At 36.1% G+C, this 67,606-nt stretch overlaps 1 protein-coding gene across 1 annotated transcript; it reads right to left on the reverse strand.

Annotated features, from left to right (window-relative positions):
* Positions 1–19,250: 19,250 nt before the first annotated feature.
* Positions 19,251–59,885, reverse strand: AHR (aryl hydrocarbon receptor). Its single transcript, XM_033088571.1, has 11 exons — positions 59,163–59,885; positions 48,178–48,365; positions 34,161–34,264; positions 33,747–33,836; positions 31,430–31,553; positions 30,502–30,632; positions 28,580–28,782; positions 27,695–27,804; positions 26,904–27,045; positions 24,063–25,296; positions 19,251–21,686 (listed from the first exon to the last, which is right to left on the reverse strand). Exons 1-11 carry the CDS (start codon positions 59,225–59,227, stop codon positions 21,543–21,545), a joined length of 2,535 nt encoding a protein of 844 aa, XP_032944462.1. The 5' UTR covers positions 59,228–59,885; the 3' UTR covers positions 19,251–21,542.
* Between the last annotated feature and the right edge of the window lie 7,721 nt (positions 59,886–67,606).

Below are 67,606 nucleotides of genomic sequence, written 5' to 3' on the forward strand. Positions count from 1 at the left end.
CAACAAATCTAATAACAAGTGGATGCTTTAGTAGGTCATTGTTCAGCATTTGCCAAAAGGCAAATACCCGATTCATTGCTCTCCCTACTCTCTCTCTTTTGTCAACCGAATATTATTAGTAAAAGGTTTGTCACTAATATTGCACTGAGAAAGTCTCTCTCAAAATCATATGGAGCATATCGCAAGCTGACCTACTGTCACTGAATGTAAACACAAGCTGCTCCAGAATTCAGCTAGCTAATTAGATGGCTAAGAAGCTGTGAGTAGGGGGTGGAGAATTTATCTCAAAGGGATGTTTGTACATTTGCGCTTTACATAAGACTGCAAACATTTCACAACCCAGCTGGACAGTCCCTGATCAGATGTGGGAGCTTCCATATCGCTGTGGTCACACCTTCTCTAAGCTTGTACCCATGATAATGGGGGAAAGTATTGATTCCTTCCCATTCCTTACCACACAGGCAAAAACTCAATCTCAGAGTTGGCTTAACTGAAGTTTGTGTCATTGAAACAGAGAACATTGATAATACCTTGTACGGAAAGAATTGTGCCCAATTGTAATAATGTTCTTTCTAACCTAAATTCAATGTGTGACCCAAAAACACAGATGAGCTTTAAGATTTCTTTCAGATCTAAAATTACGTAATTCTATGTTTTAAGCTAGTTGTCTTTTTCAATATAGTATTTTTTTTTTTAAAGAAGTGGTTTCCAACTGGGGGTTGGATTTTCCCTCCTAGGGGACATTTGGCAATATCTGGAGACAATTATAGTTGTTACAACTGGTGGTGGGTGCTACTGGCATCTCTTGGGTTGCTATGGACTGAATGTTTGTGTCCCCCAAAATTCATTTGTTCACGTATCTCATTATTCACATACTTAATGTGGTGATATTTGGAGGTGGGGCCTTTGGGAGGTAATTATGTCATGAATCCCTATGACGGGACTAGTGTCTTTATAAGAGAAAGAGAGCTACTAGCTCTTGCTCTTTCTCTACATGTGAGGATACAAGGTGATGACAAACGTCTCTAAAACAGGAAAAGGGCCTCTATCAAGAACTCAACTATGCTAACACCCTGGTCGTGGTCATCCAGCCTCCAGAACTGTGAGAAATAAATATGTGTTGTGTAAGCCACCCAATATGTGGTATTGTGTTATAGCACCTGAACTAAGAAATGACTAGTGCCCAGAGATGCTGCTAAACATTTTGCGTTGTATAGGACAGCTCCCCACAACGAAGAATGATTGGTCCCAAAACGTCAGTAATGCTGAGGTTGAGAAATCCATGAATGGGTGCATGCTGGAGAGAACCATGTGGGTTAAGAAAGGGAACTTGTTATGAGCAAAAGCCAGCAGTTGTATTTCCTGGGAACATTTTGCTAGTTGCCTAGTTGCAATTTTGCAATGTTGATTATTACTTAAGAGGAAGCAAAGCATTCTCAGACTGAGTAGGAGACACAGATGTAAACTCTCTTAATTGTGAGAAGGTTCCTCTGCCAAGGACACTCAGGAATACAATTTGTGTATCTACACAAATAAAAGACTTTTAAATTATCTATCCTCTTCATATAACTTTTTTTTTTTTTAAAGAAACACTCACAAGAAATTCCATTTGCCTTAGGCACAGCAAAAGAATTCTCTGATGGAAACTCCTTACCATACCAGGAAAGGATTAATTTTTGGTGCAAAGCCTTACATAGCTTTCTGCTGGAGGCTCAGGTCCACAAACATCAGGCCTGGGTGTTACCTATAGATGCTTGATATTCAAATGTGTAAGCTAACAGCTTGGGTGCCACCTGGGAGCTTGTTAGAAATGCAGAATCTTGGGCCCAGATCGGACCTACTAAATCAGAATCTGTATTGTAACAAGACGGGGGTGGATGGGGAAATTGTTTTAAAGATCAAGAAGCACTGCTAGATGATCTTCATTCTATGGTAATAAAGCCCTGATTTTTACGACTGAATTAAATGGATTTTACTCTTATCAAAACAGGTGGACATTTGTTTATGACTAGTTGTGTTGTATTGGGCAAGTTGATTCACCATTTTGGGCTTCTGTATTCTCATTTGTGAAAAGGGAATGAAGATGAGAGGGTCTCTAAGTGCTTTTCCACTTTTGACATTGTAGAAAATACATGTTTTTTCCTCCAGCGTAAACATAATTTGTAACTCGCTCAGTTGTCCTGGTGAGTGTAAACTTAAGAAAAAGAGGGTCTCTGGCCAGTACATACCATAAACGCACATACCCATATTAATTAATAGTCACTGAATTCTTATGCAAAATATTCCACCTCCAACCTTGAAACTAATGAGCCTAGTGAAGTCAGGGGTGTGACTCTTGGTTGGCACTTGGGCCTACCCTTTGCAGAGACATTCTTTGCCTCCCTGGTGGCCTGAACGTCTTGCATAAATTAACCCATTACCAAGCACCAGCCTTGTCTGTTCAAGCAGGCTCTGCCCTGTGCCAAGGCGGGCTCTTCTGTGATGCTTACTTGCTCCTGGTCACCCCAATTGAGTCCCAAAAAGAGGTTGCCCAGCTACCTTCTTCTTGCCAATATCATTTGAAAACAGAAAGGCTGGGTGTAGGAAGATCTTTCAGCAGCACTCACAAAGACAAAAAGTGCCTACAATTCAGTTTCTTCCAGGAGCTATTTCTGGAGAGGGACTGGGGAGATAGTAGTTTTGCTTTTTTGTTTGCACAATTCAAGACTGCAAGGTCACAACTATAAGCCAAATCTCAGACGCCACCATACCTCTCTTCCTGTGAAGTACGGGAGAGACCCTCAAACTTATTTTTCCTCTGGAAAAGATGGAGTAATTGAAGCAGAAAAGTGAAATGTATTTTTTAGTATAAACCAGGGCATAACAAAAATCATGGCTTATTATTGTCTAGGTAGCCAATGTGAACTGCTCTATGATCTAGAAGTGGAAATAATGTCACGTTTGTTCATTTCCCAAATCGAATCAGAACCAGGTCCCGCTGCCTGCCACCAGATGAGCAAAAAGTCCAGCATTAGTTCCGCTCTCCCGGTCATTCAAGAACTCAAAGGGCTTGTGCCTTATTTATCTGGCAGGCGGTAAGGTGGGAGGCTTGGGTGGCGTCCCCGACTGGTGGCTCCTACAGACCAGGGTCTGTTCCTCAAGTCAGCTCTGCTCTCACACGTTCTGGCTGGCCTTGCAGCCCCACCCATAGTCAGCTTCTCGGGGCCAGTGGGGCTAGTTCACTCCCACTGTCCCATTAGGAAGAGGTTGGACCTCAGAAATAGAAAAGACTAGCCCTTCCACCCCTCCAACTAGGAAAAAAGTTTCTTTCATTACTTGCTAATGAGGCGGAATGGCCACCTCCTGACGCCCCTGCATGAATAAGGCACACACAGAAAAGACAACTGGAGGTAAAGTTCCCAGGGGACCAGTCTGTTTTGCTTAGAATGTTAACTTTAGAATACTTCCCCATATGTAAGCAAAGATATAACTGATGTAAAAAAATACAGACTCATCGATAGGGGAGCCAATGTGTGTGGGTTTGTTTCGTTTTGTTTTTTTAAAGTTCTGTGGGTGTTTCATTTACTTGCCTGGCTTGGGGGTCACTGCAGAAGGAAAATATGAATTTGGGAACCAAACAATCCAAGATTACTATTCAGCTCTGCCATACTATCCCTATGAACTTGGGCAAATACCTCTTTCTCTGAGATTGTTGCTTCTTTTAAATGTATGCTATGTGCTTAAGGAAAAATATAAAAAAGTCTGTCTTCTATCACAACGGTAAAAATTATAAAATGATTATCAATATTTGGTGCATTTCTAAACACTATAGTAGGATTTGCATTGCTGCAATGGTTTCAGAGATCAATTTGGCAGTTATCTTTCAATATTTTAAAAGGTACATATCCTTCAATGCTAATATTCCAATACTAAGAATTTATCAAACATAAATATCTCCAGAAGTGCACAGAGATGTACATATAAAGGTGATTATTTCTGCATTGTTTGTAAAATAGTAAAAAAAAATTGTAAACAACTTAAATTCCCATTGATAGGGGACAGATTGGATAGTATGTAGTATAAGAAGACAGTAAATCATTACCCAAATTCCTAGAAAGGAAAAATTGAATTATATGTACAATCATGCAGTTGGGGCAGGGGGAAAGAATTCCCCCACTCTACCCGTCTTTAGTTCTCCTGGCTGGACTAATTATAAATAATGAAATTGACACAAAACTAGATTAACAGTAGAAAAAAATAAACAATTTAATATATGTGCATGGGAGAATCACAATATGATGCTCAGATCATCAAATGAGCCTCAAAGAAGTGATCGAACTAGGTCCCTCTTTATACATTTTAGGCAAACAATAAATTTGTGAGAAATGGACAGGACAAAGAAAGTTAGTGCTTATTAGAAAGGAATCTAAGCAGGTTTGGGTATTCGTTCGTGAGGAAGCTAAACAAAGTTTGGGCAACAGTAGTAAATTAGTAAAGGTGTTACAAGATTTGTTCATACACGCTTTTCTGACTCTGGATTTTATAACTCTTGTGATAAGGTTGTCTGTCAGCCCTGAGGAGCAGGGAGGGCACTAATCATGGAGATTTATTTCCCGCTTGTAGGGGGTCAGAGGAGAGTCAGAGAGATCGTCCTGCTTTTGCAGCTTCTCAGGTGATTTTAGTTCAAAATAATCAATATGCCATTCAGGCATATCCTGGGAATGCCTGCCCTGGGGTCCGACACAGTCAACAATACGTTAAGTTAAAAAGCTTAATGTGCATACACATACACACACACAATGCATGGAAATGACTGCATCTGAATAGAATATGAAAGTATATACATCAGTACAGCATTACAAATGGCTACCTCTGGAGAGTGGTTTGGAGAGATGATACTTTCACATTTTGTTTTATGCATTCCTTTGATGTTTTTGTGATAGCAGGTACTACTTTGCGAACATGATTAATGTTTGGCTTTTACATTGGACATATATTACTTATGTAAACTGAAATGACTAACGAAGGTGAACAATTTTTGATTACATAATATAACCAATCCTACTATTTTGTAATCGACTTACTATCAACCCTTACTCATTGTGCATAATATTACATCAAAGTCCTCTCTTCTTAGTCTCTGTGTGAATAATTGGCTTCCTTCTAATTGACCCTTTCTGCCAGGTGATCTATTCTAGCTAAACTCCATAGAGCAAAGAGGTACTTACTAATTTCACAGGGACAGTTGGGAAAGAGAGGAATACAGGAGTTTGGAAGGACCTCTCAGAAAACCAGCTTTTAATTCCATTTCCTGCACCATCTCCAACACACCAAGCTGTCCTTTTGCAAATGCTCCTTCTACTAGTTGTTTTCAACCAAGGGCTATACCCTCTCCCCATCCCAGGAGGCTTTGGGCAATATCTGGAGAAATTTGTGGTTGTTACACCTAGAGGTGGGGCTGTTGCTGGCATCTATTGAGTAGAGTTCAAGCATGATGCTAAGCATCTTATAATGCACAGGAAAGCCCTCCCCACAAGGAAGGATTGTCTGTCCCAGAATGTCAGTAGTGGCCTGAGTGAGAAACCCTGCTCCGCATCACGACAAAAAAAGGCATTCCTTTATGCTGGTGGGGAATCTCTGTGCTTACCTCATAAAGCCAGCTTCTACCATTCATAACTATTTTTGTTTACCAGCTTTACTGAGGTATAATTTATAAATAAAATCGTGAGATAAAGCATACTATACTTTAGGATTTGATATACATGCACACTGAAAGATCCCCCCTTCAAACTAATTAGCCATCGATCACCTCACATATTTACCCCGCTCCATTTTAGTTTTTGGTGAGAACATTTAAGTTCTATTAGCAAATTTCAATTGTACAATACAGGGCTATCAACTCTAGTCAGCATGTTGTACTTTAGATCCTCAGATCTTATTCATCTTACAGCGTAAAGTTTGTGACCTTTTACCATCCTCCCTCTATTTCTTTCACACCCCAGCTACTGCAACCACTTTTCTACTCTCTTGTTTCTATGAGCTTTTCTTTTTTAGATTCAATGTATAGATGATACTATGCAGTATGTGTCATTCTCTGCCTGGCTTGTTTCACTTAGCATAATGCCCTCCAAGTTCATCCATGTTGTTACAAATGACAGGATTTCCTTCTTCTTTAAGGCTGAATACTAATTGTGTGTGTGTGTGTGTGTGTGTGTGTGTGTGTGAATGTATGTATGTGTATACACACACACACCCTAGTTTCTGGATCCATTTATCCATCAGTGAACACTTAGGTTGTTTCCATTCCTCAGCTATTGTGATCAGTGCTGCAATGTATAAGGAAGTACAGATATCTTTTCAAGATAATGGTTTCATATCCTTTGGACATACACCCAGAAGTGGGGTTGCTAGATCATATGGTAGTTTTATTTTTTATTTCTTGATAAACCTCCATTCTATTTTGCAAAATGGTTGAACCAGTTTATATTTCTGTTACCAAACTCAGGTTTGACTGCTTACCACTTGTGAGCCAATGATCAAGAGAAAAGGGTTGGCGGAAAGAAAAGTAGGTTTATTCAAAATGCTGGCATTCCGGGAAGCTAGCGGACTGCCGTCACAAAGGCCACCTTTCTTTTCCTAGAATGGTCAAGGGGTTTTATAGGTACACCAGAAGAGACAGAACAAAGGAAAGAGGGAGTTAGTCAAGTGACTCCTTAGTGTTGACGTCCAGGAGAACGTCTCCTGGGGTCTAGTTTGTTCTGCCTTAGTTATCTCAAACCTGGTTATAGGGGTGTTTCATATGTCATCTGACGGAAAACTGCAGTCTAGAATTGCAGTCTAGTTGCTGGCATCCACATGTCTGAGGGCTGAATGAACTAGTTGCTTTCAAGTCAGTGTTCTGCTGATTAATCCGATTAATGAGGTATGCATGTAGACTCAAGAAAACAAAGTTATGAAATCAGGTAGGAGGAAAAGAAAAAAGAAAAAAAAAAACACTGCATTTTTAAATCTTGAAAAGTACACCATCACCCTTACATTCCCACCAGCAGTGTTGAACGGTTCCTATGTCTTTGTTGAAATTTTCACTTTGTTCATGCATTGCTCTCCTAACCTTGGTGAGCATTCTTATGCCCATTATTTTGAACTCTGTATCAGATATATTACTTATATCTGTCTCAGTAAGATCTATTTCTGGAGATTTATCTTTTTCTTTTGTTTGGAACATATTCCTATTTTTCATTTTCTTGACTCTCTGTATTGGTTTCCATGATTTGAAAAAATAGTCTTGACAGAGTGGTCTCATGTAGGAGATGAATCTTGTCAATCGTCCCGGCCTGAGCTCCTGGTTTCCCTCTCAAGCCTTTGTGGTTTTCCAAGCTGCTTCTTTGTTAGGAACTCCCAGAAGTGGAGGGTGCCAAGAGCAATCAGTGTCCCAAAGGAGATCCCATGCAGTGCCGAGCTGCAGGCTAAATGGAAGCTGAACCCTCATGCAGCAGCTGGGAATGTATGTAGTTAAATCCCTTTCAGGGAGAAACTGTTTCCTGTGTAAGAGTCCCAGTTGTAGAGCTGCAAGGGGGACATCTTTGTTGAACTTGTGAGTGGAGGCCCCACTGGCTATGAGAGCCGGGCATACCAGGGACTCATCCCTTGGGCAGCCGCTGCAAAAGCCTGGATACAGACTTGTGTACCAGCTCCTTCAAGGAAGATGCTGGTGACTTGGAGCAGGATACAAGGATTCAGTGGGAGAGGTGTCTACCAGTTTACCTGGTCTCCAGGCATGATTGCCCCCAGCCCCTATGGGTGTGCCAAATTAGAAGCCTGACCCTCAGGCAGCAGCTTTCAAAGTACGCACGTGGGCTTTTGTTCAGGAAACGACTAGGAGACTGGCGACTTTGCCTGTTTCCTCTGCAATAGTCAGTTCTGTGATAAGTGCTTGCATGCCAGTTAACCACTGGTCCTTTGTTTGCTGTAGTCTTGTGGACATAAGCCTCACTGGCTTTAAGAACTAGATGTTTTGGGGGCCTGTCTCTCAGTTGGGAGTCTTAAAATTGTGGGTACTAAATGTTGGGTCCAAACCCTTTGCTCCGCAGGGAAAATCTGGAAGTTGGGAATTCCCTCCCACTTGTCAGGTGCTGTGCTGCAAGTGGAGTTTATGGTGAGAGTGTGGCTCAGCCTTTCCTATCCATGTTGACCATGTGGGTATTTTCTCATCTGCCTGATGTATAGGAGTCAGCTGCTAGTTTCTGAATTTCTGTCACAGGTAATTGCTTTGTGTGTATCAGCAGATTCCATGCGCCTGTGGGAAGGGAATTCAGGAGCCTCCTATGTTGCCATTTTGGCTGACACCCTGTTCATAACTATGTTGATAGTTTATTTCAAACCTTCAGACATTCATGGATTTTTTTTTAAACCTGAAATAATTAAGGAGCATTAAAGAATTTCAACCCTCTAATGTGTATACTGGCACCATAATAAAGCCAGAAAAAAATCAGCTACCATGAACTTTGTTGACATGTATTCCAAATGGAACTATGAATGTTAAATGCTGTCCCAGCATCAGTTACAGCTGGTACCACAGTATAAACAAAAAATAATTTTAGACTGCAATAAAGACATATAAGCATTTATTTGAGAAAAAAAGGAGCTGCAGTCCAGAAGACACAGATTCAGGTAGCAACCTACATTGTGTCCCTTTGAGACAGGGGAGGTTAACTTTTATAGTGAAAGTTGCCACCCAGGTTCTCAATTAGGTCCATTTTGTGTTAAGTAAGGTATCCAAATCGTGCAGTGGACCGGGCAGGTCTCAGTCAGTTGATAGAAAGATGAAACCAGGGTTTCCCTGAAATGGTTGACTCAGACAGCGTAAACAAGCAGGACATAGTGGGGGAAGCCGAGAGGTTAGTCTGAGGTTCTTATAGAGTACTTGAGAGGCCCGTCAGCAAATGGTCACTAGGTTCTCATTATTAATAAAATTTGGACCCTTGGTTGACTATGGGGAGTCCATCTCAGCAAATATATTCCTTGGGATTCACATCAAATGAATCTTCTCAGGATCCACAACAGCTTCTGGTAATCAGGTTGGAAACAGAATTATTTTTCTTCCTTTTTTTTTACATTTTTGTTTTGCTCTTTTTTCAAATATTCCAAAAAGAAAAGTAAATTTGATTAAAACGAGAACACACAAAGTAGTATAGCATGAACAGAAAAATAAATGCAAAATAACAGCTGAGAAAATGTAAATTAGAGTAAGAGGTCAATGCAAGTAAGGGAGAGGTGAAAATATAACACACATGTGCAGGCTGGAAGGGCATAAATCATTGCTCTAGTTGTGCCCTGATTTGGTTTTAAGCTTCCTGAATGAAGAGTCAATTACAGTTTGATGAGGCTAAAACATGTTGTTCTCCAAGTTCTAACTCTAAAAAAGCATATGGTTCTTTTCTAAGGGACTTAAATATAATCCCTACAGTAAATGCCATAACATAGCTCATAAGGCTGCTTTTCCTAGTACCCCTCAACAAAACTGAGACCAAAAACACTACAATGAAACTCAGTGAAACTCCTTCTACAGATGGTCAAAAACCTATCACTAAACTACAAAGAGTTTCTTGTTGGTCAAATTTAATCAAAAGAAAAAAATTAGAATGTATTTATAGATGATACAGAGAAGAGACCACATAGTGAGTACTTCGGGTGTGGAAATTAAACTATTCCACATAGCAACAAGCTAGGTTGAGGAATCTGTGTGCTAAGGCAGCAAAATGGCAGGTAAGTTCAATGTGTATGGACATATCATAGTTATTCCAAGTCATAGCTATACAATAAGGACTCTGAGCAATAGGAGCAATCCGAGAAAAGAACCTGGGATGTTTCACCATAGATCAGATTTTCTCAAAGTACGTTCCTTGGAACAGTAACATCATGTGATGAGCTCTGGAAATGGTTCCAGGGTCAAAGAAGTTTGGAAACTATTGCATACCAGTTCTGTCTTTTAGAAAAGTATGAGGCATAGTAGCTCCTTAGAGATCTACAGTAAAGGAATCTGGGAAACACTAGGGAAAGAAAAGTTAATCAAACTTATTTGATCACCAGGTCCACAGGTTAATATCATGTGTGACTAATATTCATATGTGTGACTAATAAAACGCACATTGAAAAACATTTTGTAGTTTCTAAAGACACTGACTCAATGTGTTATTCAGATTAAAATCACTTTAAAAATGTTATTGTAAAAAATGTTCTAGGAAACAAAACAGTAGACATTAACTCAAAGCTCTTGAACACCCATCGCCAGAATCTACTTTAAACAAGTATCAAATGGAAGCATAGCTTCCTCAAAACCGGAAAAGGCTAGTGAAATGTACATGTTGAATATCTAGAACATGAAAGATAATCAGAAGTCAAAGTGCCTTTCTGTACTATAAAACTCGTTTGGTTACTTGATTGTTAAATGAATTTTTAAATGCTGTAGTTTGTGAAATCAAGAATAATATGAGAGTCTATTATCTAAGCATTCTCCTATTTTTGTTTTAAACTGAGGTATTGTCATAACTTTTTAAATGTCTAATTTTCAGTGGAGGACTTTTCTTTGATACATACATAAATGTAATGATACATTTTGTAAATGGCCTTTGTGCAGAAGTACATATTAATTTTCCAGGAAAGATGAAATTCCGCCAAGAGCACAGAGTGAGTTGGAATATCCTAGCTGATTCTGGATGTACAGTGGGAGACATTAATTTCATATCTCACGTGAATCAAGGAGAGAAACCTTCTAAAAGAGTGGTCAGTCAAATGGTTATATTAATTTACTAGACAAATGAGGGGCTCTTTAGGTAGAACAAGCATTATCTCACGTTCTAGTCTCCATTTCGCGTACCGTAGGAATAGTAATTCCTCAATAGTAATTCCTCAGTACATCCCACAACCGTAATCCTCCTGCCTTCCTAGCTGAAGATTAACCCCCAGTTTAGCATTTGAACTTCAAGGGAAATTGCAACTGCTTGTAGTTAACTGCATGTAGTTAATCCAATGATTCAAGTCTTGTTGTAGCCTATTAAAGACCATAGTGAAATATTTTTTAAAAAAAAGTTTGAACATGGAAGTCAGATAACTTAAGTGCAATCTTTGATGCCACCAGGTACTAGCTAGGTGGTGGGGAACAATCTTCTTGGATTCTTCCTTTTCCATAAAAACTCAATTTACTCGTGTAGTGCCGTAGTCAGAATCAACTCCAGAAATGGGTGTGAATTGCTGTGCAGATAAAGCATTGAAGCAATATATGCCGCGCTGTATTCAAACAAGAAAAGCTTTTCTGACAGTTTTGGGCCACTTACTCTCTTTTATTGGTCTTTCCTTAGAACCTACTAGGTGATAACATCATAGTAGAGGTACACATTTATTATTTTCTTTCATACACAAGCATTTAGATACGTAGCTGCAAAAAGCATCCTCAAAATAGTTTTGTTAATTTTAAGTGCAGAACAAACACCTAAAGATGTATACTGACCCTGCTTGTGTCATGTCTAACTTATTGTAGTAAAGCCATTTTTTTTCTACGAATCATTTATTTCCAGAAAAACACACAATAGGGTTATTTACAAAGACCAGACACGTTTATCAAGACCCTTCTTCAGAAGCATATGTGGGGCTGGAAGCAATGGATTTCCTGGCTTCTGACATAAGCGAAACATCTGGAAAGGCAAAGCTGTAATGAAACTGTGAGTTGGCTGTGTTCTTCCACACTTGGCACTGCCAACGCAAGGCTGGAGCCCATCAGGCACCACTGTCATTTCATAAAGTGGAGGTTCTTTTAGCAGCCCAGCTGTAGCTGAGGGTAAAGAAGAGGGAGGGGGAATACTGCCAGACCTTCCTGGTCCTCCCTCCCAGAATGGCCAGGGAGAGGTACAGAGGCCAGTTCTTTTATTGTTTAGAAGTGATTATAATGGAGGAGTAAACATTTTCTTCCCAAATGCCTCCCTTGTCTTCTTAAATGCTAAAACCACTGTATTCGTTTCCTATTGCTGCTGTAACAAGTCACCACAAACTTAGTGGCTTAAAACAATACTAATTTATCATAGTCTTACAGTTCTGGAGGTCAGAAGCCCTCAAATCAAGATGTCAGCAGGGCTGCATTCCTTCAAAAGGCATTAAGGGAGAATCAGTTCCTTGTTTTTCCAGTTTCTTCATGTTCCCTAGGCCTGTGGCCCTCCATCTTCAAAGCCAGCAGCAGAGTATATTCAAATCTCCCCTTCTCTCTGCATGTGTCCCCACTGCTTCTGTCATCACATCCCCTTCTTTGACTTTGACACTCTTGCCTTTCTCTTATAAGGACTCTTGTGATTGCACTGGGTCTGCTGACATAACCAAGGACAGTCTTCCCATCTCAAGGTCCTTACTGTTAATAACATCTGAGAAGACCCTTTTGCTTCTAATGTGGGGATTAGAATATGAACATCTTTGAGGGGCCGTTACTCTGTCTACCACAACCATTATTGGATTGCTTTTTAAAGCGTAATTTCGTCACGTGTAAAATAGAGGTAAATATAACCTGGATTAAGCCACAGCAAAACACTTGCATGGTGGCTGTTAGAAGACTTACTCTTTGAAAGTGCTCTTAATTCAGAGATGAAAAACTTAGATTCTGTTTCCACTGCTGCCTGTGTGACCTGACGGGCCACTTTGCCTCTTTGGCCTCAATTTCCTCATCATTAGTGGGTCACTTGAGTTTCCTATCAGCCTGTGAGAATTGGCACTAATGACTCAAGTTTCAACATGACCTCACCTGCAAAAGAAAGAACTTTCAACCGCTCCAGTCTCACCTACTTAATGTATAGCAGTATTAAGGAGGTGTTTCATATGTACCCACACATTACCTCTCTCAAGTCTTTCCACTCTGGGACCCTTTGGTTTATTTACTCTGGTCCAGCAAAGAAAACAGATATGAAGGACAGGAAATAGTAGATGTAAGACAACTATGATTGGGACTATTAGAGTGGCCAAAAAGCAAATAATTTCACAGACATTGAAAATAATTTTACGTTACCAGCATCAAAGAGAATGATCATGGAAAAAAACGTGACAGCTTCTGGAAAGGCAGACAGGATTGAAACCATTATTTGTAGTCATTTTTCCTGTATCTTAAGGTGCTACTTCTATACTGAGCCAATCTGTCTCCTGAAAATGCTCCTAAGTGTTATTGGCCAACGTTTTATCTAGAAGCACTCATGGATAGCATATGTCTCTTCCATATTTTCTCTACATCACTGTATTTACTGCTTGCATATTTATAAAAATAATTTACATGCTACCTTAAGAGAATTGTGGCAACTTACATGAAAACTTAGAAAAAAAAAGTGATTCCATCAAGAGGGAAGTAACAAATGAAGTAGCGGTAGTAGTAAAGCAGAAGAAGCACTAGTAACTTTGCTGAAATAAAAGCAGAGGGAAACTACTGAATCTATGTACAAACCTGAACTCTGCTTCCTGGCAGCGCAAAGAGGGAAATGAAATAAATTATGTAGTGCTTTGCCAGATGAAGCAAATCTTTTTCTAAGTCGAAACTCTTAGCTCTGCATCTCATAGAACCCATTGAACAAAATAATGGACAATGGAAAGGGCCATTAACAGAAGTTCAGTACCTGACAATGATGATGGTGGTGGTGGTGATGTTTTGGACAGAAAAACCTTTTTCCCATTGCTCAAGTTTCCAGAAGAAAAGATGAGCACTCCTAGTCTTACCCCTTAATTCTCCCCGTGGTAGAAAGGAGGGGTGACAGTCACTCTCCACATTCCTCAAATACATGAAGCAAATCTATCGATGGTCTTGAGCATGAGGAATTTTATCTCTTTTTCATTTTTTTTTTCTCAATCTGGAACTGAAAGAGGCAGTTACATGGAAAAGAAAGCTGGCTCGGCCCACTCAAAATATCCCAGAATAGTCTCTTCTGAGTTCTAGATTGGAGACTGGGGAATGGAGTGGGCAATCCACTCCATTGGGACTCTTGTGCTATGTTATGGTTTCTAATGATGACATTTTTTTCTCTGTTTCCACTTTTTTCTTATTTCTCAATAGCGTCAAAATTCAAATGGAAAAGGGAGGTGCCATTTATTTTGTATTGGGATCTTTAAGCTATCCACCAAAATCTATTTCTTCTTTTTCGAAAGAAATAGAATTGTAGCTGGGTAGATGGTTGTAGCCGGGTGGGGCCATGTGACTAAATTCAGGGTACAGAATGTTGAACAGAAGTGATATGTGTAATTTCTGACTTAATTCCCTCAAAGATCCTTGGCTTGGACATGTCAGTTCCTTCTCTTCCTCCTATCTGGGAAAGGCAGTGTTAGAAGCACACTGAGGGTGGAAGTGTTGCCCCACCAGCCCGGATGACTTTGTGGAACAGAGAACACTTACATTAGACAAATGTCTATTTTTGAAACAATGCATTTTTTGGTCTATTATACCACCTTGGCCTTTACCCTAATACAGACTCAAAAATAATAATAAAAAGCTCTAACAATTTTTTTTTTTTACCACCTATTGTCACGCCAGTTACCGTGCTGAATACTTTGGATGCGTTATCTCATTTGGTTCTCATACAGATCTTATAAGGTAGAGTCCTTATATTCTGTTTACAGGGGAGGGAACTAAGGCACAGGAAGGTTAAAGCAGCTCCCCAGATCAAACATCTGGTAAGGGAACAAGCAGAGCCAGATTTCAATCCAGTGTACCCTGAATCTTAAACACCATGGTGTATTACTGCCCTTTACAGGACTTACAGCAGAGTGTTCAAGTCAGGGTTTCAGAGATATTTCCATGGAAGGTCAGAATAATGTCATTTGGAGATAATTTTTTTGGTTTCCCATGCTGTTCCTCTCAAAAACAGTTGTCTCTGCCATCAAGAACAGGGAAGCAGTCAAGAGAAGAGGGAAAATTTTACTTGAGAAAGACTAGCAGACCAATCATGGTAAGTGTTGAAAACAATTCTCCATAGGCCTCTTGTGTTTCCACCTATTTTGTGAGCAGAGGCAGTGACTTTTGTTCTGAACGATTGTTTCAAGAATGCTTAGTCAATAGCCTTAGAGATAGTGTGTCCCTTCAGAGCAATGGTTCCGGTATGTGTACTGCCCATTATAAAAGACTTGGCTTCCTTAAGTTCAGGGTCCTGTCTTCCAACTGCACATGAAGATGTTTGTTTTGCCTTGTGGGGAATCAGTGCAAATGTTGACAGTCTGGCTGCTGCCATTGTTGTGGTAATAAACTGTCCTTTGCTTCTTATCCAGGAGTCTTACATCTTGTTGACAGTATCCATGAAACTGGCTGGCTAACTCCGTAGCTTGAATATAGGGTAAAATCTCACACCCTTCAGAGTCCTTGACAAAAAGGTAAACTTCTCCATTCTTTTCTAAGTGTAATGACTTACTCAACATTCAAAGACAGGTAGTCTGGATTTTCTACATGGTCCAAATAAGAAGGGAAGTGTCTTCAAAGAAAATGAAAATTAACAAACTTGAAAATAGATATTCGGTCAGAATTTCTTAAACTGAATCTAAAAACACAGATTTCAGACTCAGTTCTAAATCTCAATCTCTACAACCATGTCATTCCTACAAACTCCTCTCCTATTACCAATGAGAAATTTCTTCTCCCCTAATCTGGCTCATCTTGTTGTGAGTTGGTGGTTCATTCTTGCTGTGTTCCTGACTGTAACTTCAACCCTAAAGGGTCTCAGACTGTAAATAGAGAAACAAATGATTCTATTGTCCAGTAGAACGGACTACTGTGGCAATGGAGAGGGATAGATATGAGGATTTGGGTTTGGGCTTCTAGAAGCATGGGGATGGAGGTATTTTAAGAAATATTAATAAAAGAATCACTAGATTTAGGAGGAAAAATGATTCATTCAGTTTTGTTCAAAGACAATTTAAGGTGCAGGTAGGATATTTTAACAAATGCCCTATAGCATGTATTGTAAAAAATAAACCATTGAAAATCTGGGCCAAGAATTAAGAAGAAAGGTCAAGGCTACATAATAATTATACACAATGATATCATTAGGTGAGATTATACAGAGAGGTATACAGAGGGAGAAAAACGGATACAAAAAGAACCTTTACAAAAGTCTAGTTATAGAAGGAGTGAGAGGGACCAAGAATAGCTGGAAATCAGGAAAGTAATTAGAAGAGTATAGTATTACAGAAACCAAAGCAAGAAAATACAGAGGAAGGAAGATTTCTTACCTTAATAGAATGTTTGTCCACCTACAATTGGTTAACAGTTAAATTTAGACTAAGGTTTAAGAAATTGGTAAGAAGTAAAAACAGCAATTGTAAGCCAGCTGCTCTATTCAAATGTACATCTTTAAAAAAAAAAAAAAAGACAGGAAAAGAAAGAAGTGGTAACTTATTTTCCTTAGAAAATAATGGATTACGCTCATATGCTAAAGCAACCAATGCATTAAATGACTGACGTGCAAGACAAAGGCAGAAATAAGGAACATCTGAAAGGACTGTTGCTAGAAAGAAATGTACAAGTCAAAAGGTAGAGAACTGCAGATTATGTTCCACTATTTTCAGTAATGTCTGTTTATCTCTTCTATAAAGAAGTCCAGAGAGGCAGTAAATGTAAGCTAGAAAGGTTTGTCTGGTGGCTCCAAGTCATGAGAGACCCATGAGAGACCCTGTTTTCTCTTTACGGTTCAAGATAGCTATTCAATCTCTGTCAGATCCACATGCAGTGGCCAGAAAGGAAACACAGGAAGGCAAAACAAACAACAAACACCCCTTCAAGCTGCAATCTTTTTAAGCAGACTTCTGGAAATGTCACCCAGAAGTTTTCTTTTCATGTATTTGGCCAGAATGTATATTAGCTACAACCTAGCTACAAAGGAGAATGGGAAATGTAATCTTTTTATCTTCGGTGTGACCAAAGTTAGGATTCTCTTACTAAGAAGGAATAGAAGATGACATTGGTGTCATAAAAAGGGTGAGTTTGTAGTGAGGCCAATTATTTCACTTTTGTCACTTTTTCTAGCAATATTGTTTATCAGAAAGTGTTTGGGCCAGAGCTACAGATAGGATTGGCTGTTACCAACAAGAAAGTGGGCAATTCCAGAATACAAGCAAACTTATTGCTGAAATCCTGATACCGAGGTCTAGGCTTAATGGAATGAAAAATGAATGTGTACTCAGTGGTCTGGCAGTGACAATGAGGGTGAAGAGTTAGTTGAACAAAGAAAAAAGGATTGGGAAAGTAGAAAAAGGCTGTGATTAGAAGAGGACAGTTCAATTTGACAGGGGTAAGGCAGTTACAACTGCTTAAAGACTGAGGTGTGGCTGTACATAGCTGGCATGGAAAAACGCGTTATTATAGTTGATGTATAGGAGTTATGAAAGCAAGACTAGAAGGGTCATAGAAAAGGACGATGTCAGATCAAAGTGGAAAGGAGACATTGAACTGGAGGCTAAAAATCAAGATATTCATCAAATCAACAGTAAACAGAATGAGGATTGATGTCAGTGTACAGATTTACCTCCAACTGAAAACATTCTTTAGATATCGCAGGGAAATAATAATGGCAGACATTTATAGAGTACTTACTATGGCAATCAACAGACTATGTTTTGGTATAAAAACTTTTATTTTATTTTTTATTCCTATCCACCCAACCCCTTCCCTTTGGCAAACATCAGCTTGTTCTGTATATCTGTGGGTCTGTTTCTATTTATTGTTTTTTTTTATAGATTTGTTTAAGTGAAATCATATGGTATTTGTCTTTCTCTGACTTAATCACTTAGCATACTGCCCTGTATGTCCATCCATGTTGTCGCAAATGGGAAGATTTCATCGTTTTTTATTGCTGAATAATACCAATATTATTATCTACCAATATCTATATCTATATATGTACATATATATTACATCTTCTTTATCCATTCATCTATTGATGGACATTAGGTTATTTCCCTGGTACAATATTGGTGGGATTGTAAACGAGTGCAGTCACGATGGACAACAGTACTTGGCTATTACTAGTAACGCTGCAGTGAACGTAGGAGTGCATGAATCTTTTCAAATTATTTTTGTTTTCTTTGGACAAATACCTCGAAGTGGAATTACTGGATCATATGGCAGCTCTATTTTAAATTTTTTGAAGAATCTCCATATTGTTGTCCATCATGGCTGCACTAGTTTACAATCCCACCAATATTGTACCAGGGATCCCTATTCTCCACCTCCTTGCTAGCCCTTATTTGTTAATTTATTGCTAGCCCTTATTTGTTGATTTATTCTGACAGGTGTGAGGTTATATCTCATTGTGGTTTTAATTTGCATTTCCCTGATGATTAGTGATGTTGAGCATCTTTTCATGTCTGTTGGCCATCTGTACGTCTTCATTGGAGAAATGTCTCTTCAGGTCCTCTGCCCATTTTTTAATTGGATTTTTTTTTTGATGTTGAGTTGTATGAGTTCTTTACATATTTTGGATATTAACTCCTTAGCTGATGTATCACTTGCTAATATATATTCTCCCATTCAGTAGGTTCTCTTTGCATTTTGTTAATGTTCTCCTTCACTGTGCAAAAACTTTTTAGTTTAATGTTATCCCACTTGTTTATTTTTTTTCTTTTGTTTCCCTTGCTCAAGGAGATATATCAAAAAAGATAATGCTAAGACCAATGTTAAAGAGTTTACTGCCTATGTTTTCTTTTAGGAGTTTTATGGTTTCAGATCTAATATTTAAGTCTTCAATCCATTTTGAGTTTATTTTTGTATGTGGTGTAAGAAATATCCAGGGGCAGAACTCTGTAAGAATCAGATTTAACATATCCTTGAACATTGTAGAATGTCTTTTACTATAAATACTAATTTCCTTTGTATGAACTAGAAAGAAGCATTTACATTAAAACGTTATTTCATACTTGGTGATTACTTTATTACCATATATATTATATACAATTTTGTTGGATAATAGTGAGGATATTATAAATTATATTTTAAACAAAAATGTATGCATGGCCTATGTAAAGCAGTAACATTTTGAAGAAAAGCGAAAAGCCATGAAAATATTTATCTAAAATTGAGTACTGTGTTTCCCCAAAAATAAGACCTAGCCGGACAATCAGCTCTAATGCGTCCTTTGGAGCAAAAATTAATATAAGACCCAATCTTATTTTACTATAATATAAGACTGGGTTTTATACCATATAATATAATAAGACCGAGTCTTATTTTACTGTAAGACTGGGTCTTATACAATATAAGACCGGATCTTATATTAATTTTTGCTCCAAAAGACACATTAGAGCTGATTATCCAGCTAGGTCTTATTTTCGGGGAAACACGGTAATACTGAAAAACACTGTTTGTGCATAGTAACCATTAAAAGCCTCACAATCCATCAGAACACGGGTAAATCATCAGGTACTGTATGAGAAACCTGGCATAGGAAAAGGTCAAACATAGCTAGATCCTTAGAAGTACACATCATCTAAAAATAAATCCCTCCACATAGCAGTACACAAAGCTTTCTTTGGCACTTAGCAATACAGACAAACATGTATTTGGTTTAATGTGATTTTATTATTCTTAGATAAACTTTAGTTATTTTATATAGATAAAAATATACAATATTGCTTTAAAATTTTTAAATTTTATAAGTGTATAATTGATTGTCATCATATTCACAATTTAAAAAGCCTATTTTCCACTAAACAATTCATCCAAGAACATGTGAGAGACCCTAACAAAATGGTTTATATGAAGATTTCTAATGAAAGATTTAAATGTAAAAATGGACTGTTAATCTAAACCACTGGTCTACATTTTTAGTGATACCTTCTCATGCTTGGAACAAATTATGAAATGTTTTAGACAAATTTGTTGTTTTCAACACTTAAATTGATTCTACAGAGTCAAATTTTTTACTGAAAATATATAGAACTGACATACATATCACCATCTGAAGCCACTTTTATGTACATTAAAAAAAGACAGGAAAATGTATTTTAATACTACATCTCAGTTTGGGATTCCATAATGTTTATAATACATGCAAAATGTGTCTTATACCCTTCAGATGTCACAGTTGACTAAAAGAATGACAGATGGTGGCATTCTTTTAAACACCTGAGGACAGTAGTTAGTAGGGTAATTAATTTGCCTTACTGATAACAAAGGTCAGTCTATCAGAGAAAAAACCTAATGTTTGAAATTAATAGAATTGCATGGTTGTCTTTTCCTTAACCCCAACTTAAAAGCAGTTGCATTCATTATTTGATTTCTTAAAAAGACTGATAAAGTATGTAAAACAAATAATATGCATATATAACATGGACTATTTTTAAATGAAATATTGAAAATACTTTACAAATAAGTTTGTTCGTTGTAATGCATACAGTGCATCATTTAACTCATAACAATACTCTGCACCAAACATTATCTTAACATTCCTCAAATATGAGAAAAACAAATAGTTTCCACTGTCTAAGAAGTGAAATTTATAAAGTCAACATATTATATCTTAAAAGATTACAGGTCTAAAACAGTTTTGTAAAGAATTTCTATATACTGAAATGGGTGCTTTGATTAATTTAACTAACGACCCAAGAACACAGATTCTTCTCTTTGTTGCAAGTTATAAACATGGTTGCTTTTAACAGCAGATTTTTCACATTGCAACCAACATTCAGAAACCATGGTGGCGATTTTCATAAAGGTACATGGTGGTCTATCTGTTTCTTCTGGAAACACTTAAAATTTTAGTGCTATCTTAATAAATTTCTTCAACGTAAGGCACATAGCAAATTTTAAAGTCTAGAAGCAACTAGATTGTATAATAAATAATTATCTTTCCAATTATTATTTGTCCTTTACCTGAAGTGGGTGAGTAGTGCAGTTAAAACATACCTGGATTAATAAAAATGATTGAATTTAAAAAATACAAATAATATCTGCACGTAGAATGTTACTAATTTAAAAAAGAAAAAGCATAGTTTGTATAAAATATACGTCCTACAATGCTATAGGTAGAAAATACCGTGAGGCACTTACATTAACAATGAAAGAGGAAAGCAGTTGAAATATCTTTTTATAAAAGCACCAAACCAGTTATTTTAACATCTGAGATAAAATGCAGAAGCTAAAACTATAAGGAAATAGTTTAGTTTTGTAACTTTGTATTTGGAGGACTAAGAACTCTGAAGTTGAAACCTCAAAGCAATTTTATTATGACAGAAATAACTCCAATAGAGAAAATTTTATTTTCTCAAGAGAGTCATAAAGTTCCCCGAATAAGTTTTGTATATTTTGTGATGCTCAGAATGCGAGATGTGGATATCTCACTAGTCTGTCGCAATAAACTTTTAACAACTGTAATGTATGTAATTTTGATATGTTTTTAACTTCTCTTTGAAAAACATAAAAATGTAGTTTGGTGTTAACAGTGGGAACAACATACATCAATATCTCCATGTACACTTGCTGAGATACAACATGACAGTTTTAGTAACTCTGTAATCTTTTCCAAACTAACTTAAACCAAAAACCAAGGTAAAAATTGGGCTTGGAATTACAGGAATCCACGGGATGTCAAATCAGGGAAAGGTCTGGCTTCTGATGGATGATGAAGGGACTGAAGCTGTGTGGCAGTCTGAGTGTTATTTATAGTATTTAAATCAGCTGGACAGATTTCATTTAAAACTCCATCCTGGAACTGCAACAAAAATAGCAATGCAACTTATTAGAATGTTATTTTTTAAAATCTTCATCCCGTATGGTAAATTTCAAATTACTTTATTGCTGCTAAATTTTAAATCATTCAATGAAGACATACTGAGCACCTATATATATTAGTTGCATTTAACCTTTTGGTTTCTCCATTAGATGGTACAGATGAGTGATGTGGGTAGGAACTGATGACTCAAAGAGTAGCAGTCATAAATCACAGTTGTATATTCTTTGTGTAAGTAGGTTTGCTTTGACTAGATTTCATCTCAGTGAAGTTCTGGGTACCTGGGGACTTAACTGCAGTCACGATTACTATATTGGTATTGGAACTGCAAATGACTTAGGACTTTTCCAAAAGTGGTCAGTTGTGATTTGCTAGAGGTTTCTTAATATTCCTAAAATATTATACCATGAGTCTGATTTCCTAAACCAACTTATTTAATTATACTATACTTTTAATTAGTAATTAGTAAGTACCACTATAATTACTGTCCTAATTACAGAATCAAGTTATTAAAATAAAATGCTCTTTCTTACTGTCTTAGAATTATATCAGTGTGGCTTCTGTAACTGCTACTGGGAAAAAAAAAGGAAGGAAGGATAGAAAGAGAGTTCTGTAGGGTTTCATAATGTGAGAGTTGTGGAAACTTTCAAACAGATTAAAATCATGCCTATGTAAATAAGGCTTCAGTAATCAAAATGTTGATTACTTCAAAGATCCTCCAAAACATACAGTAGTGAAAACCACATAGCTAGATCTTCAAAGAACAGCAACTCCGTCACATTTTCAAATGGAAGGTAATATTATTTGCACAGAGAATGTTAGGTCTTAGATAAATTACTCTCATCAGTCATAACCTCATACATGCCAGCATTTCTCTTTAAATACATTGTCTGGAGCAGTACTGTTCAACAGAAATATAATGAGCCACATATATAATTTGTTCTAGTAGCCACATTTAAAAAGTGAAATTTTAATATTGCCAAAATTTATCATTTCAACATGAAATAAAAAAAAAAAGATATTTTATATTGTTTTTAAATTAAATCTTCAAAATCAGTGTATATCTTACACTTACAGCACTTCTCAATTGAAACTAGCCTTAAGTAGATCGGCTGCCCTGGAGGCGGTGGGGGAAATATGGAGATGGACAGAAGCCTAATTGTTCATAAAGAAGTAACACAAATAGCAGGGTGGGAAGGAGCACTGCAAAGAACCCATGTGCTATGCAAGCCCTGTTCAAAGTGTCCTTATTACATAAATATCTTCTCTACAATTTACTCAAGAGTGTAAGAGTTTAGGTACCTACCCATGTTTACTTCAAGGCAGTGTCATGAAATAGACTATAACTGAATATTAAATTTTAATATAATTAAAGGACGTCAGGAATAGAAAAATCTTCACTGCCATTTTGCAATCAGACAAACCGCATGTATGAAAAAAGCCAGAAAAAAACAATTTCGGATAAAATATCCAAGTAACACTTTTAAACAGAGGCCACTGAACTTGATTTTTTTCAAAACTACACTATTAAATATACTTCAAAATGAACTAAATATTTTCTAATGGAAAGGCATAAATGCAAACATGTTATATTCCTGGGTGGCCACAGGGAACAGAGATCATCATTATGTTAACTTTTTTAAGTGATTATTTTATTTAAAATGTGCTTGCTGCTAGAAGGGTTCTGATAACAAATTTAAACAATAAAATTACAATATCAAGCTTGTGTCCCATGAGAGAAAGCCAGCTGAGTTACCCCTTTCTTAAGAACGCCAGGAAAAAAATTTCACCTTAAAGGATAAAAGGAGGATCCAGCAGATAATAAGGGGATTGCCAGAGAATTCTGAGGAGCCTAGGACTAAATTCCAGGGATCATCTAGGGCAAAGACATTCAAACAAAGCATACTTACGTTGCTTTCGACCCAATTTCAACCATGTTTTTAAAAAGTTGAGCTTTGAGAAAATTATTTTTAAAGCTTCAAATATGTTTTTGAAGTTGAAATTTCTAAAAGGCCATGTAGTTTTTAAAGAATTAAGAAAGATAAACCAAAATCACTATTCTAAACAATTACTTTTAACTAATTTCATCTGGTGGCTGAAGGGCATATTCATGTTACTGTAGCCCTTGTTTCTTTCTCCTTTACAATTCAGGTAAATATGATGGACTTGTATTATTGGTAACATACTGGAAAAGTACCGGCTTCTTAAAAAAAATAGTCACAGACCTAATTAGAAATGCTCTCTCATATGAATGTTAATAGATTAAAATACATCATTGACATAAACAATATGTAACTTGTATGTTTACAATGTATGAAACATCACTGAGAGGGTTTACGCAGTTGATAAAACCCTTACCTTGTTTAAAAATGCCTGTGGGCCTGGGACTGTTGGATTGTACTGCATCGGAGGCACATGGCTTTGCTGGGGTTCGGGCTGACACTGGTACATGGACATGGCCCCAGCATAACAGGTCTGCGGAGTTACAAGGGTCGACGGTGGATTTAGAACATGCTTTTGGCTTTCAGGAACTTGTAAACACGGGACAAAATCTTCTAAATTAGAAGTAGTAGTAGGGTATAAGGATGGTTCAAAATTCCCTATGGGAAAGTCTAACTGTGTACCCTTGGAATGCTGGGGTAACACAGGCTGATTACAGGGAATAAAGTTCTGTGTATAAGGCACAGTATCAATCTCAGATTTGTAGGGAAACTCTTGACTGGTCCCAGGTAAGTCTGAAAAGACATTATACTGTTGTAGGTCTTGCTGAGGACAACTAAAAGGCACGGATTGGTTAGGGTTCCAATTTGCAAACATGCCATTAACTTGCATATGCTTCATTTTCTGGCACAGCTGCAGCTGCTCCACTGCTACGTGCTTTTGATGGTGCGGTAGCTGCTGCTGTTCCAACTGTAGGTGCTCCTGGACCATGCAGCTTGAGTTCAGAGCTGGGGCTTGTTGCTGTTGGTAACCTGAACACACGAAGGGAGACTTATTTAAGGAATCCTGGACGAAAGTCAGGATTTCATCTGTTATGTCAATGTCTCTGAAGTCCTCCTCACCAGAAAAGTCAGTTCTGAAAAATTCCTCATTCTGCTGCATGTGTTTGATATCTTCAAAATCAATGCCTAGGTGTTTCATAATGCCATACAAGTCACTATTTTTATTATCTGGGAAGAGTCCTCCATGGCCTTCAGAGGGTGTTGGGTTCATTTCCTGAGACTGACCAATTGGCTCATGTTTCAGGATATCACTTCCCATTGGTGCAATACTGTCTTGCCAACTACTGCCCGTGTCCATGGATTCGTCAAAAAAGTGTGTTTCAAAAGGTGTACTACTACTTGAAGCAGGACAGAGATAAATAGACTCATCTTGTGTCATTATGGCACTCAGGAGGGAACTGGGATGGAGAGAATCCTTAGTTAGAGCCGCTTTGGGAGCACAGTCTTTTCCACTTTTAGTCCTTACTGGTAAGGAATCCATCATGGGAGGAAAGGGGTTGGCTATCTCATACAACACAGCTTCTCCACTGGTAAACATAAAAGGCAACTTCACATTTCGTTTTCGTAAATGTTCTGCTCCTTCTTCATCTCTAAAATCACATATAAGAAAGTCTGCATCTAGTAAGTTGTATCATAAACATTTCAAAACAAAGTACTTATGAAAAACAGTAAGCAAATGCACTGTAACTGACAGCAGGGAACATACACTATTTTGATAAATTTTTCTGATTACTGGTGCCATAAAATTTTCAGACGAATTTGTCCAAAAACAGTAGTTACTACTTTCAAACTCAGGTTACGCCCCTACCTGACATACTGCACAAAAAAAATAAATTCCATTGGAATAAAGATCCAAATATAAAAACAGAGGCATTTCGAAATAAAACATAAAACCCAGAAGTTACACAGGAAAAGACTGGCATAATTGACCATATGAAAATTATATATGTGTGTACCTATATACACAGCATTTAAAACAGCATCACAAAACATCAAATATCTAGGAATAAAATTAATAAAAGATGCACAAGACTCATGTAAGACAAATACAACCCATTACTGAGATACAGACATAACCATATACCCATAAGCATATGTACATACATACATACATGGCTTGGGAGATTAAGTATTGTAAAGATGTTAATTCTCCCAAAATGAGCTATACAGTTTCACTGTAATCCTATATATAGATTTGGGATGTTGGGATTACACTGTAAAATATAATTTTCTAGTGGGATTTGACAACTGATTTCTAAAATGTGTATGGAAATGTAAACGGGTCTAGAAGAGCCAAGGCAATCTTGAAGGAGAACACCAAAAAAATCCTAAACAAACAAAATGGAGGGCATATGCTCAGATATGAAGACAATGTCTGTCAGTGCAAAAATAAACTAGACATTGAAACTTAACAGAGTCCAGAAACAGAACCACAGTCACCTGATCAAAATGTAGTCCAGTGGGGAAAAGATGGACTTTTCAATAAATGTTACCGGTCAATTGAATATACTTATCTACTATTTTGCCAACTTAAAAAATTGGATAAGATTTCATTTTAACCTGAAAATGCATCCTAATCCATTGATACACTCACCACGGATAATTTGGTTGTTTATGATTTCCCCATGCAAAAATTTCCTACTACAACATAAAATATAAATATAAAACTTTATGGCACTAGAAGTTATGGCTAGAGGCACCGCTTCATAAATATTATAGGACTTTAACAGGCATAAGAGAAAATAATTGATCTTGATCATTACCGTAAGCCACATACAAAAATCAATTCTCTAGAGTAGAAAAAATTTACAATGCAAATATTTAACAAAATACTCACTTCCAGAATATGTAAGAAAATTTAAAAAACACTGCTTGCTTAGAAAACATATGCTAAACAAAGCATTGTTATATTTTTATTTTACAGATGGCACTAACTTTTCATCTTTCCTGCATATGCCCAGGATAAAAACCTGGAGTTTTCTTTACTCTCTTTCCATAGCTCTACCTATTTAGTTTTTCAATGAAGTCTGTCAATTCTATTTTCTCAATGCGCCCTCTTTCTATACATATTATCTTAACTTCTCAATTTTTATTTGCAGAGTAAATTCTCTTAGAATTTGTTTTTAAGTTTTCATGTAAAAGGATTTATAAACCTAAGTGTTATTAAAATAAAAACATTCTAAGTCTTTGTGCTTACGTTAGAGGTCTCTGGGTTGCAATGATATAATCTGGTCTTCCATTTTTATAAACCAAGCGTGCATTAGACTGGACCCAGGTCCACCGATTGTCTTTGGTAAGAAGCCTGAACACTACCATGCCACTCTCTCCGGTCTTAATCACTAAAATAAAATAAAATTTAAAAAATATCAAACCTAAAAATCAACATATTAAGGAAGATCTCTCTGAAACAAAAACCACACCCCTGACATATGTCCAAACGTAATTCATTGATTATCAAAGATGATATCTTTACAACTTTTAAACATAGTATATTAAAATGAATGAAAACAGCTCTTCAGAGTTGTTCTTTTTTCCTATTTCAAACTATTATTCAAAAGGTTAAAGTGAGAATTAAGTAACAGACAATTCTAGGAACACATGAAATTATAGAGTATAGTTTTGGGGTAAGAAGATAAAAATTATTTTCATTTTAAGTAGGGAATGTTTCCAATAGCTTAATATTTTACCCTAAAATTTTTAAGTATAATCGATATTAACATAGATTTATGAATTAATGATAATGCTATTAAAAAAATTCCTGTGCAAAACATGGGACAAAATGGTCATTTTTATAATAATTAAACTACTGTATTCCTGTGTGGCAGCTGTAGAACAGTTAATGAGTGGAGCGTAACTCAGGTTAATCACAATGGTATGACACTAAGTAGAAGTGTCTCCAATTTCCTTAAAAACACTGTATTATGTACTAAGTTGAAATGTGTACTAGGGTATATGCCGTCTTTTCAGGCATGTTCATAAGGAACTTACTCCGGATATGGTACTCCGCACAATAAAGCATATCAGCAGCATGAATAAATTGATATCCTGAGCCTCTCATACACAGCTCTGCTTCAGTATAGCCTAAAACAATTTTTCCCCTGTTAAAAAAAAGTAAAATAAGAATGAAATTAAAATTTAACATAAATGAAGTAACCAACATAAATTCATTGGTTATATGCTATTTTCTGCAATGTGTTTTCCCTGACATTCAGAATTTTACATTAGCAGGTAGAAAAAATTAACCACTTCTATATAACTGCTCTCTTTTCCTCATGGCTACAATTTCAGTTTTAGACTATTTTATTCTCCTGAATAAAGACCATGACAGTTATTATGGCTAAAGATAAATCTAACAGGGCTGATTATATAGGAAAAACAATCTTTAATAAAAATTTAGAATGTTTATGCTCCATTTTTGAGGGGCAGGGTTTCAAACCTTTCTGTGTTTCCATATTAGAAAGGAGAAATACAATGAGATGTTTTGATACATGAATACTTAGTATCACACTCCATAATTTTCTGAACATTACTAAACTTCTAGGGCTAAACATCAAATAAAGTTTGTACAATTTAAAAATGTAAAACAAACCAACAATGAGTATCATTAGAATATTTAATCTTACTAACATACCATCATTATGATACAGAAATTGGGGAAAGTATTGTAAAAAAAACCTGTAAAATAGAAAGAGGATTTGAAAGCCCGACGAAATTGTTTTATTTTAAAAGGCTGTATTGAAAGACTATGAAGTAATGTCGCTAATATGATACACACTATTACTAATCTACACTATATGTTTTATATGCTGAAAGAGACTTACTGCTACTATATATATACATTTGATGAAATAAAACTGAAAAACTTTAACTTACTTGGCATCACAACCAGTAGGTGTAAAGTCTAGTTTGTGTTTTGTTCTAAAGATGAAATTTTTGGTTCGGATTTCAAGAATGGATGGTGGTTGAAGTGGGGTAGCAATCGCAAACAAAGCTAACTGAGGGGGAAGTATTGATCCATCTTTCCCTTTCTTGTTCTGGCCATGAAGATACTTTAACCTCCCTTGGAAATTCATTGCCTTAAAAAAACAAAAACAGTGCATTAAAAATAACAGTTTAAAATCATTCCTTTTTAAAAGGCTCAGTCATGGCCACATCCAAGGTTCTTGATAATTCCATAAAAGTTCCTGAGGCGGACAACTGCTACTTTCTTTCACTCTTTTCTCCACAGGAAGACTATGAAAACTATCCCAAAAGGTAGTCTGAGAACTGTTCTACAGGGGCTGATACGTGAACCACTCCTGGCTTTTTAATGGTCCCAACAAGAGTACCTGTATCACTTTTTAAGCTTACACTGCCCATCATTCATACCGAGCACAGCTCCTTGCACAGCGTACACTCTATATATAGTTCCTGACTAAATTAATAGTATAAATTCATCAAGTACATACTGTCAAACATACATGAGCTATATTCCATAGCTCACTGCATATTTCATAGTTCATGGTAATCTTTTATATAGAGATAACATACAATTTTATTAAACACTAAAATGAAATCACAAAGAATGCAGAGCTCTATTAGAGAGAAAGAATTTTAGAAGACAGAGGAAATGAAGACAATTTGAGCGTGAACATTATCAATTTAGTTGTTTAAAATAGTATTAACAAGGTCCAGGGATGATTTTAATATCAATATGATAACAGCACAAGGGAGGAAAGACCCAATTATACTCAGAATCCATCTCAGAAAACACATACTAATTGCTCATTAGTACTAAAAAAACTATCTCAATGCAATTCTAACTCTTAGAGAGCAAAATTATCTTCAGAAATAAATACCCAAACAAATGTCACTGTTTGCTAATGTTTAAGAATTGACTGATTATCGGTTTCAAAGTCCTGATAATTCACAAAAGTAGCATACAACATGCCTTGTAGTCTCTTTCTGCTGCTGGAGAGCACTGTCTTTTTCTTATTTGGTGGGAGGGGGGGAGAGGGTGAGTACACTTTGGGATAGCTATGCTGACCTTCATTTTCTAAATTAAAAAATCAAGAAAAATGGGTTTAACAAAGATTTTCATGCTCCTTTCATGTGAGAGAAGCAGCCTAGTAAGCCAAATATAGCAATTTGATGAAGAGCTCTAAGGTGAACTAGGAGGGACTAGGCCTATTAAGAACAAAGGGATCAGTGACCTTCTCCACTGGGGATCACAGCATCATATATCCCTTTTACAAAGGCTCTGAAAAGTCCTGCATAAGAAAGTCCTGTATTTACTTTCCATAAGAAAACCCATGTAAATCTGAGAACTGACTACGCAGGTGTGGAGACTATACAACAGCATCTCATACCACTGATGATTCTACAATCATGAATATACAACCATTTTTCTACATGGCAGTTATTCCAGCCCTGTAGAAAAAGCCATAATAATTTTTTCTATCTAGCAGGCATTAAATCAGAAGAGGGTAAACATTCTACTATTAAAGAAGGGCTACACAGTTCTCAATCACGTACCTAAAAAAGTACTTAAAGTAGGCAAGATACAAGGTTCTATGTTATTTCACTCAAGTTTCTAATTGCATCCTAAAGGATAGGGTTTTCCAGTTATAGGAAATATTCAAAAATCTGAAATAATGATTTAAAAAGGTACTTTCCTTTATCAAATTATTTGATAAAATTTTAAAACCAAAGAAAATTGGCTTCATTTATCTTTGTTTTTCATTTTCTACATAGGGAGTAGACTCCCTGAAAGTAAGAGATGACGCCTTTACCAGGATCATAAGATTGCGCCTTACCAGAAAACCAGAAGAATTATCCAGCAGACACCTTAGTCGGCATATGAAGCACCTCTCCATAAAAGAAGAGTTTTCGGGAGGAAGCTGGTCTGGGTTATAATAGACTGACGGCTGGGGGAGGCCATTAGTTTCTGTGGAAATAATAGCAATTCAGATTTACTTTCCATTTTGCTGTACAGTGTTCTATCCAGATAGCTGAAATTTGTGTTAATGTGTAAAATGGAGTCTGAATACAAAAAGATAATAACTTTCAGGAAAAAAGCTAATAAAAAGAAATTAAAACTTACTGAATATCACTTTCACCTAGTTTTGTTTTTATTTCTATTGACCTATCAGTGTCAACAATTTCCACATTTTCTAATACCATTTTTTTCTTTTTAACATTTCCACGGACTTCTGAAAACACTGTTTGCATTCAGAAAAATTTTTTTATACTTGTATATATTAGTTTGCTTTTTTATTTTGTGTCTTTTAAACAGAACAATTTACACACACTCTAGTATCAACCTAGTACATTCCTTCAAATCTTTCACAATAGTATGAATTATTTTTTTAAAATATATTACTACTTTCTCACTTGAAATTCATCAATGGCTGTCATCTGTCAAAATATTCCTTAGATTTATTCATTTTTTATTAATATCAAATAAAAATCATATAAATCAAATAACATAGCAAAATAAATGAAATGACATAACTAAAACTAAATCAAATAAATAATAAAATCATTCATTTTTTTGGAGTGAAAAATACAAAACATTCCTGAGATCAGCCTCTTTAGGAACTGGCTGTGGCCTTCAGCTACACACACGTGGCTTTTCACGTCTTTCCTACCTTTACCATGGAATTCTATGCCCCTAAAGATTATCTGCCTTCTTCCACAGTTATGTTAAAAACACTAAAACTATCTTTTGAGAAACATTCTTACCATCAATACTTTGTCCAGAGTCTGTACACTGTGAAGGGGTTAACGCCCAGTGTAGCTGACGCTGAAATTCAGCTCGGTCTTCAGTATGGATAAGTTCATACACACTCTGATGTATGACATCAGACTAAGGAAAAAAGATACAAGAAAAGAAAAAGTAGTAACTTTTTAAAAATAGGACGTACTAAAGTAATTTCAATACTCAGCTAGATTAGTGAGTGCTTGTTAGTGGCAATGAATATAAATCAAGTGATTGCAAAGCAATTTGGTCATCCAAGATAGGAAACGCTAGAAAGAGACGAGCACTGTAATGGGTAAGCCACAAGGTATTTGCCATCATTTCCCTACATGAACGTTTTTCAGTCAAATAAATCACCTTCCCGTTCCTGAATCATAACATATCAAGTTCTGTTTATTTTTTTATCCCTTATTGACCTTAAATCCTACTTCTTCCATGAAACCTTATCTGAACACCCAGTTAGTTGCCTTTGACTTCTCTCTAAGCTTAACAGTATTCACTATGTACTATTTTCACTGTTCTCTAATGGCTTTTGTTAGATTAAAGGACTCAAAGTAGACTCCCTAAGAGTAGGGGATGATACCTTTACCAGGTCAGACTCCTTCCCTTCCCTCCTGCCTCTCAGCATTTACTACACTGCCAAGACCTTAGTCCTTCACACCAGCATTTTTCTAACTATTTTTTTACTGTAACTCATGGTAATAAATACATTTTCCATTCATCACATGTGTGTGCATATACACAGATGGAAAGAAGTTTCACAAAACACTTCATATGTGATAATACTTTGTGTTCTATTTTATTCTATTCTAAGCAACTAAAAAAATTTGTTGACGGTGACCCGCTCTATCAACTTCATAACCCAGTAATGAGTTACAACTTGCAGTTAAATGGTCCATAAACCACCACCCATGTCAAACATGAATGTTTTCTTAAAGAATATCTAGGCTACGTGTACAATGAGAGAAAAAAAATAGACTGGGAAATAGCTAATCTCTGATTTCTTAACTGTTATAGGAATCACATTATTAAATAATAATAAAGACAATTAGGTAATTAAATTTCAAAAAGGCTTTCCTATAGACATTAGTATATTTTCTTTAAAACTTAAAAAGGCTGAAAGCAATTCTAAGTCTGGATCAGCAAAATTATCTTCAGGAGTATCTTCAGAAACTGTAGCAGTGAGCAGCCAGATTCCCCTACTCCAGCTATCTAGAGAAATCGCCCTACAAACTGAAACTTCTAGCATTAAACCGTCTCCATGCCAGCCATGACACAATTGCCAGAGTTTTCATCTGAACCACAGACTGGAGCATACACATCCCTTTAACAGAAACCTGTAGTGACCTCTACTGTGTATCGATCACAGATTACGCTTCAGTTTATGTAACAGTGTAAAAGGCACTAGTCAAACCAGCAGCTTTGATCACCTGGAAGCTTGTAAGAAATGCAAATTCATGAGCCCCACTCTACCCTCAGAATAGCTGGGGTTGAGGCGCAAACATTTTATGAAGTTTTATCAAGTTCTTCAGGTGAGTCTTATGCACATTAGAGATTAGGAACTACTGATACATAAGTATAGCTGGCATCCAAGTGTACTTACAAACTGTCTTCACATCATGTCTGATGTTCTTGCTCCTCAAATATGCCAAACACCTTACTGACCACTCCTCTTATTCACTATTCATTCAATAACATTAAACAAACCAGATGTGTTCACCTCCTTTAAAGACTTCCAGTCTACTGTTTATAGTACCTTCCGACTTTTCTTCCCTGTTTCCTCCACAACTGTCCACCCACCTGAATCCTACACTTTCTTCAGGTTAGTTTAAACACCATTTCCTTCAGGAAAGCTTTCACAATATGCATAAATCAGAATTAAAGGTATAAGCCAGCGCATTTTGCTTGTACCTTTCCATATCACCTCATTCATTTCATAGTTGTCAGATGTCCTACAATAGCCACACGAATTAGATGGCAAATATCCTCTTGCCTGCCCCTATCTAAGCCCTATCCACCCCTTACCCAAACGTTTCTTTTATGTAAGAGTTCCTTAATAAGTGAAAGAAGACACACGATATCCATAAATCTCATAAACATTTAAGGAAATTACAATGTAGTAAATTATTAATAGTATAAAAATATATTAGCTAAAAAGATAATTTTTATTCTATTGCATATATTTTAATTGAAACTTTATATATACATATAATCAATTGTGTCCTTAAAGTATAAGATACATAAAAAATAGAAAGTTAATTTTAAAAAGCAATATTTTTAACCTAAGAAAAATATATTTACCTGCTGAAATCCCAGGTAATCTTGTATAGTAGAAGAAGCATAGAAGACCAAAGCATCTGTAGTGACAACCAACACAAAGCCGTTCAGAGCCTATAAGGAAAGAAGTTACAAAATTAGTAATGTGACTAACCATATTGCCATTCATAAATATTGACTTCAATTAAGGCTGTTACTTTTATTGCTAAAAAGTCTTTTCTTTAAAATGGTTAAAATGATCACACCTCACAAACACAGACATACCACACACCCACGGAGTGTAGCATTACAACACTGTCGCAGTGCAGACAAAAGTGGCATGAAACACTGGGTGAGTTCTAATTCTAAATAAACTGGAAGTAATTAAAAGACCGATTGACTAATTCTCCATTTACAATTATCCTAATTATAAGGCATTATATCTTTACTAAAATTTACCTGTAATAAGAATTCTCCTTCTTGCAAGTTCAGGCCTTCTCCGAATTTTGTTCCGCAGTTATCCTGGACCTCATTTCTGTCAGCTGGGGAGGATTTTAATGCAACTATGGGAAAAAAAAAAAAAAGGGAAAACAATGATACAGTAGATAGGTTCAAAAATAAGCAATTTCAATGGTCTTTGTTGGGAAATCGATGTACACCAAAGAAACGATTTGAAACACAGGTGTCTACTAGCACTATAATGACTAATAATCCTATGCCAACAGGTGGTTTCCAATTCAGCTGACAGATTCCTAAAAACAATTTTTGATCAGTCCACTATATGATTTTTGGCATATAACTTAAAAGTTTCAAAGAATTGTATGGTGCTGCTATAAACACTCCTCCCACTCCTATCTACTTACTTATGAGAATAAGTTTCCTCAGCACATAACCTATAAAAAAAATTTAATATCTATACATATTTATCTAAATATCAGTGAATTAGTGGTGGTGGGGAGAAAGAATCAACCAAATGCCTTATTAAGAAATATACTTCCATTAAGTTTAGAATCCTTTTGTCCAGTTTTAAGGTAAAAAATTGTTAGTAGTATTATTACTAGGTTCATGTTAAATTTATAAGTTAATTCATGGAGAATTAACATCTTTATGATGGTGAATAATTCTATCTGAGTACATGTGTGTTTTTCCATTTGTTCAAATTTGTACTTTTGGTCCCACTAGTGTTTTCAGGTTATCCACACAAAAAAATACACACATTAATTTTTATATTTATTCCTAGATGTTAGACATCTTGTAAAGTGGCTTCTCCTTCATTTCTATCTTCTAACTGCCTGTGGATAACACATATGAAGGAAAGGCTGACAGCATGGTGGGTGGGATGCTTACTGCTGGAGGCAGCATGTTGTAATGCCATCTCTCCTCTCTCCTCCCCTTCCATGTCTCTCCCTCATCGTGCGTGTGTATGTGTGAGTGTGTGTGTGTGTGCACACGTGTGTGTGTGTGAGTGTGTGGGTGTGGGTGTGTGTGTGTACCAGTAGTCTAGGAGGCAACACAGCTGAAAAGAAATAATAGCTATCATTTACGGAGAATTCTACCAAGCACTCTCAATATTATCTTACGTAAAAGCATTTGAATATTGGGATCTGACAGAATTAAGTTCGAATCTTAGCTCTACCACTTAATAAATGTGTGAGCTCTTACGGCTGTTTCCTAACAGTTGTATATGAAGTGGTAACTGAAACAAACAAACAAACCATATCCTGCAGGACTGTTATGAAGAATAATGAGAATACATGTGAAGCTCCTGGCATACAGCAGCTCAAGAGTAGTTCAATAAATGGTAACTTTAATGATTAGCCACATTTCCCAGAGCTTATGGATTGCCTGGTTATAAAATATAACCTTTTAGATACAACTATATTATCTTTCTGATCTTTTTTTAACTTGTGATATTCAAATGAGAGAAACCACTAAACAAAACTGACTTTGACATTACTCTTAAGAGTTATTTCATTAGATTTATGTGAGAAAGATAATGGGGCTTGGGGACAAACTGGAGACTTACTAATAACCAGATTTTCTCTGAGTTTGAACAAAGCACCACATATAAAACATGTTCATGTTTGAAGTATACATTGTGGTAAATCGTCAACTGCATGTGTCACACTGGACTCTTATGCGATATTCTTGCCTTTGCAGAACTTGAAAACCTACCTCTGAAAGAAGAGGACAAAAGCTTGGCCCCTGACTATAACAATTTCAACAGGCCAGAGAACAGATTTCCTTAGGCCAAAAAATAGTTTGAGGTAAATTGATCTAACCAAGTTAAGCAAGACCAAACGAAATGCTTAACCTTTTCTCTTTGAAAACCAGAAGAGAGAAAGGCCTTTTCTCCCTTTCTATTCTGTTGTTTCGTTGTTGCTGCTTGCTTTCTAATGGCCAAATTTGCTTGAACGCAATAAAAGCTTACAAGGTCAGAGTTAACCACACTCCACTACTTTTCCAAAATCTCCAGTATGAGGTACAATTTAAGAGTTATACCAAATATCAATAAGATTTGCTACTGAAACAACAACAGCAAAATCAAAACCTTTATATTTTGAAAGGAGCAAAGTAATCTTGAAAATGAATAGATATTAACAGTGTCGAACTTAAAATCTCTAAATGATCTTATTAGGAATCTTTCAAAATTAATTTTTGATCAATGGAATTGATGTCAGTTCCAACTAGAGTTATTCAACCACTGAGAAGCTGAATAAGAAATGAAAGAGACCATTCATCTCAAAGTAATTTACAATTTGTTTCTGGCCTTGTACTGGGGATATTAGCCAATGTAATTAGACATTTGACAGACTGCCATTAAGTAGGACATATAAGCTATGGAAATAAAGGACTTAGAATAGAAAAGAATGTCAAAAATATTCAGTACCAGAATGGGATTTAATTGAAGTATTTCAGGAACTTGAAAGAGAGGAAAAAAAATAAAAAAGAACAAACTCTAAACAATACTGCTTACAATTCTAAATGTTGGAAAGATAATATGTAATATGTATAACTACTGCTTAAGTAGGAAAACTGACAACTGCATTTTGGGAAAGGATTACTGAAGGTTTTTTTCCCAAAATAAACAAATATTTTTGTTGCCTTCATGTTTGAGGTTAATATTCAGTAAAATGATTTAAGTAAATGAGTCCAGAAGGGTGACTCCCTAAAAAAATACCAATGTGAGTTTTTTTGAAAATCTATCTTATGTCTTGGCCTCTTGACTCAAACTACGTAATTTTTGCCTTCCATGAAGTTTGCCCTCTCCTTGATCTCATACCTACCACCTCTCCCTTCTTAAAATTACGAGAAGCTATATTAACACTACTCACTGTCACACATACATTTCTTACCTTGATAACAAAGCAATAGACGAGTAAGACGGTGACCTGGAGCACTGTCACCAGCGCTACTTGTTAGCAGTATCTGAGTGGCCTTAAATAATTTCCTTAGTAATAAGATGTGATACGTACTGAGCACACTTTGTATGCCAAGCCGTTTCCATGTATTATATCTCATTTAATATTCATAATAGACCTATGAGACTGGAAATTATTGTCCTTTCAGTATATTAGGAAACTGAGACTTAGGGAGGTTAAGACACTTCCCCAGGGACACAGAGCTCTTTAAGTGGTATAAGCTAGAGCAAAACCCAGGTATGACCCTACGTGTATGAGCTTTATTAACCACCTAGCCGACTTCTCCCCCATGCTAACTACCTTTGGCCTTTACTTTCCTCATTTTAAATGATAACAGTGATACCTCTGGAGACAAATTCTCGTGAGGGCTAAAATAACATATGAAGTACCTGGGTAATGCCTGGAATCTATAACTGACAGTCAAGGACAGAGATGATGGGCTATATGCTCAGTTTACACACCCTGAACCGTAATGGAAGGCTGACACTAAAAGTGCACACCAGGGATAATTGTGTGTTTTCTCATCTGTCAAGAGGAAGTATTAATGAGTATCTAATAGCACTGCTATGACTCCTACAATGCATCTACAACACAGATTTGTAAGTACTTCAAAACTGTAAATTATTATAAAAATTATATGCATGTGGTAAACACACAATGTGAGATATAGATGATTTATTACAGATTTGTACACCTGAAATCTATGTAACTTTAATAATTGTCGCCCCAATAAACTTTAATTAAAAAAAATTATATGAAATCTATGTAACTTTAATAATTGTCGCCCCAATAAACTTTAATTTAAAAAAAATTAGATGCAGAGGACACTTTAAACATTACACCGCATGACAGTTTACAGAAACAAAATATGGTATCTGAAAAAGAGTCACCAGCTGACTCTGCTGTTTGGGGAGCATTTGCTGCACTGAATAGACATTTGTTAGTCTCCCCCATCTGTGGAACTACCGCACTTTCCGAAGTACAAAGATGTGACTTTCTTTAAGCATTCAGTGGAATATTAAGATATTAAACTGCCAAAACATTTCAACTATTTCCTCACTAAGAGGTTGATGAAGCAATTCTACAAGTAAAATTCTAACTTGACGATGGAATTTAAGTATAAATATATCACAGCGTTATCAAACTGTCATATTTCAGACTGATTCAAATCTTATCCCCACATGCATGTAAACATATCCATATTTCCTAATATGGCACTTTTCTTCCTTATACATCTAAGCTCAGATTTCCATTTCTCCCTACAAGCCAAAGATTTTCTCTTCAGAAAACATGCTGTGAAGTTGTTCAAGAGAGAAATTCATGAGCAAGAAATATTGTCATGTGGTAAAACATATTTTGTATTTTGTTATTACAGTTTGCATTTAAACAGAAAGATGACAGATAAATGTCTTGCCAGGGAAAAGCATAAACCTTTTAAGTCTCTAATTATTGACATAAATTCAATTTATTTTATAATAATATCTGCCATCCCTTTTATTACTTTTGGCAGGAAAAGTTAAAATCCACTCCCACATTGATATATGCATAAAAGAGAGCAAAGCTATCACTTATTATAAAATTCAACCAACTACATAAACTTTTATAAATTAGATAGGGTTAAGTAATGCTGTATATTCCTTAAATATAAGGAAAACATCCCCAGTTTAGTCTGGTATGGATCAGTATTTCTAAATAATTTCCAAATAATATATTAAGTGTGCCTAAGAGAGTTTCTTCTATATACTTTGGGGCAAAAGATATTTCATTTCAAAATATGAAGTTTTCTTTTTTAAATGAAGTGTTATTTTGAGGGAAAGAAGCAGCAAACTGACATTAGAACTGTTATAAGTTTCCAGGAGACACTGATTAGGGCTAGTACAGTTCAGTACTTTCTGATGCTGCTGATAGATTAGACATTTCTAGGCAGAAAAAAAGAATAAATTCAGTTTTTTAAAATGTGAATGTTAGTTTGTATTTTTATGAATGGATACAGGTTACATAACTGGTAGTTACTGTCTTTTTAGCAAATCTAAAAAACATCATTCTGAAGCTGAAAAAGTCCTTAAAATTTAGACCTATTCCTACTTTCGATGAAGTGGAAACTAACTTCCAAAGACGTTAGTTAACGTTTTTTCCAGTTTTACATTTAGTTATACAAAATTCTACTGTAACTATATATTAGGTCTCTGAATTAATACAACCAACAAGAGAAATTAATTTACCTTTTCAGTGGGGAACTGAGTTGCATTTAGCTATTCACAAATACAAGAGTGGAAATCAAACCAGCATTCTAACCAGCAGAATTTAATCCATGAGAGCAGTGATTCTGAAACTTTCATAGACACAAGAATGACCTGGAAGGCTATTCAAACACATTGCTGGACTCCACCCTCCGGAATCTAGAATGGGGTCCCACATTTTGCATTGCTAACAAGTTTCCAAGTGAGCTTGAGGACCAGGTGCCACATGTTGAAAACCAGTGACTTAAAACATCAGGATTAAAGAAGTAACATAAATGTTCTGGATCTCATTCCCTCATATTTTCTAAAACTGTCATTCCTCTGTTGAAAGAGTGCACTTATTAATATGAATGTCTTCAGGAAATAATTGTAATCCCAATGTTATAACGAAAACAGAAGCATGTAATTTAAGCCTGAAACAGGGCAACGATGAAAACTTCTGTATGTATACCAACACAACAAGTAGCAAGCACGCCGTGTCCATAGTTTATATATCCTCGCCAAATCAAGCTATGTCACTTTTCCCTGAACAAAGAGTCTAGATTTGAGTGTGTGCCACTTCTAAAAATGAAAACGATATGGGGAAATAAATTATTGCATAGTCTATCAAAAGGCTGAAAAGCTTTTATTAGCAAATTTCTACCTCTAAATCAAAATACAAAATTAATTCAACTAAAGGATTATCAGATGATATTAATACCAGGTCCCTTAAGACCTCTATGCATGCCCAACAACAACAACAAAGTTCTCCATTAAAGAAAGTAAAATGGCAGTATTCTGCAAGAAATAATTACAATTTATGTAACAATTTTAATCACAAATTTTCCTTCACAAATCTCTTCTTTTCAGGATAAATGCCCTACAAACTTAAAACACCAGGCAGGCAAGCATTCTTATTATTCGTGCTGAAAAGATGATGGCCATGTGGAGCAGGGAGGTTAAAGGTCTCATCTCAGGCCACAAGCTGTTAACTGAACCAGTCTCCACGTCTCCTGACTGCCAGTGCTTTGGTCACATGACACAACCTCCCGTCACCATGAGAGCGTGCGAACCCTGTCTCCACAACATAGAGTAGACATTTGAAACTAGACACTATCAAGAATGTAATCGACACTGGAATATTCTGTAAAACTGACCATAAAAAGCACCCACATCATGTGGGCAGATCTAAGGCTAGAGCAAACTGAAAGACTTCAATACCAACAATTTTGGGTTCATTAACTCAATCCAATTTGACAACTCATCACCTCTCATCCACTCACTGTTGACCCCTGAATGGCTTTTATGGAAAACACGAACCCAAAATTACCTCCTCTAGTATTTATTATTTTTCTGTATGGACTTTAATTCCATTTTTGTTCACACTTTCAGGTGCAATTTGCTCTTTCACCTTCTAATTTAGAACTTGAAACACCAAATTAAGGCATGTTTAAGTGAACTCATGATCACCTTCACACAGTTTCATACTCCACACACAATTTGCTTTCTTCCACCTCTGCCCATCCCTAAAACATCTCAGCTTTGGTACTTTTTCCTCTTATTCTACATACTTTCCCCTGGAATATTTTATTCACTTTCATGGTCTAAAATATTCCAACTATACTATAATCTAAATCTCAGCTATGAACAAATAAAGAAATTTGAGTTTCTGATTAGAACTGGTGGATCAAAAAAGTCAAAAGGCTGTAAAAGAGCAGCATTTAAAAATAACACATAACATTAAACAAGATTATTAAATACAAATGATTAGTTGTGTGTTTCATTATAGACCTTAAAGTGATTCATTTTATATCACATGTGAATATAGTTTCTAAAACACTATAGCATGAAGATGTTGATTTTCATTAACCAGCCTCACAAAAAATCAAATGATTTAATTATAGACCTTTAAAACCTGTATTTGGGAAAGACAGAAAAGGAAAAAATTGCTGAAAATAAGCTGGCTTTAATATTATCCCAATGGTAATCTTCCTTTAAAAAAGAAAGTTAAAGGCATAAATTTATGACCAACTGGACCTGTTCACAGCCAAGCAATTAAGGATCCTAGAGTCATATTACACTAGGTAATGATCAAAGAGAAAACCCATTAAAGCAGTAAATTTAAAAGAGACAGGAAAGAAGCAAAACATATAATAAAGGAGTTTGTAATGAGTTTGAATTACAGTTTGAATCTTTGGTATGTATTCGTCACTGTTTTTGGTTTTTTTAAAAATGCTTGTCAAAGCAAACAAAAACACTCAGAGATGAATGTCCTATATAAATATTGTATTAAATTTAGTCATAGAATCTAATGAATTTCATACTGTAAATTAGAATATGTGAGGAAAAAGAGATTAAATTCCAGATCCAAGAGGTCATTATTAAATGTAACAGCCAAGATTTGAATACTTCAACCTGACTCAGTAAGAATGTTCTACTATTCTATTTATTCATCCATGTTTCAATTTGCAAGGATTTGATTATATAAAGTTCATAAATTAAAATTTAAAAGAATCTCTGAATTTTATAATTTTAGTTATAGAAGATGTCATGAATGTTATGATTAGAGTTTCATGTTTTAGAAGGTGAATTCTGGAAAAAAAATACAATCTAAGATGTACACAATCTAAGATGTATAATACCATGGGTAAATAAAACTGAACACTATGATTTCAAATATGCTGATATTTTAGGCAAACAAACTGACTTTGAACATTTCTAGAATTAGGAGAATAAGAGATACAAACTTCCAGTTATAAAATAAAGCACAGGGATGTAATGTACAGTACAGGGAATATGGTAATAACTTTGTACAGTGACAGATACAAACCCATTAAACTTTATAAAACACCAACCCTTCAAAAGGCTTTTTAATTCATTTTTACTGCTTGTTCAAGTTCATTCTTGGCATCTATATACCTGCATACATATTTGTTTTTCAAGATAATGTTCTGGTTCCACAGATACCAGAACAGGATTGAAATCCAGAGAAACATGTAAGCTAAAGATGAATAAACACAATGGCTCTCTTTAAAAACCTAATGAACTGGAAATGAACTGTTAAAGCACTTAAAGGAAGACTAAGACGTCAGCACATATAATTTTTAATTTAAAATAGTCAACAAAGATCCACAGTAAACAATAAGGTTGAATAAATGTTAGATCATACATAATATAAGTTATGCCTTCACCCTCTCCTCCCATGGCATTTTTAAGTTTCATGAGATTTACAACATTCTAATATGTACATAATACTACATGTTATAAAATGGTGATTATTTTAAGCATGTATAATGATTCAAGACTCAGATTTCCCCCTGCATTACCTAGTTTGTAAAATAACCAGGTAACTATTCCCTATGACAACTGCAAGTTCAGGACATCTGTCAGGCTTAGTATAACCTAGACAAAAATCATCTTTTTCTTATCTCTAAGTTTGCCTTTCCACAAATTAAATTTATAAATCTCAGTTATTAAAAAGTCATAAAGAATAACCCATGACTCAGACAGGATGAAAGATGTAAAAGATTTCACAGTGCATGATATTTTAAACGGTGTAATATTTACTATGAATATTTTACTGAATTATCAAATAATGCATGCCATTGACTCCTCCTACTGTCTCAGAAAGAAAATGTTTCTGTCTTTTTTACCTCATTAGCTACCTGTGTCTCGACAGAGAACATGGACTAGTCATTCCGAAATTTTTAATTTTGGGTGTTGCTGTCAAAAAGGAGAATAATTTAAACACATGATGATGAGTATTTTAAAAGGTGATAATGAAATCTAATTCAAACTTTTTATATGCAGAAATTATTCTTACTAAGAATGAAACATCATCATACTGTTTCAGAGTGGTAAGCAAGCCCCATGCCCACTGTTTGATCCTCGCACCAAGAGACACAATATAGGAACATCAACCAATTTCAAAGGCTGGGTTGTAACCACTCAAATTCTAATCTCCCTTAATAAATGATTTATTGATAGCAGTCGTTAAGTTATTTACACTTATTAAATCTCAGAGGTAACATAATATTTGAGTTTGATACTCATTTTGTGATTTGTTTCTTCCTTTTATGTTCCACGTTTCTTTAATTTAAAAAAAAGGATAGTTTCATCCTAACATTCTGGTAATTGGTGAAAAAGTTTGAACATAATGTTAAGGATTTTAGAGACTTTCAGTGTGTGATTTTTGCTACTTATTTGCTAAGAACAGAAAAGGCTCTCCAGAAAGTCTTCAAAAGTAACGTAATTTAGAAAAGGCTTTAAAAAATAAAAATAAGCAACGAAGCATAGAAGGTAACACAGAAGAGCAGTGGTACTGAAGAAACTGAACAGAACTTAAACGGCTTCTACTGTTTTAATTCATCTATTATTTCTGTTATTAATATATTATTATTCCTAAAACATGTCTAAGTGCGTCCATTGTGCAGAAATGAAAAATAAAGTATTGCTTTATCCTAGGACTGTTCATCTATCAAATTTACAAATAGAGTGATTTTTTTAAAAGCCAGAGTTCTAGTACACCCCACAGACATTGACAAAAATAAAAATGTGACAAGACTGCCAGACTGCTGGGACATACAAAAAGAAACATCCAGCAAAGAAGAAAAGGAGCAGTGGCCCAGGAACACGACGATAATTGTAAAGCGAGCAGAGTGAGGCTCCGGAAGGCAAAGGGCAACAAGTAAGTACTACAAGCACAGAGAAAGGTGCAGTGATACGACTTGGCTCATAAACGACACGCACAGCTTTGACAGATGAGTCCTTAACTACTTCTGCACGTTTCACTGTATGATCCATCAAATCAGAAACGATGTAAAAATTTTCTTACTGCTACGATTCAATAAAACAAATCATTTCTTGCATCTGGGTATTTAGAGAGAGAGAGAGAATAAAATAATTGGTGTAACCAGTAACTGCAAACTAGCTATTAACAGAAAGATTATCTGGAAATAGTGAAAAATTAACATCTTAAACCAAGCCCCAAAAATGCATTTCTAAACACATCTAGAATATTCAACATGAATTTTACATTGTTTTCAGACATAAGTTAGTGAAATAAAGTTAATAAATATTTACCAAATGCCTACCATGGCATTGTTTTAAGTGTTTAAGACATAGCAGTAAACACAACAAATAACTCTCAAGGAATGTCCATTCTAGTGAGAGGAATAGGCAATGCATGGCATGTTTAAGTGCACCCTCCAAAATAAAGTACTATATAATAAAAATTTGTATAATATATTTCATCTGTAGCATAAACAGAGTACAAACTGAAAAACAATTCTCTGAGCTTTACTGTCTAGAATATATGTAGTTCAAGAGTTTTCAAGGATTAAAACACTCAAACATTCCTTCAATTATTTGTCAGCTGTAAACAAAACTAATAGCAAAACTTCTAATCTTTTTACTTCCCTTGAAAATGCTCCTGAAATGTCGCATTATAAATATTTAATATATACATTTTTAAAGGATTTCACATACTGTAGTTGCAGTTTCTGAGACACCAGACCTTGAGCTGTCTGAGGGCATATATGTTTCCCCCTGTTTCTTTGTGAGTTCAGAATCTGCAGTGTTTAGAATAAAGACCCATCTTGAGGTACAAGATCTATTATAAAATAATTTCAATGTAATAGTATCAAAGAAGCCATTTTTCAGTTATGGTAAATGGTTAAGTCTTGCTCAAGCACTTCAAAGTTATATTTTAGAATGCTTTAATTAATTAGAAATGGATAAATATTATTAATGTACTTAAAAACGTAAGTATTGCTCAAAGCAGTACAGTCATGGCTCCAAAGTTTAAGAAGATTCATCCAAGTTGGATTATTTAAACTCGCAATAAATAGATGTATTTTCTTGGAAAAATATCTATTGTTACAGAAAAGCGAGTTTCCTTTCTAACAAGATTGTATGATTACTCGTTTATATTGTTCTTTCCGCAGGAATTCACACAGCCCCTGTTTGCATCCTGTTATTCACTTGGAGCTTCCCTTCCCCTCACTGCACCGTTTCCCTCACAGGAGTGTTAACTGCGCACCACGGCCCTCATCACTGAGGGCTTGCTCCAAGTCTCCTGGGTCGCATTCAGTACTTCTTCAGGTGACGAGGATTACGTTAGAAATTGTATTCTCTTTACTCGCTCAAAGGGTTGCACTGCCTTCCTAGACCACAGGTGGTCTGGACAAGACTTTGCCATTTTTTTTTAATGTTTTTTTTACTTATTATTTCCCTCATCTTCCACCTACCCCTGTGTTCTTGTATTGAACAACCCAAGAAACTGCTTAGGGTGCACACTCCACTGAGATACAAGCAAACACATTTCTAGTCTTCCTAAAATTTTGTACCTTTGGATGTGTCTTTCTGAAGGCAAAAAACACAATCTTTAAAAAAGTAATTCAGGGCATAATCAAGGCCACGTTAAATCACTGTCTCACACTCATCTAGGATGCTTATTAAAAATGCAGATTCCTGGGTTCTACATAGAACCTACTTAGAATCAGCATAAAAGGGGCATGCCCTAGAATGTGCATTTATTTTAACAAGCTTTTTCAGGTTTCTGATGCACACTGAAGTTTAAAATCTAGTAATGCAAAGAAATTAAAGTTTAAGACAATATAATTGATAAAGGATGATGCAAATAGGGTAAAAAGATCCTACTGTCAAATACACAAAACCAGAACAAAAGGTGAACAAATTCATCAATGAAGAGCGAAGAAAATACTTTATACACACACACACACACACACACACACACACACACACACACACAGCTTAGAAAGCAGTAATTATGTTAGTAATTACTAGCATGTCACACTGGCTACACACTCTCTAAACAGCTTCAGTTCTGCTCCACTACTTCTCAACAGGGAACAACCCATATGTTTTTTTTCCCTCTTTTTAAGATACATAGTTTGATTTCTCATTATAGAGGAAACAGAAAGGCAAAATGACTCACATGAATACATCTTTACCAGAGTCAAAAACTTACGCCTCCATGGCTTCCAGACTGTGAACTCTCCAAGGGCAGAGAGCACACCTCACATGTCATAGAACCCCCCACGCCACTCCCCAGCACAAGGTCATGCAGTAAGCTCAGCAAGTGAATAAATGCTGAGGATCAGGACAGCATCCCATGATGCTTGGGGTAACCTTGAGGTCACCGTCCACTACAACAGCTCCTAAATGTCAACATGCATGTAGCCCCAACACCAGACTTGATGATTCTGTAGGTGTAGGATGGGGCCCAAGATCTGGCATGTCTCTCAGTTCCCAGGCGACGCTAATGCTGCTTGTCTGGGAACTGGACTTTAAGAATCATGGATCTAGGGAAAAGTACTCAGGTTTGCTATATAAGTGGTTCCCAGAAAAGAGAAGTAACTGAGATATGGTCAGGAAAAACAATATAAGGAATTTGGAAACCTGGGTTCTAGTCTCAGCTCTATCATAAAATGACTACACAGCTGATAAATGACACACACACCAGTGAATATCACTAACTTATCTAAAAGATGAAGAGTCTGGTACAGATGAAAAATGGAAAATCCAAAGACTTTTTATATAGATCAGAGAAAATTTAAGTGTCTACTATGAACCCCTGAATTATTACCCTCAACTCAGTGTTTACTGCCCAGATCACAACTATTAAAATATATAGCTTTTATCTAAAATAAAGAACATACGCAAGCAAACAAACAAAAACACAAAAGATGCTCAGACTAAACACATCAAGCCATCTAAATATAACTTTAAACGGAAATCACTGTTTTGCAATATTCTAAACACAAATTACAAATTCGAGTACCTGTAAAAGTGTTGAGGGCAGCAGCAGCAGCATCCCCTCAGAGCTTGTTAGAAAAGCAAGTCTCTGGCCACATCTACACCTACCGCATGAAAACCTTCATCTTAACAAGATCCCTATGTGATTTGTAAGCACATGGAAGTTTGAGAAGCACTGAGGTAGGCCACTGAGATTTTATGATTACTTCTTTATACCATTTGTAAAATAACATGATATATTTAAGACTGAATGTTTCCTGAAAAGAAAATCTATTTCTGACATATAAATAGAGAGAAATCAAAAAATTATTTTACATGAGAAGACATACTGAAACATGTTTTTTAAAACAAAAGTTCCACTTAAAATACTTTATGCGAGGAAATATGTGTGATTACAAGGTAACAAATATCACCTCGCTCAAATCCCAAACTTTACAGTGGACTGCGGTATGGGGTGCTAACTGGTTCAGTTAAAGTCAAATAGTTTGTCAGCGGCACAATGGAGACAAATCCAATTCTACACACTTTTATAATGAATGCTCTTTTTGATGGAAAAGAAAAAACATCACATTTTCATGGAGTAAACATACAGTTAATATAAAGCAGTAGAAGTATATATAATTTTGAAAGGATAAATGAAATGACCTATCTATAAAAATATACTTAAGGAAATCCAGCAAAAATATATCACAGCAGTTAATATACATTTTAATCTTTTCATTAAAAAAAGATACTTTAAAAAACTGAATTGGAAGGAGAAGTACAACTGGAAACTGACATACTTAATATGAGCATAACATCCAAATATATAATTTTCAAACAATGACACCACATATCACTTAGTGGCAACATCTGTTTGATGAATGAATCTGGAAAACTGATTTTTTGAAATGTTAAAAAATTTGGCTTTGCTACTTAAGCATTACTATATAGCAATAAGCAAAACTTTTCACATATGGCTAATTTTTGCTGTTTTCAGAACAGAAGCAGAAACAGTCATATTCAATATAAGAATTTTATAAGTGATTAGAGAAAAATTAAACCTTTTTGTCTTACCATCAAAGAAGCTCTTGGCTCTTAGGTAACTGACACTGAGCCTAAGCACGGAAAGTTTGTCCAGCTTATTAATAACATCTTGTGGAAAAGGCAGCAGGCTAGCCAAACGGTCCAACTCCGTATTAAGTCGGTCTCTATGACGCTTGGAAGGATTAGACTTGATTCCTTCAGCCGGGGTTAACTTGATACTGAAAAACAAACAAAATACCATGAAATACTTTAAAGTATATAAAGCAAAAATTTCTACTGCATTATAGGATCGCTTCAAATATTTCACTAATAAAACAAATATCTAAAATCTACTTCAAGTGTATAGAAATCCTTTCAAAACGTTCCTTTCATATCTTAATTAAACAAAACAAGAGGATGGGTAAAATTCTTCATAATGTTTTATTAAAAGCTTATGAACCCATCAGAGGAAAATGCTGAGTACATCTTATACACTTCATACATTTGTGGTATGGTGATTCCCAATTAACAAATCTACTAGGATTTCTTTCCCCCTCAAACACAGCCATCTTAAGGAAAAGAAAAAAATATCTGTAATAAATTATGTGAAAATTAGGCTTCCTTTGCTATCTTCCACAAGAAGCATCATCTTGGTATCATTATGCTGTAAATAAATGAAAGCAACCTGAAATAAAATCTCATCTTCGTCATTCCCAGCTTCCTATATTTAACACTTTCATCCTGTCAGTGACAATTTCTCAAAGCACTCTGGCACCTCCAGATGGTCCTACTGCCATCTAATGGGGTCCTCCAACATTAAAAACAAAAAATTTTGACTTTAGTTATTTATATTTGTTAACTGAAAAATACTAGAGGTTAACTACGATTACTGGCAAATTTTGCTTTTATGATTGACTGGTCAGTAGTTCTACTTATTAGCATTCATAGTTTGTGATTCAATTAAAAAATTCAATGAACCACCAACATTTAGTATGATTTTTTCATCTGAGATAAAAGGTACTTATGGTTAGAAGTAGAACTTGCGTTCAGAAATGAGAAACTGGACTATTTCACACAAAGGCCTCAGCCAGGGTTTCACAGCAGAAATGCATTAAAGTGAATTTACAGCTAGATCATCAGATACCTATGCTGAAATATAGAGAAGATATTCAAAAACCAAACAAAGTCATTTTTAGATCATGTCTCTCCACCTTTCCATTTGCCAGAAAAAGATTTATGCAGAGTATTTTTATAATAAAGACTTTTTTTCCAGTTTTATTGAGAAGACAAAGACATGTTTGATAATTCTCATTAAATTATAGTATTTTTAAAAAGTAGAAATTAGCCTGAGCATAGTGATATTAATTTGATTCAATCAGAGCATTTCTAGATAATTCATGTTTTCAATGTTATACATAAAGAAGTAATACTGCAGGCACAAAGATGATAAAAAGTAAATATGAAATTTTAACATGTTTTATACTCTCCCTAACAAGTAATTGCTTCAGAACTTGGCTATTCTATTTTTTTCTATTATAGTTCATGTCATTTCTCCAAAAGAGTAGCAAATTGGTAAAATGTGAAACATACAAGTCAATAAATACTATTTCCAGACTGTTTATATAATTATATACTTGATTAAAATTGTTGACTATTTCTCTAGCTATTTTCTCTAATGATATTGCATTTATTAATATAAATTCAAGTCACACCTAATGACTGCATTTCTCTAGTTCATCAACTGAATTTTACCTTTTACTATAATGCATGTCTATCTCATTGAGCAATTCTCTATTGACTAATCACTTGTTAACACAAATATTTACTTACACCTGTTATATCCTGGGTAGTCCAGGAAAACACTCTTCTACATATTCAAAAGGTGTTACGGGAGCTAAGTACAGGTAATAACTGCTTTAAAAAGAAGAGTTTTACAAAAAGGTGGTGTCTGAGATGGACCTTGAAAGATGCACAGGATTTCAACAAGAGGCATGCCTGAGGGACAGTGAACTGTTGGAAGCCCCCTGTCTGAAGTGGGAAGCATGGGGTGCAAGAGAGAGAAGAGAAAAGGAAGTTGACTGGAACCACATGCTCACAACAAATATTGACCATGAACAACATGCCAAGCACAGACCACTCAGAAGTGACCAAAACATACTAAAGCCCCTGTTCTCATGCAGCTTGCATTCCAGCAGGAGGACACACACATACAGAAACACTTACATGTGAGGGCTGGTAAGTGTAAAGGAGAAAAATAAAGCAAGAGAAGGAACTAAGGGTGACAGGGGTGCTGGATTTGACAGCCCGGGGAGGTCTCCCTGATGTGATGTTTCAGCACAGACATGAATATGACAAAGGAGTGAGCCATGTGGGTGTCTGGTAACAAAATGTTCAAGGTAGGGGACACAGCACGCTTCTGTATAGAAACGGTACAAAAATTGGACTTGGGTGTCTGGGAGTCATCCTAAGCTTTCCGCTAGGACTTACGTGACCAGTCAGTCGGTCCTGAGTTTTACTAAGCTGCCTCTGGTGATGGAGAGGCTGGAATGCGGGCAGATCTCCCTGAAGCTTCCATTTCTCCCTAAAATACAGAGCCGTCACTCCTCTGATTCAAGCCTTTCAGTAGCTCCACAGTCCACGTTCCTTAGCCTAGCAAACAAACATTTCTTGATCTTTCCATGACCCCTATTTCCCAGCCTCACTGCCTCCAGCCAAAGCCTTCCTTATCCATTATATTCCCGAGCTAAGAAATTACTTAGTTACCAGTATGTACTTTGGTGCTTTCATATACGCCTCTACCCTGCTCTGTCTCACCAGCTTCAAAGCCCTGCTGGATTACATCACTTTTGTAGTTTTCCCTGACCTAATCACAATGGACTCCTCCAGTGCGACTTCTGTACCTTAAGTGTCTTATGTAAATGACTTACACAACCATTCCATTAAGGAAAATTATGTGCAGATAACACTTCCCATAAATTAAAAATGAAATTCAGTCCTGCACTCTTGGTAGCTTTCCAGTAATGATTATAAAACGCTGGGGGGAAGAGTAACACAAACACTGAAGCGAGACAAGCTTATAGGACACAGGGAGAAAGAACCACAGTGAGAGAGAAAGGCTTCAAGCTATTCCTCCGTGTGGGACTGCTGCCTATTATGTGCTGGCTCTTTGCAATAGTGAACCCTGCACTGGAAGACACTGGTGCTTTACACAACGCAAAACTGTTCACAGCTCTGAGGTAGGATGCACCTTCGGAATGTTGCATATGAGATCAAATCTCCTACGTGTTATGTAACCTATATTCCACATACATAATTGTTACTCTTATTACTATGAAAACTTGATCATTTTTGTATCCCCACTGCTCAGCATAGTACTTGACATAGAGTGGACTCTCAATTAATGTTCGCTGACCAGAAACGTCCAGAAAAGAAATGACAGGAGCCTAACCAAAGGCAGTAACAGTAGGGACAGTAAGTGAAGACCAGCTTGAGATATTTAAACACAGCGCTTTGTGCTATCACAAAGCTGGGGACATAGCCAAACTCAAACGTCCACTGAATTAAACTGACCTGCTGACCAACAAGGTATCGGAAGTAAGGGAGAGGAAAACATTGAGTGAGGCGAAGTTGCAAAGGACTGAGGTTTGTAGCTTAGGATAACAACTGTATTTCCTAATGGAGGGTAACCAAACAAAAAGAAAAGAGACTTGCCTTTCTATCTTTGTTTACCAACACTTAGCTGTGAGGCTGAGGAAGAGGCACAGGCAAAGACAAGAGGGGAGAACTGATACGCCAGACAGGAAAAGAACCAGGGTAGAATATTTCTGAGAACAAAGTCAAATGCTCAGATGAATTAAGGTCAGGATTAAGAAGCACCCATTGGACCTGGCATTTCAAATCCAATGTTGTTAAAGCTAAAGTAATAAGAGTCTATACTTTTTCACTGATTTTGTGAGAAATATTCAGAACTATTTTGTGAAAATATTTCATACTCATCTATACATACTGAAAATTCAAACAATAATTAAAAATAGAGAGGAATCTTATATCAATTACACTTGACTTAGGTTATGCTAGTACTTTTACTTTGGTTTGGTCTTCAAATCTATGCCAAAATATACTGCCAAGCATCATCTATTTAAATAAAAGACTACATTTGAAATATACACAAATGTCCCAGTAAGATTGAATTCGGCAGCTCTGGAGTTAAGGCATTACCTGAAAGATGTTGATCAGGCAAAAGGAAAAATTTATTATTTTTTAAACCTTAACCTCAAAAATCTTGCCCCAACCTGTAATCAGGATTGTTGTGAAATCATGACTCCAGCTGACTGCATGCCATGCTTCCGTGTTAGAAGCCCTAAACTCTGTGAGTACTGGTGGTGACAGGCCCAACAGCACGTCCCACGCCAGTTTGAATGTTATCTTGCAAGCCTTAATTTTTAATATTCCAGTCTAAAACGTCTGTTAGGCTCATCACTTGTATCCAGTGTTTGAAACAAAGTTGAAAAATTTAACAACCTAGTTTAATCGTAAGTTACTGTAATTGTAAATATTTGTATTTCACATGACATTTATCACAAAACGTCAAATAACATGCAAAGATATAGTTTCAGTCATCCTATGAGATTAAAGTAACATTGTCTAGCAAGAGATTACCTATCAAAGCACCATGTTTGCTCTATCAGCTTTCTCCTCTGAGCGATTTCATCCAGTCCCAGCTTCAGTCTACTTACCAGTAACTTGTTTATTTCCAGCCTCTATACCTGGATCTCCTCTCATTCATATTTCTCAGAACTTAGGCAACCCCTTCTCTGCATCTAATATGATACTACTCTCCATCCCACAGCTGGAAATTGAAGTATTCCTCAATAAATGTCTTTATCATACCAACTACACCCAAGTAAGCCCAACTTTTAAACTCACCAATTCATTTCCTCCCCACAACTTTAGTGAATACTTATTCATCTTTGAATGTAAATGTTGAATGTTTATAGTCATAAATAATTTTCTTAATAGAATATTGGAAAGGTGATCTGTGGCACAAGTAACATTACAGTTTCCTGTTAGGCTGAATACAGCTGGATATTTCACTTCCCCATGTGAAGGGGAAAAAAAATTTACAAAACTTCTGAGAATTCTGGCTGGATGTCACTTTTAATGAGTCAGAATTCTACAGCCACTCTTCTGCTGCTCCTCTGCGCTTGTGATGGGTTATGCCCTTTCCCTCTTTATCTAAGGAGAGGTGATGCGATACTAACAACATAGAGTCTCTAGCACAAGACTTGAACAGTGAAAACCTGAAACGTGAAATATGCCCTAGAAATCACTGTCACTTCCATAATCCTGAAAAAAAATCATTAAGAATATTCCCTTTTTCCTCTTTTATGAACATACAGTGTTTTAAATCATTTCTCTTTAAACCCACATAAAAGGTAGCAGAAAAGTCTTAAGTAGTGGTCAGTTGTTACATGAGTAATTTTCAAATACCTACTATGTGCATGGTACTATGAAGCTCTGGTAGATAAAAAGACAAAAGACAGTCCTATCTTTAAAGAGCTTACATTTTCTACTAGGAGGAGATACATTCTATAACAAGACAAAATCAAACATAATGTACTGCTCAATAATATAGGTGCTACAAGAGTGAGGCTTAAGAGTTCAGGTAGAGTAATGAGGGAAGGTTTCATGGAGATGTGGCATCGACATCAGGTGGATCTTAAAGACATATAAGTCACTTCTGATTTTATGTCAGAGAACGTAGCTTTCTTCAAGTACCCTTCTCTTTCAGAAAATCATGCCAAACAAGGAAAACAAGAGACAGAAACACAGTCTGTCTTCAATAAACCTGAGACAGCTAAACCCAGATGCAAATAAATATGAAGATGGAAAATGGGTAGAAATCAATGACAAGATAGAACAGGAAAGAAAGTGTAATCATAGTATATTACTTAGCCCAGCAGTAAACAACATTGACAGCTTAAGAAAATAATGAAACACTGAAAGTGAATTTAAAATTGTGATAACATTACATTGGGAGGATGAAGAAAGATGACGGAGAGATGAAATAGCACTAATAACCCTAACTCTCACAATAAAACATAAACAGATCATACCTAACGTGCTAAACTGCAGCATTACATACATATTATTGAATTTTTTAATGTGCACGTTATTATTTAATAGGAATACTTTTCAAAACAATATATCAATCATAAAAAAGGAGTAAAGTGAAAACAACTAAAAAATAGTATATAACACAAAGCAAATCAGGCAGAAAAATCTGCAAACACCACACTACTACTCTACTCTACACACACACAACCCCTATAATAAGTTCAATTACCTACTCCATCATTTTTTGTCTATGAAAGTCAATTGTCAAAATTAACATTTTTAAGGAAAAATGCAAGAACAGATTACCAATGGGAATGTAAACTTACTATAGAGCAATTTGACACTATGTCTCAGAGCATATTTTGCTGAATCTTCAAAGTATACATACCTGTGTACCCTCCATGTACACAAATTCCATGTACAGGTATTGTTCCTAAGGAAATGACTAAGAATTTGCATAGAAATTCACATATCTCAAGGGTATTCTCTGAAAAACTAGTTAAAATACTAAAAGGTTGGAAATAACAGAATTTTCCATTAAAATAAAAAACAGTTAAATAAATTATGGACCACTAACAGAATGGAGTATTATGCAGCTATTAGAAGCAATGTTTTAAAGGAGGGGAGGTAGAGAGCAAATCAGTAAGAAAGAAGGAAAAGACTTAAAGGAAAGGACATAAATGCAAATATGGAGAAAATATTAAAATCATGTTTGGGAAGCAGTAAATAACACATTTAAGAACATTAACTATTTGAGATCAAACAGTAGACAATAGGAAATTCCTAAGCCTTGGATGTACCACATGCACTGCTGAATTTCCTCACGTGTACAATACTATGAAGTTGGTAAGAAAGCCTAGGATCCGATATTCAAACTCAGCGTTTTAATTTCCTATTTGACAATTTTGAATCTGAGCCTCAGGCCCCTATCTATAAAACTGAAATAATATTACCTTTCAATACTACTATTAGAAAAATGAAATAAAATGATGTATGCAAAGCACAGTGCATGCCTGTATCATAGTAAATCTAATGAACAATTTCTGTTATATTAAACCACACACAAAAAATTCCATTTTAAAGAAGTGTGGAAGTAAAAAAGTACTGCTGGTAAAGATCTGCATAGTATTTATTCCTAAGTAACTGTCTTAATTACATACACCAATACGCATGTACTATGTAAGTTTATTCAGGAAAGTAGCACATTTCAGCTGTACTCATAACTGAGAATATAATCATATACTGCCTCTTACTGTTTCACAGGAGAATTGACTGTTCTGGGATAATGTTAAGCGAAAATTATGAAAAGAATGCAATTTATGTTTCTGCTTCATTATATCTTCAGCAGTCTTAACAGTTTATAAAATACTTTTGTTCTACTCATTTTAGTTGCGAGAGTGGCAGTGTAAGAATTGACTGTCCTGCTAAAATAGTCAAGAATTTGCCCAGATCTAAAAAGGCAAGAAAACTAGACCTCATCTTTTAGTTTAGACCTAGTGCTCTTTCAATTTATAACTCACTGTTTCCTCTTTTGCCATCTATTCTTTATAAATGTTACCGATAACTACACATTTTCACTTATTCATTTTATAGTACCAATATGTAAGAGCCTCTATAATCACTATGTATAAGCTATCTACATATGTGAAAGAAAAATGATGGTGAAGAAATAATTAAGTAACTGAAATGACCTATCCTTTTATTTTAGAAGCTATTTGGAAAATGGTATCATATTTATATGCAACATTTCCGTAAAACATTGCATAATTTTATTCTAAGTAGGTATTATACAAATGAGGTTCCTAGATTTAAATAGAATGAATAGCAACTTAGCAAAAACAGCAAGAAGACAATGCTTTTATATTATATTATCATTATTTGCAGGTTAATAAATTGAAAAGGATTAGCTAAGGCTCATTAGTTATTTCCAGTTCTGATACTTTATGATTGCTAGCTTGATCACCACTACTGCTGCTATCATTTCTAAGTGTAGAAATCATTTACTCAACACCTATTATTTGCAAACATTCAGTACTAACTTTCTAGAAATATGGTGAAGTACCACTAAAACTTCACATTAATAAAACTTCAAAAATACAAAACTATATCTATCCAAAGTTATTATCAGTAGAGAAAAACAGATTCTACTTAATTCAACAGTGCACTTTTCACCTATCTTCATGAGACAATTATTACTAAACAAATTAACCAAAACGCTATCATCTCCAAAGAAAATAAAATAAGAACACGGTTTAAGAAAAAAAACTGTTTTTTGTTTTGGGTAGAGTGTTTAAGTACAGAACTACATTTTAAGGAAAGTTATAATACAATCTATTCCTAACGTTATCTTTGAAAATGTCTTCTTGAAGGTAGGAAGGAACACGGATCAGATGCAAGGTTGCTTCAGATCCTTTAATTTCCTTTTATTACTCCCAGACAAAGGAAACATTTGCTGAGTGTCTACTATATACAACATACTTTAGTGGGATTAAATTTAACATATTTAAGATGTATTTCCTACTAATGAAGGTAATTCTCAATATTAGACTTGCCACTAGAGGGAGTTTATCTTGTTTAATTAATTCAATTGAAGATTGACTGGAAGAGCTTCAGGTTAAAATTATGTAACCGACTTGATTCCAAAATTTTATAGAACTATATATTTAGATGGCTGTCTTATCAACAGCTCTATAATTATGCTACAACATATTCTCTCTTTAAGTAAAATAAAATAGCTTTCACTTAAGAGGTCAAAGTTAAATCTCAAAAGCATTTTCAGTGCAAAGATGTGTTTTTCTGACAATGTTGGCATTATTTTAGACCCCATTAGCTACAAATAGTAATTTAACTTAAAAATATCCATGTTAAACTTAATATTAGATTTTATGGCCGCATTCCTAAAATGAACTTTAATTAACTGCATTATAAAGCTAACCGTTTTTCACTCAGGCAAAACTAATTTGTAAACAATTTCATGTGATTCTGTAAATGCCAGCACTAGGCTTTTCTTATGGAGCAATGAAGTGACATTTTAAGGCATTTATATGATTAGAAGCAATGCATGGTGCACAATAAATATCTGATAAACATCTATACTAAATAAAATAAAATAGGGGTAATGTGGAAAATGCTTTAGCAACACTGTATTACAAGAGATTATTACATGCAACTTTATTAAAGTCTTAGGAAATATATTAAAATATTAAGATAAAAGATACAGCTTACATAAAAATAAAAGGAAAATGCAGTATGTGTAAAGGGAAGATCTTTAATAAAATGTTATCTATAAGTCAAAAATGTTAAACTTTATAAAAATGAATACAAAAATAAGGTATATGACTTTTTTTTTTAAGTCATCTAAGCCTTTTTGTAACACACGACAAAAAAAATCAGTAACTTAAAAATCCACTAGGGAGATCTCCAAGTTTTCTGACTATATATAAAAAAAGTCCATGATGTCTCTATTATAAATTATGGTAAGTGTGCTACTGTATTAATAAATACATAGAATAGGCATTTGCAATGCCTCTCAACTTTAGCCATCAAGGACAAAGCCAAATTAGACAAATCACTCTACTTTTGCTAGTTTGTAAATCAATGTCCCAGAACTGCCAAGACAAAAAATTGCTGACTCGGCAGTATTCCTGTCAGCCACTCTGCAGCATAAGACTTCTAAATTTTAATCAGTCGATTTTATAGATGAATATCCTCTGTTAACGCCAAGTCTAGACCTGAATGCTCTTCAATATGCTCTTCATATTGAAATTCTAAAAGAAAGTTAAAACTCCAGAATAATTAAACTCTTACACCAGTTGGCGGATTTAAATATAAAGCTTAAACTACTTTTCTGGTTTGGATTCGTGGTCTAAGTTAAGTTTTAGGCAAAATGCACACTTCTAGTTTGCTCTGAGTAAATCTGTAATGTGTTCTTAAAATTGTTTATGAAAATTTGAAAAACGTGAAGTAACTCAGAGATAACAAGGAATAAACACATGAATACAGCCAACTCACAAAAGTAAATCTGTCTCAACCAGGATTTATTGTTCTGAAAAAAATTATTTTAAAGTATTTGCTATCTCACACAAATATCCCACCAAGGCAAACAAAAAAATCTGTCTGGAATCGCTCCATTAGAACTGACAAAACTTTGAAGTAGGGGGAAAAGGGAATTAGAGAAAGATATCAAGAATGAAAACGTCTGTTTCACTAAGTCCAGTTCCAAATCTGTTTTGTACTGTACAGACCCTAAAACCACCGCAAAAGCGGGAACTCCCCAAAAAGATAGCTGAAAAATCGAATCCCCCCACTGGACCTTGCCCACCAGACTCACTCACACCTGCTACCATCTCTATACAGTTTACCGATACGGCCATCTGGAGCCCTACAAAATCACTGCCAAATAAGTAAACAAAAGTGCAACGAAATGCCAATTACACCTGACCAAGAAATACCTTCAGAAGCACTTGAGCTCCCTTCTTGCAGTGGCACACGGTCAGCTCTTTAAAACACCTCGCTTTACCAGGAATGAGAATTATGACCGTCCTCTAACCGTAGAGGTTATTAAACATGGAAGGGGATTTCAAGAGGGGTTTATGCTAAATAAGCCACCAGCCCCACAGGGCAGACCAGAGCTGTCAACAAATTAGGACCACAGAAAACAGCTGCAAATGGCCGGGGGTGTGAGAGGGTTCGTGCGCGCCGGGGACGGGGGTCATTTTTTAACATACAATAAAAAATGGGGGAAAGAAATCTAAGGCCTGGGTCGCTCGACCCGCCCCCAAATCTCGATTCCACCGCTCGTGTCAGGAATGGACCTAATCCCCAGACCTCGGGGATTTGGGGGCGGGGTGGGGCCGCCTCTCGCCCCCGCGCGCCTGAGCGCCCAGCCCCCGCACCGAGGGCGAGCTCCGGACACTCACGTTTTCTGCACGGGCTTCCGCCGCTTGCGACTGGCGTAGGTGATGTTGGCGCCGTTGCCGTTCATGGTGCCCAACCGCGGGCGGCTCCTCCCCGGGAGCGGGCGCAGACGGCCGGGGCTCCGGGACCCGCCTGTGGCTGGGACGGCCGCGGCGGCCGGCGCCCGGCTCCACGAAGCCGCGCCCGCCTCACCTGCGTCCTCCCGGAGCGGCGGGAAGACACCGCGCCCTCTCAGCCTCGGCTCCCGCAGCCCCCGCGTCCAGGTGCGCCGCCGGGCCTGGCTCCTGGCGGGCGGCGGGCGGAGACCGGTGAGAGACGCAGCGCAGGTGCCGTCTACAGCCGCGGAGGCGGCGCGGCGCTGCCCCGCAGGTGAGGCGGGCCGGGCCGAGGAGGAGCCTGGGTCGCCTGTTTGGAATGCCGGCCCGGATCGCGCACGGTGGCGCCGCGCCCCGTGACCGTCGTCGCGGGTCCTTGGGTAAGGGAGGCGCCGCCGCGCTGCTCCCGGGGCTTCCCCAATCCTGGGTGCTTCCCGCCTGTGGAGCTCGAGCTCTGGACGCCACTCCCGGTGCCACCAGCTTCCGCTCGGCTATGCAGCTGCGCCTGGTCTGAGCCGGTGGTCCCGGGCACGCGCCCGGGACAGAATGTCAAGTGGACCTTCCCGGCGTGTCCTCCTATCGCTGAGCGCACCAGCTTAATTGCAGAAGTGCCCCCGACCTCTCTCTCTAGAGCCGCCCAGCCCCTTCTAGCCCCGCCCCACCCAACTTGGCCCCGCCCTTCACCCCCTCCCTTGAGGGCCCCACCTTCTCAGCACGTAGTGACGTAAGACGTAACGATGTCTCTCCGTAGCCATCTTCTTGAGGTCAAGGGGAGGATTCTGTGGCCACATTTCGAGCCTGGAAAGAAATGTGACAACAAATTACATATAGCCAAGTTCTTCATAGCTATACTGTCTAAAGGATAGACATGGCAAATAGTGAGCTTAACTTCACCTATATGAGAGACAGTGACTCAGCTAACTTTTGGCTAGGATTTACAGTAAACTGGCAGATAACCTGTGGGCCTCAATTTTCCTAGAGGGGAAGGCTTCAGAAGCCCACATTTGAGTTGGAATTTGAAAGCTGGCAGTTTCCTTGGCTTTTTCTTTTTCTTTTTTTCGTTTTTTGTTTTTTTGGTGTTTTTTTTTTTTTTTTTTGGTCTGTGTACTAGACAATATCTTTTTCCTAGCCAGAATAACTTTGTTTCAATTAGGTTGAAAAGAAGGAAGCAAGGAAGAAGGGAAGCATGAGGCATTGGAACATAATAAGTAGTGTGGTATGGTTGGACAGAGGAGCTAGAAGTGCAGTTCAGGAATTTAGGATCAAATCATAAAGCCTTGGTAAAGAGTCTAAATTTTATTCTGTAGGCAATGAAAGCCTTTTAGATACTTACTAGGAGATTGACTTTCTGGTGTCTTGGAAAAGTCACCCTGGGAGGAAAGTGCAAACCAGATTGATTACAAGGAGATCAAGATTTGATGCGGTGAGAGTAGTTAGGAGCTTGTTGAAATAATCCAGTGCAAGTCCACGGAAGTGGCAGTGGAATGGAGAAAAGAGAGAAAATACAGATGATAGAAAAGGATAAGGAAATAGGGGAAGAGAGAGTAATCTCAAATTTTTCCAGGATTTTTGACTCTTTCTGTGTGGTTAACTGTATATTTGTGTGTCAGGAGCAGAAGGGCATCCAGATCAAGATATCTGGGTGACATCTCATACCACATCCATTCCTACATTTTAAAATGTCTTCAAGCCGTTTCCACCTGGTCAGTTTGTTACTGCAAATTCAGTGCATCAATAAATTAACTCATCATTTTCTTTAGCTGAAACTTTTTCATTGGTGTTACCATTTTCCCGATCGACCTATGAATCATTTTCAATTCTGCTACCACTTATATATAAATACCCCAGCAAAAACTATTAAATTTTGTTATTTGCAATATCCCTAATTCATTTACCTCCACCTTATTCTTCAATAATACCAGCTCAAATGCCATACCATTCAGGATTCCTCACCTGATATCCCCTCTACACATTAATTCAATCAATAGATGTTTGCGGGGGAACTCCAATGTGCCAGGAATTGTGGGGAGACCATGGTGAACAAATCAGAAATTTACCATGCTCTTGGGGAATACTGTAATGGAGAAGTACATGATTCAGTATGATTTTCTAGTAGATAAATCTGACCTACTCATTGAAGCAAAGGTAGGCTTTCCCTTAAAAAATGATGATTGAGCTGAGGTCTGAAGGATAAAGTAGGCTATCGTAGGAGAAAGGAAGGGAAAGCAAGAACATTCCAAGCCAATGAAATAGTACAAGCAACATCCCTTTAATGAGAAGGAGGGCAGGTATGAAGGATTAAAACAAGTTCAGTATGATCAGCAGAGACAGGCACAAATGATCAAATTTGTGTTTCAAAAATATCACCATATCTGCAGGGTGTAGAACAAATTAAAGAGGGAGCAACAGAGTGGAATGGATAAAAGTAACACTCCTCAGGAAACCATTTGCGGTAGCCCAACCAAGAGATGACAATTATTGATACTAGGATGGGTGATTGTGGAAATGGAGAAAACTGAATAGATTCCATAGATATTTGGGAGGTCTTCGAAAATGGAGTGTATTTATGACAGTGAGGGAAGAGGACATGTCAAAAACATAATAATAGTTTTCTGGATTATGTATCTAGCTATGTGACAATGGCATGTACTAGTGGGAAATTAACTTAGCTTTGGATCTCATGTTTGAGGTACCTTTGAGACATCGAAGAGAAGATATTAAGTAGACCATAGAATATACAGGTTTGTAACAAAGATGTATAAGCTTGAGACAAATTCAGAAGTCATTGGCATTTAGGTGCTGAGAGCATGGAAATTGTAGGGTGTGAATATATACTGGAAAAGAAGTATGGAACCCCAAAGAACTTCAATATGTACTATTAGCTGGATAGAAGAAGTTTATGGTCCTGTAAAACTGATTGTAAAGATTTGCTAGAATGGTAACAGAAGAGTAAGGGGACTATTGTGTCATGGAGGAAAAGGTAGAGAAATGTCAGGAGTGGCTAACAGTATTGAATGCTGTTGAGAGGTTCAAATAAGATGAGAACTGAAAATGTCTTTTTTGGCTTCTCAACGTGGGGTCATTGGTGACTTCTGTGAATACTATGTTGGTGGACTAATGGACCTGCAAGTCTGACTGAAGTGGGTACAGAATTGAATTGAAGATGAAATGACATTGGCAAACACAATTTCTTTTTTGAAAATTTGGGCTGTGAAAGAGTGAGACCTAGGATGGTAGCTAGGGGGAGTAAAGAGTTAAACTAGATTTTTTTTTTTTTTTTTTTTTTTTTTTTAATGCGTGATGCTTAAATAGTTGAGGGAGACTGACTGTAAGAAAGACAAGGAGCAGAAAAGGAACCATAGATATTAAAAACAGGAGGGAATAAGTGCCAAAGCAGAAATAGAGAATTAGGATTATAGTAGATTAGATAATAGCAGAAATAGACTCTCTAGTGCTTTACTCTTCAAAGTGGTCCACAGCTTCTCATGGGAGTGATAAGAAATGCAGAATCTCTGGGTGTCCTTACTGAGTCATAGTCTAAATTTAACAGGGTCTCCTAGGTGATTCAAATGTACCTAAAGTTTGCGGAGAACTCCTCTACAAAAGCTGGGGAAGAGGAGAATGGTGGGTGAGATGTCGTAGGCTAGTAATTTAGGATCAGAAAGATAAAGGAGATGTGATGAGGAGGGTGTTACAACATGAGCTACAAAGGAATAGTGTGTTTTGTGGTTGATGGGTTGATGGCTTTTGTTTTAATTTTACAGGACCATAAAGTAAAAGGGTTCTGGGAAGTGGCAACAGGGAACTAGGTGGACATCAACCCTGTATCATGGATGTGTGATGAGAGAAAATAATTAGGCACCATTTGGGAGAACTCTTAGGAAAATGATAGCCTCAGAGAGAGCCAGATTTTAGTATGTATGAAGTCTCATCAATCAACCTTATAATAATTCAGTGTTGTTGCGGTTTTTTTTTAAGTCCACTTTTTTTTTTATTCAAGTTTATTGGAGTGACAATTGTTTGTAAAGTTACATAATTTCAGGTGTACAATTCTGTAATACATCATCTATACATCACATTGTGTGTTCACCACTTCAGAGTCAGTTCTCCTTCCATCACCATATATTTGATACTGTTTACCATCACCTACCACGCCACTCCCCCCTTACCCTCTGGTAACCACTAAATTATTCTCAGTGTCTATGAGTTTTTGTTTCTTCATTTGTTTGTCTTGTTCCTTTGTTGTTTTCAGTTTTATATGTCACATATCAGTGAAATCATATGGTTCTCAACTTCTTCTGTCTGATTTATTTCACTTAGAATAATAATCTCAAGATCCATCCATGTTGTCACAAATGGTACTATTTCATCTTTTCTGATGGCAGAATAGTATTCTATTGTGTATATACCACATCTTCTTTATCCAGTCATCTATCGAAGGACACTTTGGTTGGTTCCATGTCTTGGCCACTGTAATTAAATCCACCTTTTTAAAGGTTTTTGGTTATTTGGTACAATCATTCTCTTATTTTGTTCTACTTACATACCCTTATATTCTGTTTGACTTTAAGATTATTTTCATTATCCAGAAATCATATAATGCTTTGTTATATTCCATTCTTAGTTAAGTAATGAATCTTTGTATAACCAAGATTAAAATAGAATGTTGATAAGATTTTTAGAATTCATTTTATTCTAATAGTGACACCATACACTTCCCTTAACATTTTTGCTTAGTGTGTCAATAAAATTAATCGTTGTAGTATAGTGACTTGCCACTTTCTAGAAACTATCACTCTCTACTCCTAATATCAGCATTATAGAACATAGTTTTCGAGGTGTGATTCGTGGCCATCGCTAAATTTTTAAATTTTTTATTAGCAATTTTTATGTAGTAACATGAGTTTTTTTCCTTATAACAATTAATTTGCCTATAAAAGTTTAAGAATATTTGACTTGCCTTATCAAAAGCAATGTTATCCTTTTATTTAGTTGAGGTGAGATTGCTTTCTGAGGTTTCAGATGCCGAAGTATGTCTATGGGTTCCTTATTCCTGCTAAATATTATGAAAAAAAGAAATACATTTTAGCAATGCTGTTATAAATAGCTGTTCTAGAATAAAGAAATACAATCAGAATGAATGCTATACCTATTCTGTCACAGTACATGCATTCATTCATTTCATTCAGCAAAGTGTTTTAGTTCCTATCATATACTAAACACTGTGGGAACTGCTGTGGTATCAGACATATTCCTACCCTCTTAGAGCTTATGTTGTAACGGGAGACACAAGAATTAATCAAGTAGTTTTACAAATACATGTGTAATTGCAACTGTGACAAGTGCTAGAAAATGAGTACTTTGAGAATGTGTAATAGTTGAATTTGACTTGGTTAGGGGAGGTGGTCCTGAAGAAGTTTGAGCTGAATTGAGACATGGTTAGGCATTTTGTAGGTGAAGTGGGGAAGGAAGGGCATTCCGTACAGATAGAACGTTTATCACAATTTTTATCTCCTCTTCAATCCCGTAGTAACTTACCCCAGGCCCTCAGAAAGATTTATTTCCCTCACGTTCTGCATTGACATCTTAGATCACACATTACAGTTCTAGCACATATTTTAGAGGGCATACCGTGCATGGCAAACTGTTTACAGAGGCACTCCAAGGGTACTGCAACAAGCTCAAAGGGGCATCATCATGTGACATTTAAAATTTTCGAGGCCAACCCAGTGACATCAGTTGGACACCATGCAAACGATTAGCTTCAGGTAGTTCAGAACTTCAGCATTAATTCATGCTCATTCCTTTGGGTGATATCAAACCTTCATGATGCTGGGTTTTTGTAAGTTGCTGTTATAAAACACAAGGAAGGTCCATGGGAAAATGACTCTGGAACAGGAAATGAGGATAGTGGTTTCCAATCCAGTTCCAAGGTTTGAGAAGTTGTAAAGTGCCCAACAGATGTGCACGTCCTATTAGGAGGGGGAAAATTTTTTTTTAAGTACGCGCATTATTATTTTAAGCAGCTAAGTTGTTATACGTACATAATAAGTTTGGACATAACTAGTTAATAAATGGAATTATTATGGTTTTCTGTTTATTTGTTTTTTAACATGCAACACCATGAAAACTTACTGAGATACTAAGAGTGCCATGAACTGGGAAAGTTTGGGAATCTTCAGAATAGCTAAACCCTGCATTTAACAGATGAGACACCTGAGTCCCAGAGAAATAAAGTCGCCTCTCATCACAGGTCTTGTGGCTTCAATTCCAATCAAAAATATTACACTGAACTGGTTTGATTCATTTCTTAAAAATATTCAGTTCATGAATAGTTTGCTTTGACTCTAATGCTAAAGAATAGACATACATATCTAAAGGCTATTTCTAAATGCTTAATGCTTTCTTTCCTAGCTTGGATATTCTACAATAATGTCATAGTTGAAGCCAAAAAAAAAGTAATTGATAGGTGTTGAAGAATTTTGGAAATACCTTTTAGACTAATGCTAATCTTAACACTGAGAAGGAAATTACAATCAAATGTAGGGATAATTTGTTATCAGTCAAAATTATTTTTATGTACTTGGGGATAATTCTTTGTTGTAAGAAACATCGAGATTTTTAACATATGACAAGAAAACATAATCTGTCAAAATATTAAGATGTATTACGTTTAGATTTTGATTTTCCTTGCTGGTCCTTTTATTCTTATAAATGTGAAATTTGATTATGAGAAATGTTATGAAGAAGCTTTAATGTTTCATATGCTAAGATGAATTATTAAACATTTTATTGAATAAGATATATGTATAATTTTTTGTTTTCAGACATTTAGCTTTGTGTGTGTATATATATATATGTACACATATATATATATATATATATACACACACACACATTTGGGATATACATAACAATAGTATTTTATGCATTTTAAATCATGATGTGGAAGAAACTGAAATAAAGGTCAAGTACATTTATATTAAAAAATATTTTAAGAGAAAATGACATTAACATGATAAAAATGTAAGGAAATGTAAATTACTGTGACACTGATTTAAAATCTATAATTTAGATCTGCTAAACTTTAAAGGCTAGCTCATTCTTACGCATATTAAAAAAGAAAAACAATGTATTCTTTCTTGAAAATGTTTAACTTGAATTTAATCAATCTGTAGACCTGGATCTCAACTTTTTATATACGTTGTAATCATCTGGAAGCTTTAAAACATTTGATTTAATTTAGTTAATGTAGGTGTGGCCTGTGTATCAGGATGTTTAAGGATAATAATTAATTGTTGTCATGTAGGAGAAGATCCTTATTCTCAGAAAATGTATGTGGCAACATTTAAGTATATTTTTTCATGTTTACTTATTTGTATCTGCAACTTAAGAACGGTCTGGCAAATATACGTTATATGTATAATATATATGCATACACACAAAATTGTGAAGGGTATATAGGTATTTGTTGCATTGTTCTTCTGACTTTTCCATATGTTGAAAATTTTCACAATAAAAAGAGAAAAAATAAGAGTAAAAACAAATAGCCATTTAACCTAAAGTTTAAAATTCAGAGACAGAATAATTATCTGAAGCCTGATAACTGTTTCAGTGAGAGGTGAGGCCACGACTGACATATTAATCACCCAGCTCTTACATAAGATAAAGCTTTAGAAGTTGCTCTAACCCTTGATATTCCAGGAAACAGATGGAAGATAAGTGAAAAAAGACTCAAATGAAATGTCTACACTTCTCCAGTTTAAGAGCAAACTTAGAAGCCCAGACCCCTACTTTGCAGTATCTGTGGGCTGAGAGATATCTGTGTAGTTAGTTGTGCATTTCAAGAATTTAGCTGGCTTATGTTAACCACAAATTATTTATTTTGTTGTATTCACCAGTTACATATACTAAAATACTAATAGCTTCTAATACCTCACAAATATTTTTCACATGTTCTTATAGTATAAATTTGAAATTTCTTCTTTATCCACCTTGCATATACTCCCTGATTTGTGTAAGGCTTTATAGTACATCAGCAGTCATGATTTATATCTGTAAGGCATACACGCTTAAAATAACCGTTTTTTGAAAATCTTTGATAAGTAAGGATCTTAGGACCCTCCTCAATTAAACTCTATATAAAGCATCGGAAAAATCTGCCATTACCTGATTGGTAAGTTGATAACGATAAAGGAGATCTTGTTACATAATTAATCAAGGGGATATTGCTGAGGGTGGAGTGTCCTGTTTTCCACCCTTCCCTCCCAAGGAATGGTGGAAGAATTTCCCTTGTAAAATTTTAGTTGAACTGCTTTCCGGCCTGGACATAGATTGACTTCCCATCTGCC

Source organism: Rhinolophus ferrumequinum, chromosome 20 (genome assembly GCF_004115265.2).
Source record: "Rhinolophus ferrumequinum isolate MPI-CBG mRhiFer1 chromosome 20, mRhiFer1_v1.p, whole genome shotgun sequence".
Taxonomy (NCBI): Eukaryota; Metazoa; Chordata; class Mammalia; order Chiroptera; family Rhinolophidae; genus Rhinolophus; species Rhinolophus ferrumequinum.

Excerpts from the sequence above, each read along its gene's own strand:
- AHR (XM_033088571.1), bottom strand. The coding sequence starts at position 59,227 with ATGAACGGCAACGGCGCCAACATCACCTACGCCAGTCGCAAGCGGCGG. Across the intron at positions 33,837-34,160 it reads AAGGAGAATTCTTATTACAG|GCTCTGAACGGCTTTGTGTT; the intron begins GTAAATTTTAGT and ends CTTTCCTTATAG. Across the intron at positions 28,783-30,501 it reads ATAATTCTTCTGGTTTTCTG|GCAATGAATTTCCAAGGGAG; the intron begins GTAAGGCGCAAT and ends TGTTTTTTTAAG.